The 72,089-nt window shown below is 40.2% G+C and overlaps 1 protein-coding gene, 1 long non-coding RNA gene and 3 pseudogenes across 2 annotated transcripts; all 5 read left to right on the top strand.

Moving 5' to 3' along the window:
• Window positions 1–629: 629 nt before the first annotated feature.
• Window positions 630–3,777, top strand: LOC149393843 (uncharacterized). Its single transcript, XM_089616518.1, has 6 exons — window positions 630–1,073; window positions 1,140–1,335; window positions 1,429–1,515; window positions 1,846–2,157; window positions 2,480–2,636; window positions 2,759–3,777. Exons 1-6 carry the CDS (start codon window positions 997–999, stop codon window positions 3,463–3,465), a joined length of 1,536 nt encoding a protein of 511 aa, XP_089472644.1. The 5' UTR covers window positions 630–996; the 3' UTR covers window positions 3,466–3,777.
• Window positions 3,778–9,584: 5,807 nt separating this feature from the next.
• On the top strand, window positions 9,585–10,016 carry LOC149393842 (S-protein homolog 29 pseudogene; annotated as a pseudogene).
• A 28,063-nt stretch (window positions 10,017–38,079) lies between these two features.
• On the top strand, window positions 38,080–39,380 carry LOC149393841 (S-protein homolog 29 pseudogene; annotated as a pseudogene).
• A 2,859-nt stretch (window positions 39,381–42,239) lies between these two features.
• On the top strand, window positions 42,240–46,336 carry LOC149393840 (E3 ubiquitin-protein ligase APD2-like; annotated as a pseudogene).
• A 1,072-nt stretch (window positions 46,337–47,408) lies between these two features.
• Window positions 47,409–48,009, top strand: LOC149393839 (uncharacterized). Its single transcript, XR_016299946.1, has 3 exons — window positions 47,409–47,492; window positions 47,561–47,659; window positions 47,742–48,009. It is a non-coding gene; the product is annotated as an uncharacterized LOC149393839 (long non-coding RNA).
• The last annotated feature ends 24,080 nt before the right edge of the window (window positions 48,010–72,089 follow it).

The raw sequence follows: 72,089 nt of genomic DNA, 5'->3' as shown, positions 1-72,089 counted from the left end.
ATATATATATGTATGTATATATAGTGTATATATGTATTACTTATTTGGCCGTGGCGTACATCGTTCTATATTTTTCATGTTTTAAGACATTATTTTTGGAGTTTTTGACCATTACATGTGTTTTTTACTCTTTTTTTTCTTCTTCTTCTTCGTGTTTTAGACTTTGTGTGTGTGTGTGTGTTTTTTTTTTTTTTTTGTTTGTTTTTTTTTTCGTATTTTGACTACGCTAGCAACAAATTAATGTAAATTAAAGATGGCACGGTTGTTATTATTTTTATTTGGGTTATTAAGTTATATAGCCACACGGATATAGTGGATTGAGATATAGCCCACATTTGGTTAAATTCTTGTAAATAGTCAAGTAAATTTATTAACAGATTAATAAAAGACTTATTTAACACAGCCAAATATATATTTTAGGTAGTTAATAGGCTGCCACATATGCAAATTGGTTATTTACAAAATATTTACCAAAAGTTGGCTAATTTACAATTCATATAGTTTAGGTGGCTTACGTAGGCCAATTTTTTGTTTTTATTTTTTTATTTTAAAATGAAATGGATATAAAATGCATCAATCAAAGTTGTACTTTGTAAGAATTAGTTAATTGTAACAAACTCATAATTGATTCCCTCCTTTCACTATCCATAACCGTTTTCTCTCCGTTGATTCTTGATTCTCAAGCTCTTAAATTCAAAACAAGAATTCCTTAAAAAAAAAAAAAAAAAAAAAAAACACACACACACACAGAAACCAAAATCCCCAAATCGGCGCGTAACTTCACGCTCTTCAACGGCCTCTCTGTTTCTCCATACTTTCCAGGGTTTGGGTTTAGGGTCTTTCGAGCTCTCGATCGTACTTCGTTTCTCTATTGAAAATATTTCTTATTCGGAGAGGTAGAAGAAGGTCAGAGCTTGTTTAATTGGGAGCTATTAGGGTTTATCAGAGTTCGTAATATGCGTGTTTCCCTTCGCCGGAACTGGAAAGAGACCAAAGATGACTAAGAAATCAGCGAAGAGGCAGAGAAAAAAAGCTACGATCAGCGAACAAGACGGCGCTTCTCTCTTGCGAAGGTCTCCAATTCTCTCTAACCCCTAATTTTCGAGCTTTACCAATGGTGGTTCGGATTTCTCTATCAGGTTCACGCCGAGCACGGTTCTGGCCGTGCTTAACGAAGTATCGCGTTGTACGGAAGAGGAAAAGATCGATTGGAATGCTTTGGCTGAGAAGACATCGAGTGGGGTCTCAAGTGCCAGAGAATATCAGATGCTATGGCGTCACTTAGCTTATGGCGATCCATTTCTCGAGGAATTGGATGATGATGCTCAGCCTCTGGTTCGTTCCTATATTCTACTTGCTTTTTTTAAACGTTCTAATTGATTAAAGGTTTTTTGATTTAGCTACTGAGTTATTCAACTTGGGAAGTAGGATGATGAGAGTGACTTGGAAGTTGAATTGGAAGCGATTCCTTCGGTTAATCGCGAGGCTTCGGTTGAAGCTGCGGCGTGTGTGAAGGTATATTGAATTCTTGAAATGATGATTTTCTTGTTCGTTGATTGATATGGTTATTGATTGCTCAGCATGAAACAGAGTTTTTGTAATTATATTTGCAATTCTCAGCTTCATAGTATAGCGATTCTATTTCTGAGCGTTGTGGAGTGTGGTGATTGATTCAGCTTTTAAAATATATTCTTTATTCCAAAAAAAAAAAAAAAAACCATGTGGTTTATCAAAGTCTACAAATGATTATGACACCAATTTTGAAGCTCTACAGGAGTTTTAATTATTTATTTATGTTACAGGTTTGTACTTTGTTTTCATATTGGTGAATTGTTCTTTGATCAGGTGTTGATCGCATCTTCTCGACCAAACGACTCAAACTCGGATGGCTCAATTATCGAGGCTCCATTGACCATAAATATACCCAATTTCGAGTCTTCTCGTGATTCAGAACCATCAAGTTGCTCCACGGAGGGAACGAATGTTATAGTTCCTGTATATGTTCCGTTGTCAAAAGAAAAGATGGAAAGAAAGCCGTGGTCAAAAGATGAGGATTTGGAATTGGTCAGTGCTGTCCAAAAATGTGGCATAGGAAATTGGACAGAAATGTTAAGAGAGGAATTTAAAGGGGATCGAACTGCAGCACAGCTTTCTAAGGTCAGTCTATCCTTTTTAAACACGGTCTACTAAAATCTTTTCAATATAAAAATGTAAGTAAATAAAATCAGATTACAAAAAGTACTTGTGACACTAGACTAGTCTCTTACTAAACCAGCTGGAAATTGATTCCATAAAGTTATCCGTTGTCATCTAGCCCAGTTTTCCCGTGTTTTCATGTCCTGAGTTCATTAAAAATAAAAAAAATTATTTTTCAATTTCCATTTACTCAAAAGCTTTTAGAGACCCAAAATGTTCATCAGTGCAGATACACTCGTTTTAGCTTAGGTTCTTCTAAATATGTGTTATACTTCTCGTGCAGAGGTGGGGCACAATTAGGAAGAAATATGTAAATCAGATTCCGGGAAGTAATTCAATTACACCCAAACTTTCGAAGTCGCAGTTGGAAACTAGTCGTGCACTATCCCTAGCCCTGGATAAGCCACTTAGCAACTTCACATCGAACACTATTGGCCAAGGTGATTCTTTGCATTTCATCCCATTTTAATCTATACTAGTAGTTGATCTTCCTATCATATTTGACCAAACATTCTCTCTAGTGTTTGACGCATAATTCTGAAAGAGTTATTGAATTCTACAGGTGAAACTAGCACTGCCACGACAAACGGAACCAATGTCTCTGAAACTTCAACTTCTGGAAATAAATCAATCAAATCCCAATCCCAATCCCAATCCCAATCCCAATCCCAATCCGAGAGTCAGAAACCAGCGCAAAAGAACCACACGCCGAAGCCATCTCCAACAGAGTCATCGTGTCCCGCAGAAAAATCTCGGGCACATGCGAAGAAAACCGTACCAACCCCTACTCTGATGCCAAAGCGAACTCGAAACTGTTCAGATGAATCGATTAGAGCCACTGCAGTGTCTTCCGGGTGGCGTATAGCTTCTCCATCGCACGCCGAATCGCTGCTCAAGGACGCTCAGTCGAAGAACGCTGTTCATATCATGCCCTCGTCCATCAAATCGAGCGTGCCCGTGAATATTCCTACTCCGCGTTATATCAGTACTGGCCTAGCTCATAATATCCCAGTTAAATCGGTCCAGCCACAGGTTAAGCCCCTTCAGACTACATCCGCGGATGTGCCAGCTAAGCAGAACACAGATCATGTAAGCTCATCGAAGGAGACGAAGACCACAGAAGTCACTCCAGTTCAAGACAATGACGTGGCGTCATCTGATAATGTGGAATCCGAGGAAAGCGGGAACAAGGTGTCGGGTTTGCAACATCAAGAATGTACAACAGTTACAGATGTGAAAGTCGAGAAAAATGGTCAGAAGCAGTGTTGAAGACAATGACACGACAGTTGGCCAGTCACCGTGTCCCGTCCGAACATAGAAGATTCAAGGGTCAGAAAATCGGCTGCGACAGAGAGTGTCTTCAAGAACCATGGTGTGAAAAAGATGGAATAACATCTTCCAAGTGTACAGTCTGTTTGTGTTGAGAGAAAAAAAAAAATGGTGAAAAGAAAAAAAAATATGGTGCAATGAGATTCATGGGGTCCAGTGGGTACTACATTTTTCTTTGTCATAATTTTTAGGGGTTGGGAGATTGTAAATTTCTTGTGTGGAATCAATGAATGGAATAGGTATGGTTCTCAATGATGTAAATCTTCTTTTCATTTCTTCCATATCATTACCTATCAATATATACCAGATATTCCCTATACACTCTTACCCTGTTAAAAAAAAAAAAAAAGTGTCCCCTAAAGTTCGGATCCCATCTTTACCTTACATTTTTTTAATGGCTACATTGTTTACCCATTCCGTTAAAAATTTAACGGAATAAATACAACCAAATTACAAAGTGTCCCCTGGTAGTGGAGAGAAATTTTCAGCCGTTAAGGTTCCAGCGGTGAAAAAAACCGGTCTGTACCAATCATCATCATCATCATCATCATCACTATCACTACTTTTCAGCCGGTAAGGTTCCAGCGGTGAAAAAAACCGGTCTGTACCAATCATCATCTTCTCTATATGGGAAAATAACTAGTACATTCGTGCCTTTTTACATATGGGACTCACTTTTATGTCCATTTTCTTATCTTCTCTTATGTTCTCCGACTTCCAATATATAATTTTGATCTTCCATCATATTTTCCCTTTCATTTGCCTCTCACCTCTTATTTTTAATCTCCCCCTTGTTTTTTTGGGAATTTTTTAAAATTCAAAAAATATAATCTATATTCACCAAGAATTTAATTCAAAAAATAATTTCCCATGAGTATGTTGAGCGTGCGGGTGCGCTGCACGAGAGTGTGATACACTTGAATGTATGACGGTAGCTCGACTCTTGGTGTGGCGTGGAGCAAGTAACTAAGATTCACGCGTGTCACATGCGGATCATAAGCAGTCAAGAGGCGCGGTGTCCCGTGCTGCAACCTCGGCCTATTTCCATATACTGCGACCATAACTGGTTCCAAGGCGTGGCGCGCCATGTCACAACCTAGGAAAATCTTCGAAGCGTGACACCTAATGTTGCGATCTCCCTTGTTCGCGAGGCGACACGCCCAGTGCCACAACCTATGCCAATCCTCGAGGTGCGGCGCCTAGCTCCTTGAGCTTCACCCAGATGCAAGGCGCGCTTCCCAACACTATGACCTCAAATTTCGAGCTCAAAGCTTTTGCCACAATGTCCTGCCACTTTCTTTTCTGTTGAGACAGTTTTATTAATTCAAATGGTTTATATTATATAGTGTGTTACTTTTTAATTAGTTATTGATATGATTTAGTTATGATATTTGATAATGTTGAAATTCGTCTCCCTAATAAATAAATCATTTGTGCTTGCAGTACACGTGCCCTCTAGCCCAAAGAAGATTTTTGAGGTCAAGATTCAATACTAGAAGAACATATTTTAGAAGCGACATGTCGCTTATACTAAGAAGATATATTTCCCTTAAGAAGTGACATACGTCGCTTCTAAACGCATGTACAAAAAGTAGAAAAAAGCGATCTTTTCAATTTTGTGCGGGTCAAATTTAATTCTTTTATATTTGACTTATTTTTATAATCGACATGTCGCTTCTAAAAGTTAGGATAAATTAATTTTAACTTTTCTTATTCATTTATTTTGTGTTAAAATTTAGAAGCGAGTGAGAATTAGAAGCGGACTTTTAATAGCGATTCTAAATGACTTTTAGAATCCACTTTTTGACTCTTTGCTTGAAAAATTTGGCAAGCTAAGGTCTTTTCAGCTTAGCTCGTCCTTAGGCATTACAGTGAGACAAGCTCTTGTTAGCTCAGCCCACCTAAAATTATGAAAGATGTTGAGCGCTTTTCAACTAATCTCGACGAAGCTAGCGAACTTGAAGATTATTCATCGAGCTCTCGTGTTTCCAGCTACACACATGTCAAGAGTTATGATGGACAGAGTTTTCAATGATGACATGTCCTCAAAAGGTCGAATCTGGTTGATGCTTCTAAAGACTATAAAGAGAGACGGAAGAAACCAAAATGGACGCTTACCTTTCATACGCGAGACACGTGTAGGAGTGCGAGCTTGTAACGTATCTCGATATTGAGTTGTTGGGGTCACGTTTACGCGAGTCTCGAGAGAGTGGCGGAGGTTTGCTTCCTCTTGAGAGACCTTTGGATTGGTGATATCTTCTCTTCGTCTTCTTCGTTGCTTTGTTCTCGTTGTATTCATCTTCTCTTTGCCTTTTTATCTTCGTCTTTTACCTAGACAAAGTAGGAAATACGAGCTAAGGAGCGTTAATGGTTTACCCCCTGTCACGTGCTCCGACGCTCAATATTAGTTCCGTTTTTTAGTGGATGAAATGTGTTTTAAGCGTTTGAGAGAAAAAGAGAGTGATAGAAAGTCAAGCTTGTAGCTTTTGGCATTTCTTTTCTTACTTGATTTTTTTGGTTTCCCTTTCACCTTAGAATGAGCGGGGTATTTGTAGGAGTTTTGTTTCTGGCTCGAAGACTCCTTGAGGTTTCTTGTTGGAGTTGGTTAAAAAAATCCCTTTGCAGGGTCGAGAATCACTCGTTGGGGGGGGGGGGGGGGGGGGGGGGGGGGGGGGTAGAATATCTTTGGGGGATTGAGAATCTCTTTGGGGGGTCGATAATCTCTTGAAGGAGTTGAGAATCTCTTTGGAGGGTTGAGAATCCCGTTGCGGGACGAGAATTTCTTGAGGGGGTTGAGAATATCTTGAGGGGAGTAAGAATCTCTCTTGGGGGGGGGGGGGGGGTTCGAGAATCTCTTTGAGGGGTAGAGAATCTCTTGAATGGGTTGAGAAACTCTTTTGTTTCTTTGGGGTATCGTTTTTTTGTGTCATTATGCTCATCTTTAATGTCGTTTTTTCCCGTACAAAAATGAAACCATAATATGCACACATAGTGCTTCTGAGCTCATTGACTCTTATTTAATTTCTTCTTTCAATCTTTCCTACAACTGTAATCGGTTAATTTATAATAAATAAAAAGCACGGTGCTATTCTTTTCTTATTTTCAAACACGTTACCGATCTGATGACGATAGTTTGAGGCCCTAAATCGAAATCGATCTTATTATTCTTAAACACTGGGACTGCTAAATGTTATTTTTCACGTTAATAAAATTATGTTTGGTAGTTTAATTTTAGGGTAATATAACTAAATAGCCTCCCTTATTTAGGCAGATTTGGATTTGGCCAACATTCTATTAATTTCGGGTTAATAGCCAGCCCAATTTATTTACATATATAAAAATACCAAAATAGCCTCCCAACTGTTCCCGCCCATTAATCTCACGAAAATTAAAATAATTAAAAGCAATATCTGCCGTAATTAAACCACAGATACACGCAATCTTCTTCTCCTTCTTATCCTTCTTCTCTTCTGCGCTCGGACCAAACATCGTCTTCTTCTCCTTCTTCTCTTCTGCACGCGGCCACCAGCACCAGCCCAACCCGAGCTTCTCTTCCTCTTGCGCGCCATCCCGCTGAGACCGAGCGCCATCGTCTTCTTCTCCTTCTTCTCTTGTGCGCGCAGCTACCAGCACCAGCCCGAGCCCGAGCTTCTCTTCCTCGCGCGCGCCATCCTGCAGAGACCGAGCGCCGATGTCTTCTTCTCCTTCTTCTCTTCTGCGCGCGCGGCCACCAGCACCAGCCCGAGTCCGAGCTTCTCTTCCTCGCGCGCGCCATCCTGCTGAAACCGAGTGCCGCCGTCTTCTTCTCCTTCTTCTCTGCTGCACGCGGCCACCAACACCAGTCCCTTCGTCCTCCAACGTGTACTCGCTCCGAACGTCCTCGCGATACCTCTCCTCCATCGATTCGGAGAAATAAAATATTGGAAAAAATGGATGAACGCTCTGGTTTTTAGATCCAATAAGAAAGAATACAAAAGGAAAGTTTTTTTGGTGTGTATTTGAGTTGTAAATAAGAGTTATGTAAATTATAAATTGTAAATTGATTCATTTATATGTAAATTGATGTCATGTTAAATATACTGGTTCATTTACAATCTGCAGAAAGTCTGTTTTTGCTTCTAACAATCAAATTTGTGAGAAAAATACACGCTATTTACTGGAATCCTGTTAATAGACAGTAAATACAAAATTTATTTACAGTTTATTTGTAATGTAAATAAGCGGACAAATCAATTAACATCAGATAACGTGAAAAATTATGCGAACAGAGATCCTTACCAGATTCAATGAGCGAAAATGAAGAATAATTTTTCAGATGAATGCAAAATAAAGATAATAAATGCTAATTATATTGAAATATGGTGTATATATTATTCTGCTACAAAAATAGAAACAAATTTTCTATTTCCAACCGCTTAAATTTCAAATACACACGTCCAACAAATCAGGAAATGCAATAACTGCTTTCCAAAACAGTTTATTCCGAATATAAAAAACCGATATTAAATGAGCCAACACACGTCCAAATAACTACTTACCCTTTCGGTTTATTTCAAATTAAAAAAAAAAAACTGCCTCTAATATAATGAAGGCGAATTAATAAGGGCAAATGAGTAAAAAAAAATCCAGTTAATATTATGTCACGTAAGCGTATTGGCTATTAACGAATAATTAACCAAATATTGACTAAAACACAATTGCCAACGTTTTGTAAGGCTTATATGGCCAATTTTTTTTGTTAATTTTAAGTACTTTTGAATTTAAAAATTTAGGAACATATCTTCTAAGCGGTTTTATCATTTGTGTTTCAAAATAAATAGTATAAATAGCTATTAATATGACTTTATGAAGAACAATACATCTGTAATATAAGTTTAAGAAAACATTTACTGTTAATACCTATTATGGGTTAAACAAGTCTGGGTACAAAGAACCAAATATTTACCCTGCGCTTTATTCATTCGATATATCCGGCCTGTTAATTTTCAATCCAATAAAAGAAATTATTTTATAATTGAAATATATAATTGATTAACGTATTCAATATAAATATATTATTTTGTGATTTTTAAACTTAAAATTTAAATTTTCATTGAATTTTAATATTACTTTGATCTTTTAATTTTTTTGATTAACAGGTAAACAGGTCTACCAAAGCCAATACCTAGTTTAATTAAGTGGATAAATAGAAAACATATACCTATTCTCTACCCGCTTCTCCAGTATGTGTACCTGTTATCCGTCCTGTTTGAAAATCAGGTATTGGGAAACGAGTAACGGATAGTAATTTAAGATAAGCTTTGGGTAACAGAATAGATTTACCCAGCCTTGTTTGTAACCGTTTCTATTTGAACTAAGATTCCTAAAATTTATACGGTTGTCTTTAATTCTTGAGTATTTTTTGAGAATAGGTTTTTTTTTAAGGACAGCTTTGTTGTCGGTAGAGATTGAATTCAGAACCTCTACTTAGAAAGTGGTGTGAAATTATCAATTATGTTATGCTAGATACCACTTTGAGATTAGGGTTTTATTACCTATTATTTCATCTATTATTACTGAGTAAGTGGTAAAATAAGTGAAGGGTATACTTATCTTTGAATATTATATGATAATGGTTTTATTACCTACATTATAATGATGATCCTAATCTTGACTATTATTTAATCTTATGTTTAATTAATTAAATTAACGAGACGACCCACATATATAAGATAGTGGACGTGGCATATAAATCGGAAAAGAACATTCTGTGCGATGCATAGTATTCCAACTATATTGATTGACATGTTCAGTGATGAATTTTTTTTTTTTTTTTTTTTTTTTTTTTTTAATCAACTAAATTCGAATCATCAACACTAAATGAATTAAAAAAACGATTTGACCAGGTAACAAACAGTTAATTCTACGGATACAAATGAATTCAATTCGAAATTAATGCATAATCAATTCCCATTACAAAATCCAATCCATCCCTCTTAAATAAAAACACCAAAAACCTACTATTAAGCACATTATTCCTCTCATATTTAATTTTTGCACTCTCAATTCCCTGGTCAACCATGAATCTCCGTAGTTTACTCGTTGCTCTTATCTTGTTGTACATCAGTGGATTATCCATGCAAAGCACTCCGCTTGAAAAAGTAACGGTCGAAATGAAAAACGAGATTAGCCCAAACACCGAGCTGACGATACACTGCAAGTCAAAAGACGACGACCTCGGTGATCACATCATCCAAAAGGGTCAATCATACTCGTTCAAGTTCAGAGTCAACTTTTTTCAATCGACGCTCTTCTTCTGCAACTTCCAGTGGATGTCGGAGGGCAAAATCGTCAGCAAGTGGTTCGATATCTACAACGCTAAGAGCGAAGCTAGGGGTGATTGCACTAAGTGTGAATGGACGGTCTTAACCGACGTTCTCTGTCGTTATAAACCAGACATCAAAGCTGTTGATTGCCTCCCATATAACAAAAATATGTCGTTAGAGAATTGATAAAGTGTTTTTCTTTCTTTTCTGTAGATCATTTTTTTTTTTTTTTAATTCATAAGCCAGTATCGGAACTGCCTTTTTATGACATTATGTAGAAGGATTTGTGGTCTGCGATAGATTTTGTACGTTTGGAAATCATTAGTTATTTCTAAGAGCGAAGATCCACTTTATCACGGTGCTTTGGTAGCAGTAAATCGTAAAAAGTATGGTCTATGCATTGTTAGATATTTTGGGAATCACTGTTGGTATATATGTGTTTCGTTTTGTTTCGTTTTAACTTTTAAGTTGAGATTTCGAGAAATTTGCCACAAATCTCCCAATTTTTTTACCAGTAAAATCAAGAGAGAGACAGCTAGAGTTATTGTTAAGTCTATGAAATAATTAAGGGAGAAAGAAGAGAGAAACAGTATGAGTTTCAAAATGTCTAGGTACTAAATAAACTTCTACTTGATCCAATATTAGGTGATTGTGCCAACTGGGTTTGGGTGAAAATTGTATAAAGAAACACTATATACTCAATTTTAATTTGACAGATATTTACAAATATAAATTACAATATATATATATATATATATATATATATATATATGTAATTGTTTTGTATTATTACCTAATGAACAATTTGTGTTCGGTATATTGGCAACGATATTTGAAATATATCTAGAATTTTAAACGGTACCAGATTTCTCTGTTAAATTATAGAGTGGATTAATCGTGGTAAAAATACTTAATGTTTACCCAAAATCATATTTATATATCCATTTTTTTTGTCCGACAATAATACCTAACATTACGTTTAATGTTATTAAAGTTGGATGGAAGAACGCCATGAAACCTCTGATTTAATGAAAAATTAATAGTTTTTTCTTTAAATTTATTAAACATTAATTATATCATTTAATAATGCATTAAATTTTGAATAAAAAGATCTACTCATTAATATACACGAATTATTAATTCTTTATAAAACTAAACAAATATTTATCATAATATTGTAATATATATATATTTATTCATTAATTAAAAAAATATTATAAGAAATATTTTACTATTGTTAAAAAAGTTATTGATATGCTTTGTATTATATAAAATGATATAATAAACGTTTAATTATTTTTTTAAAAAGTTTATAATAATTTTCCTGTGTTATAAAATAATATAATTAATCTTACTAGTTTTAAAAATATAGTTATTAAAGTTTTTGTAATATAACTTGATATAATTAATGTTGAATTAATTTGAAGATTTTTTTTTTTTTTTTTGTATATATATGAAGTGAGAGTTTTTTTTTAATTTTTTTTATTATAAAAGTATATATTTAATATTGAACGGAATTTTAAGAAAAAATATTAATTTTTCATCAAATTAGAATTAGAGATTGCCACTTGTTTTTCCATCCAACTTAACGGAGGAAGTAGTTACAGTGCAAATAAAATGTAACATTAAGTATTATTGTCAGCATAAAAAATACAAGTACTATTTTGGGTAAAAATTAAGTAATTTTACCGTCATTAACCCTAAATTATATTATCAGTATATTTATGTTGGTATCAATATATTAAGAGTGCTAATGTTAGCTATCTTTGTGAAGTGATAAAGTGGTCCAACAAATTTCGCCACAACATAAATATAAGAACAAATAGAAAGACTTTGGCACAGCAAAATATATTGGAATTGGAATTGGATGTTAAATATCTTGTGTGTTAAACATGCATTAGTTTTTTCTCCCATGGTTTTCATGAATGTGTTCGATAGATATAAATAAATTTATGTTTTAATGTTAGATATGTTAAACCCATATACATGTTCCAACATGACTAACACCAAATCCTCAACACTTTGAAGTATGTTAACATAGAACTCACACTTGTGGTTAATGTTTTCATTGTCAGCGGGTTTACCACAGAGCTTCGCCCCATTGTTGTTCTTCAATGATATTGTGGATATTCCTTCAAACCATTTTTATTGGATTCATGTCAACGTCCCCCTTTAAATTTTTACGTTCAGTCAAGATTTTGTCATTACGGTTTTTGGCTTCCTTGCTCACGAAGAACCGGTCATTATAATCCGGCTCAAGCTTCGGTCAACGTCCGTCTCCTTAATTTATCTGTTGGAAGGTCCAACGGCATCATTTTCTGTTGGCCAAATAATAATTTCACGTAATGGAACAAATTCATGCATTAATTCAATCGCAATTGAATCATATATTTCTGATATTCTAAAAAATAAAATATCTCAAATATCAACATTCCCTAACAAAACATAAGCTTACATTTTCACGCATTCACAAACTTGAACTCAATATCTAACGTTCTCGAACAATCAACACAATTTTTACTTTTTCTCAACTTATCCGAAACAGTTTCAAAAAAAAAAAAAAACGAAAAGCATAAAAAACTCAAACAAATTATTGACTTCAACAATTTAACACACTAACAAATTCAATTTGAATTCAATCCTATAACAATATTTATTTCTAAAAGTTTCAAGAGGAAAACACACTTTCAAACATTCTTTGACATGCAACACAATTTCAAACTTTTTGCTCAAACATATCCAAAATAATTTCAAACAAATTAATAAAAGTACAAACAGGAGAGAGGGCGACGTGAGGGAGACTGGGCATCAAAGAGAGAAGAGATGGTAACATTAGAGAGAGGGCGACGTGAGGGGGTGTGGGAGCGATGTCGAAGCGGCGGGGGACAAGAAGCCGCCACGACGAGACGTCAAACTTTGACACTATCTAGAATGGTTTTTGAAAATGTTGTAGTAAGTATACCCCTGTATAAAATGTTTCATACTACACCATGATAGAAAGTGATCTTTCTATTGTGGTTGATAAAACCATTTTAGAAAGTAAGTTTCCACGACGGTTCTCGAAAACCCTTGTAGATAGTGCCACTCTCTGCAAATATTGAGAGTAAGAGTTAAAACAATAGTGTGCGGAAGAAACCAGAGAGAGAGAGAGAGAGAGAGAGAGAGAGAGAGAGAGAGAGAGAGAGAGAGAGAGAGAGAGAGAGGTACATGAATTATGTTCTAATCTAGTTCCACTTTGTGGTGACACTATCATTGATTATTTTATGTTTTAAAATTAAATATCAAGGATAAAGACACAAAAAAAAAACCTTGATAAATATTTTATAGGTGATAAGTACGATTCATTCACACTTATTACTATCTTTTAATACAAGAATAAGCGCTTGTTCTTAAGCTATTTGATAGTTTTCGATAGTTTTTAGTGATATTCAATTATCAGAGTGTAAGAGAGGACTATTGTGCGAAAACGAGGGGGATCAGAGCTTAAATGCTCAAGAAACGGCCCTCAGAAGTCAGAGTCAAAGTTGGAAGAAAAGTCAATAGAGTCCATGCGTCGCGCAGACCAGAGTGCGAACACGCCCAAAAGAAATCATAGCATGTGACGCGCAAGACCAGGAAAGTGTCGCGTGATTTTCACCTCGGATCTCTGATCCAAGTGCGATGGACGCGCCTAACTCCACGCGACACAATCCAGCGCGGCAAACTCAAACCCACACACGACGCGCGCAACCTAATCTCACCCCTTGGATCTCATCCAAGGGCCCCAAAAGCTCCGAAAGTGTGGCATTGGATACCTTAAGGTCCTAATGGTTCATCACTAATTTTCACATATATTACACAATACTCCATAGTTTAGATCTAGACCCATTAGTGAGAAATGACATTTGAGAGCTCAAGAAGAAGAAGAAGAAGAAGAAGAAGAAGAAGAAGAAGAAGAAGAAGAAGAAGAAGAAGAAGAAGAAGAAGAAGAACGAGGAGGAGGAAGTGACAGCTCTACTCATCCTAATCTTCAACCTCACTCTTTGTTATCCATTGTCCTCTATCATTTCTTTATTTCCTTTTTTTGTAGAACTCCCTTTACTCGCTTTCTATGTTTCTTGGTTGATCTTGTTTTGATCTTGTTTTCCTGTTATGTTTTGATCTTGTTTTTATGTTCATTTAAGTATTGTTGAAATTGAATCTTGATTTTGGGTATTGAATAGAGTTATTTTTTATATTTGTTTTTTTATTACCATGTGTCTTTACTTTCTAGCTCTCTTGATTTTAATTATTATCATTTTTCTTTGCTTAATTTCAGTTATGAGTAGCTAGATCTTTAGAGGGACATGACGTAATTGGTGATTTGATGATGGTTGATTCATAGCCTTAGGAATAGAAGAAGAAATCTATGGGAATATGAGTGTGTATCATCTCTAATTAGACTAGCTAACTAATTAGTGAATCTCTATGCCTGTTTTGAAATGAGAGGTAATAAATATGCGAGCTCTACCCTTCCCGTCACAAATCTACCTAGATCTATAGAAAGACTAGGAGATCGGTGTAGTCATTTGAATCTCGGGTGGTGCATTGCAGTTGTTTGTTTTAATAGGATCCAAGCCGAGATGTGTAAGTTCGTCAACCAACTAGGGCCCTAAAGACTCGAGAGAGATTAGTGGATATTTTCGAAAGGTGAGACTTAAGTTTCCCGATCTACACATGTTCCCAATAGCCAACCACATCATTGAACCAAAAAAGCAAAATCCCCTTTCTTTTATTACTTTATTTTTATATTAAAAAAAGAGACTTGTTGATTCTAGATATTGAAATTTTTTTGTCCTCGTGGATCGATAATTCGTGATTTTGAATATATATTATTTGACGACCCTCGTGCATTTGTGATGTGTGTATAGAGAACCTCCACATCAATATTTTAAAATTTTGTAAAATCTAATCGAATATTGATTGACTCTAATTTTCCATTATTGACAGTCAACAATTTTAGGGTTGTGTAAAAATTACCGTCATAGTCTCGTAGACATCAGAGAATAAATGTGCATAAAATTGGATGGTTTATTCAGGTTATTAATTTTTTTAGTGAGTATATTAATAATTTGTGAACAACATAGTCGATGCACATTTTAAGACAATATGTTAGACGAATGTGTCATCAATGAATTTTAAGTACGTTTGAAAAATAAATTATTAACTTATTTTGTTGATTTGGAACGATATTATCATCGATGATTGTTGACCTGTAAAATTAGTATAACAATGTCTCACGAAATACACTGAGTTCCGAGAACGAAAGTCCTGAGAAGGCTAAGTGTTTAGGCAAAACTTTTCCAAAATACAGACGAATCTCGTACAAGGAAATAAATAATGGGGAGATTTAAGAAGTAAAAGCTATGACAAGTTTGTTCGTAAAAAGTTCCCTCCTCTATCCTTTGAGTTCTTCTTCTATTTATAGTTACCTTGAATCGATAACGTGGGGTGATCAATCCCACGTCTCTGATGGTACCACTTCGGCTTCTTATATTTGTGCGTTTAGTGGGTAGTTATTCTTCATGCTTTCCTTGGTCGTAACCATCGAAGTGAGCGTTTTGCTTTGTTTATTTACACGTGTTTGATTTGTTTTGACTATTCTTTGACCTATCAGCTTTTCTTTTCTTCAAAGTTCTGCTCGGTAGGGGCCGTTCTTGACTTATGAATGAATCGTTCCTTATCATTTCTGAGTTTTTGAGCCTATTTGACTCGAATTCTAGTCTGGATTCCATTTTTTCTCGGCGTTCCGAGGACTCTTTTGGCCATTTCGGATTATTTGAGTAACATCAGCCTTCCAGTTTCTTAGTATTTTAGCAAAAATGGTAAGGAACTATTCACTCTAATCTTCCCTTCAATCAAACTTTACTCATTTTCACTATTTGGTCTTCTCGGCTCTAGCCGAGATGGGGTTTTTCCATCATTTAATTTCTTTTCAGGTGAATTAAGGGTGTACGCCGTCGTTTCATGCTTGTTTTCGTTTGAAACAAAGCGACCCTTCCGTATCGACCATTAGATCTGCGAAGCTTCTTCCATACGCTTCATCTGAGTCATCTGCCTACAAAGTATATTAGGTCCCAGTCCGAGTTTTTGGTCTTCATTTCGCCATTTCCTCTGATTTCTAGGTTTTCGCTTTCTTTCCTTCTCATGTGATTTCTTCCTTTTTCCGGCGTTCTTTTTTATTGAAGACTTTGTTTTTTTTCAGTCCTTATGCCTATTCTGGGTAAGCTGTTTACGCATTCTTTTATGTGATTTCTGATCACAATACATGTGTTTCTTGCTCAATTTTTGCAAAATTATGTTAAGGGTTTGCGTTGTGAATCTGCTCGGACCTTTGTGCTAGGAATTATAGCTTATTATGTGATACATAGGAAACGGGTGGTCGGTCGATGCCAAATTTGAGGATTGATCCTCAGGTAGTCCGGAGGACCGAACTTGATCCCGATGAGGTTATTCTCCCTTCCGGAAATAGTGTCTCGTTCTTTCAAGACCGTGAATGGTATCACATTCCAGAGGTTCGCTAGGACCAACCTGTCTTTGCCATTGCACTTTCTCAAGTTTTTCACCGTCCTCCCGTGCATCCCGAGCTCATGAATAAGGAGCTTGTGGACTTGGTGTTTGACTCACCGAGATTTTATTGCAGGGAAGAGATGTCCTTTGACTCAAGTGCCTTTGTGTCCTCGGAACGAGCCAGTCCAAGTCCAAGCCCGGTCTCGGAGCCTGCATCTTCCTTTTTGCCTGAGGTCGAGGAAGCGGTTACAAGGTTTGATTTGCCATGTCCGAGCGGTCGAACCTTTGGTGTGGACATTCCTGAGGACACTAGTACAATTAATAGCATCAGGTACGACAAAAGTCGCACCTGAAAGTATCATCAGGTGTGACTTTAGATGCGACAAAGTCGCATCTGAAAGTGCGCACCTGATGATTTTAGGTGCGACTTGTCGCACCTGAAAGTCATCACTATCAGGTGCGACATTTTAGGTGCGACTAGTCGCACCAAACGTCGCACCTAAATATCCTCCAAAATAAGTTATTAAAGCGGGAGTTATAGTATCAGATGCGACTAGTCGCATCTGATACCTTCGCGGGAAAAGTATCAGATGCGACTAGTCGCATCTGATAGTAATTCCCCGCGAAATATTTGGCGGGTTACATTACAATCAGATGCGACTAGTCGTATCTGATACGTTTCCCGCGAAGGTATCAGATGCGACTAGTCGCATCTGATTGTCTGTAGTTTTTTTTTTTTAAATGCTGATTCTAATAGAATCAGCCTATTAAATATATAAAAATTATAATTTAAAAAATTAATTAAATAATTTTTTTGTTAAATTAAATAAATAATTTGAATAATATTAATTAGAATAAGTATATAAATAATTTAATAAAAATTCTAATATTAAATTCATAAAATTTGATAATTTACGTTCAATAAATTAAAAAAATTACAATTTATTCTTTTTGTTTCCCTTTTTCATTCGAAGTCTGCCAATTCTGGAATGCACGGCCTCCTCTTCCGCCAGATCTTGCTCGTGCGCCTTGGCGGCCTGATGCGCTGCCGCTCGAACGATGTCGCTGAAATTCTACCGAACCTGGCGTCTGATCAGCATTTGGCATTGAAGCGGATGGCGGCGTCTGAACATTCGGCATTGAAGCGGATGTCGGCGTCTGAACATTCGGCATTGAAGCTGATGGCGGCGTCGTCCTAGGGTGCATCATCGCGGGGGATGTCTGCATGGGAGACGGATGCTGCTGTGTGTAGGCAAAGAACTTTCGCTGAAACGCCTCCATCTGAGCTTGTTGTGCGGCCAACGCTGCTTGTAGCTCGCTAATCACTGGATCTGGAACGCGCGTCGATGAAGAACCTGAGGACGAGCTGTCGTCCTAAGCCTGAGCCAAGAGATACGAGGATCTCGGGATCGAGGGACCTATCCCGACATACCAATCTCGACGTTGCCCGAGAACAGTATCCATCGCGTACTGCTCCGCCTGGTCTATGTCAAACATTTGGCCTGACTCCGCTGCTTGTCGCTGCATATCCTCGACTTGAGTCATAATTCGCGCCTTCAAACATATGTTAAAAAAATTATTAAGATTATCGAAACTTGATTATTAAGTAATTAACACAAGTAACTTACAAATGCTTGTTGCGCCCAAGCTGTCGTCCAATTGCCTTGATCATCTTGATGTTTTTTCTCCCACGTGTTTAACGCCGAGGCCAAAGTCCCATCTTCCCTACTCTGCAGTTCTTATGAAAATATGAGTAATGTATTTATTGCAAAAAAAAAAATATTAAAAAATTAGAATAAACTTACGTTCAAATGTCGATGAGCCAAAAAAGAAATCGACCCTTGTGTGGACTTCGTTTTCTTGTTCTTTGAATTGTCTCTGTTGCAAGTAGACTTTTTCTGCACATATTAAATTGCGTTATAATTCGATTTCATAGAAGATAACATAATTTTTTGAATTATGCATTACCTTCCAATCGTCAGTTGCGAACTCCTCTATCACCTTCTCCCAATCGTCTTTTTGATATCCTTTTGGGATTTCTTTCTTGGCGACATTCATTTGCCCACAACATTTTCCTAAGAAAGTCCCTGATAATCTAGACTTTTGGTTGCGCCTCATACGCTTTGCATCGCGAATGATAGTCTGGTCAATCTGATGACGATAGCAATCCGCCGAAAGCAGCTCCTCGGTCTCATCATCCTTGTACACGAAAGTGTACTCGGAATGAAGTGCGCTCAGAATATTGCCCAACATCTGGGGCGTCACTTCGTTCCAATCACGAAGTGTGACCGGGATATGGACTTTCACCAAAGCGCCGACGCGGTTGTTGAATACTCCTACCTTTTTTTTATTGTTTTTCTACGTCCTGGTAGAAAGTTTGGTTGATTGGGTCATACCTAACAACTTTCGCTCCGGGTACCCCAAGCCCTGCTTTTGCCGAAGTAGACCTGGTTGTTGGTCCCCTTGTTTTCTTAGGACCTTGGGAACCCGGTGTCTCTTGCGGAGACTCATCTCCACCTGCTCCTGAACGGTGTAGCGGAGACTCATCTCCACCTGCTCCACCTGCATCTGACATCCTGTAAGATGTGAACAATATTAGTAAATAAATATTAGTTTTCTGTTTAAAACAAACGTGGACGGCACCACGGATTTTATTATTAACAAACCTCACATATGGCGGAGGAAAACCGTGGTTACATTATATAGTAAATAAACATACAAAAAAGATATTAATCATTCATCATCATCTATGCCTATAATGTTAATATCATCTTCTATATCGATATCAACATCTTCTCCCTCAAAAACGACCTGTCTCTCATTTTCATCATCGTCTTCTTCATCATCGTCAACGATAGTCACTAACTCAGCTTCATCGATTTCGTGTCGATGATTCAAACGCTCGATGTTTGACAACTCTATAGTCAATGGGATCGAGGCTGAGTTGGAGGGGTCAACTTCAGGAATGTCCCAAATCCCTCGATGATTGCATTCCTGGACGATTTCCCAGTCGCCGCCTTTAATAAGATCTTCGATGTAAAAACTTGTTTCACTTGAGTCGCGAGTACGTACGGCTCCTCTTTAAACCACTGTTTCGCAATATAAGCACTCGTTTCTCCAGTAGTCTTATCGGTGTGCACTAGTCGGTTTGCATGATACTTGTCACCATACCAAATGCATTTGAACAATACAACACTACAGTTCTGCCTATAGTTCACGACGATGACGTCTTCCATTCGACCATAGTAAGTGAAATCATCCACAAGTACACATACACCGCTATTTTGAGTGACTCGTTGATTATCACGACGACGAGTGATGAACTTCACGCCATTTACAAAGCAGCTCGGATATTGATAGGCGACTTGAAGGGAACCGATAGAAAGCGAATAGAGCTCGTTAGACACGTCAGAACCACTAGTTTTCATATCAAAAATCTGATTACGAAAGAAAGCATTGATTAGCACTTGTGCGTTTATCAAAAAATTGCATTGATATTGTGTTATTACCTTCTTCTCAAACCAAATTTTGAACCTCTTTCTATGCTCCGCTTCAATATCGCAAACTCCAGATTCGCTCAAGAGATCCAAATGCTCGCTGTTATTAAAAACATTACTTCAATAGCAATATATAAAAAAGAATGAATTGAAACACATTCCCAACGATAACTTACGTCAAATATGGATCCACTTCAGGACAGTTGGTATAGATGTACCACTCCGCGTTCTCTTTCTGTTCATCGTCTAATACTATCGGTTTCATCATCCCATAAGGCACACACATCTCGGATCGAAAAACAGAGAGCTCTCGCACTTGAACTTCATCTACACTTTTTTTATCTTCAAGATACCTTGCAACGAACGTTAGAGCTTCTTCTACAACATAAGCTTCCGCAATAGAGCCTTCTGGTCTAGCTCTATTTTTGACAAAATGTTTTAACGTCCCAAGGTATCTCTCAAATGGGTACATCCACCGCATATGCACCGGGCCGCCATACAACACTTCATCTGGTAGATGAATCGCCACGTGAATCATGATCGTGAAAAAAGCTGGTGGAAATATCATCTCAAGCTTACACAAGATCTCGATGATAGACTCTTGCGCATTTTCAAGATCTTCTACTCTCAAGGTTCTCGAACTTATCAGCTTGAAAAAGTTGCAAAGCTCGGAGATCGTCTGATGTATTTCTTTTGGCGCAAAAGGACGAATACCAACAGCCAACAACCTCTGCAAGATCACGTGGCAATCATGCGACTTCAAACCTGTGAGCTTTCCATCAGCAGTCACATTTTTCTTCAAATTCCCAGCGACACTATCGGGTTTACTGCGTTTCTCGTGGCGATCCTTGTAGTGATCGGTGCTTTTTCTCAATCGGTGACGCATACGCAAGAATCGACGATGGTCGTAGTAGACGATCCTGTTTCTGACTTTCAAAGACGGCGTGTCAAGGTTGCACGTCGGGCAAGCGAGATACCATTGGCCACTCCATCCCAACAAATAGGATCGAGCTGGAAAATCGTTAATCGTCCAAAGTAGCGCGGCACGCAATCGAAACACTTCATCGTTGGCGCCATCTCGAACGCGGAATCCGGTCTCCCACAGTTCTTTCAGCTCTTCGACAATTGGCTGCAAAAACACGTCCATGTCCTTTCCTCGTGAGTGAGGCCCCGGGATCAAAAGTGTCAGCATCAAGTATTTTTTCTTCATGCATAACCAAGGCGGCAAGTTGTACGCAGTTAGTACCACAGGCCACATGCTGTACGATAAACTCATTTCTCCGAACGGATTGAATCCATCCTCAGCTAGTCCAAGCCGCACGTTTCGAGGCTCTGCAGCAAAGCCTGGGTATCTCTCGTCCAGGTTTTTCCACGTCGTACCATCCGCAGGATGTCGTAGAACACCAACTTCCCTGACACGATCTCTTTCGTCCCACTGCATCAAAAGCGACGTGTGTCGAGACGCGTACAACTGCTTCAATCGATCTTTCAGGGGAAAATATCGCAAAATCTTTTGCGGTATCATTTTCCCAGTTGGCTTCCATCTGCTCTCGTTGCATACTGGGCACACGTCGACTTCCGCGAGATCTTTTCGAAATAGGACACAATCGTTAATACACGCATCGATCATCTCGTATCCCATGCCAAAACGCTTCAGCTTTGCCTTTGCCTCGTAATGCTTCTTCGGAATTCGATTACCAGCTGGATGAGACTTCTTCAAGAGCTGCAAGAGTTCTGTAAAAGGCTTGTTCGTCCAATAGTTCGTGACTTTAAGGTGCATCAACGAAACCAAGAACGACAAAGAAGAAAACTCTTTGCATCCAGGGTACAATTCTGCTTCCAACTCGGCGAAGAGGTCTTCCACTTGCTCCTCTGCACGCACCTCGCTCTGGGTCAGCTCCGTAGCATCGTCGAAATCCTCGTGAGCCCTGATATCCTCCACAGCACCGTGCAATCCTCCTATTCCTCTCTGATCTGTTCCTCCGATGGAATCTTCTTCATGAAGAAGGATGACACGCTCGAGCTCGCCGTGATGATACCATTTTGTGTAGCCTGGGGTAAACCCCTTGTTCAGCAAATGATTCCTGACAACCCCGATGTCGTGCCATCTCACGTTGTTGCAAGGTTTGCAAGGACACCGATATTTGCCAATTTCGTTAGGGAATCTTCTTGCAGCGCGAATAAACTCGTTAACACCGGTTTTGTACTGCAATGTCACCCGATTATTCTCCGTGATCCAATCTCTACTTGGATTGGACATTTCGCTGAATGAGAGCGAGAAATCAAAGTTTGGAAGAGTTATTGATAAAGGACGACAGAGAACACAATGAAAGAGAGATTATGAATTCTATGTTATTTTGAGCTCGGATTGAATAAGTTGGGAGTTTTTAAACTAATTAATTCGAAACTCGACCGAAATTTTGGCAGAGTTTCCCCTATTATACTGACAAACCAAAAACCTGCAAAATTATTTAAAAACATACACAAACCATCCAGAACTATCCTATCAATTATCTCAGCCCTAAACCGAACCTCCGTGGTTCGATCACAACATTTATAAATGAAAAATCGAAATAAACAAAATATCACAAACTATCAAAACATGTCACAAACTATTTTTCTTATTTAAACTTACAATTTCATTTCATGTTAAATCAAATGAAACTAATCACAAATTCATTAACTTCATTTTAACTTAAACTTCATTTTAACTTAAACTTCATTTTATACTAAACATGTCACAAAACATCAAAACATGTCACAAAACACAAATAAAACTTAGATTTAACCTAAACTAATCAAATTATTGAACATGTGACATTATCAATTACAATTACTAATCAATTTCAAAGTAGCATGTTACAATTACAATTTTAATTTCATTAAATAATTTTAAACTAAACAACCTATTCATGTAATTATTAGACTAATTACAATTCCTAATTGATAAATTACAATAAATCAAAACTAATTAAAACAAAACAAATTTAAACTAAACACTAACCTATACTATATCACAAACTATGTCAAAACATGTCAAAAAACACTAACCTATACTATATCAAATTAATACTAATTAAGCTACACATATATATACAAATTAATTCCTAACACATAAACTTAATCTAATTAAAATTACTTAACAACATATACAAATTACAATATATATTTACACATATACAATATACAATAAACAATAAAATCTATACAATATATATTTACATATAATATATAAACTAATAATACCTAAACAGAAGAAAAAAAAATACTAACCTGGCCGGGACTCTCAGAGAAGGAAGGCTCGGTGGCTGGGACTCGGAGGCAGCGGGGCCGGGGCTGAGCGCACGGCGAGGTCCGGAGGCTGTGAGTTTAAACACTGATCAGAGAGAGAGCGAGGCAGAGAGGGAGCGAGGCAGAGAGGCAGAGAGGGATTGAGAGAGAGAAATACCGGTTGAGAGGCAGAGAAGACGGCGGAGCGCGGCGGAGCTACCGCGGTGGAGTGCGTCGGAGGCAGCGGCCGGGGCTGAGCGCACGGTGAGGTCCAGAGGCACGGGACGACGAGGCTGTGAGTTTAAACATTGAGAGAGAGAGAGAGCGAGGCAGAGAGAATCGTACCTGACGGCGGAGCGCGTCGGTGAGTCGGTGAGAGCGTTCCTGACGGCGGAGCGCGTCGGAGTGCGACGGAGGTGGCGCGCGCGGCTTGGTGGAGGAGCTGATGGCCGAGCGCAACCAAGAAGGAGAAGAGAGAGAGAGAAGCGGCGGCAGAGCACGGCGGAGGGTGTGGAGCGCGGCTGAGTTGCAGAACTGGCCGGAAAGAGGTTTTTTTTTAAATGGGCGGCGTGAACTGGTGACGCAGATGAGGCAGAGATAGAGAAGCGGCGGAGGTGGTGGACAGGGCGGAGCGCGGCGGAGGTGGCAGAGAGAGAGAGAGGGATTTTTTTCTGTTTGGAGCGGCGGTTTCGAAATGAGGAAGACGAAGTGCAGACGATTTTGTTTTATAGAAAAACCTAACTTTCAGGTGCGACTAGTCGCACCCGAAAGATTTATCAGGTGCGACTAGTCGCACCCGATAATAAAAAATAATCCAGAATGCCACGTCAATCTTGAATGAAATAATGAGGGGGGGAGTTGGCCCGCTTAAAATTTTGAAACTATCAGGTGCGACTCTGTCGCACCGGATAGTTTTTGAAACTATCAGGTGCGACTCGTCGCACCTGATACTCAAAAGCAAACAACAAATTTAGCGAAATTTTTGTCACTTCGGGTTGACAATCTGGTGCGAGTAGTCGCACCTGAAAGTCATTTAGATGCGACTTTTAGGTGCGACTAGTCGCACCTGATAGTCATGCGCATCAGAAAACCAAATTTGTAGTAGTGGGACAGCTTAGACGAGGACGTTCTTGAACGCAGGGATGGCAGTTCTCGGTCACCCAATGGACTTCTCGGGTCTCTCCTTCATATTTTGCAAGAGTACGCAAGGAGTTTCAGATACTCAAGAGTATCGTTTTTTTGGTTCCTGAGGAGCACGAGCGGGCTTGTAATCCTCCGCCTGGGAAGGTGGCACTTAAAGTTGCCAACTTGAGGGTGATTAGCGGATTGCCCATGCATCCGCTTATTTCTTAGTTTGTGGACTCAACTCGTCCCCAACGTCTATCAGATGTTTGTCGGGATGACGGTTCTCTTGGCCAAGTTCTACTATCGGCCTCCAGTGTGTAGTTTAAAGTCGTCTCTGGACCAACATGGTTTTTACTATCCTTGTTTGCACGATAACTCCGAGAAGGTTGTTAACCACCTTCCCAGCAGCCATAAAAAATGAAAGGATTATTTTTTTTTCTGGGTCGAGGGTGACTTTTCATATGATAAATGTTTGATCGCTTCGGAGTTCTCGGTGCTTAGTGCGGTTTAGTCTCTTATTAAAAACTTTCTTAGTTTCGTTTTTATTACTTTATCTAATTCCGCTTTTTCTCTTGTTCTCAAGTCTGTTGCCTTAGTACAATGATGAAGACCTCCTTGATCGATCTCATATCTTCGATTTGTCGAAGTCGGATTGATCGATTTACATGTTGTGAGACCCCGACACTTTAGAGAGCTATTACTTTTACCCATATTCAAGTAGGTGATTTCTTAACTTATTGTTTTCTTTTGAAATTTACTAACCATATTAATTAGTGAGATTTACTTGGTCTCTTACAGAGATGGGACGAAAAAGAGCTGCCCGGGGCGACGTCCCGGCCAATCCAAAGCGACAGCGGGCGGCACATAAGACGGCCCCACCGAGCAAGACCACGACTCCGAACCCGCTTAAGGCGGTCGACGCTTCGTAGGTGGCATTCTCTGATGTTGCTGAGCCTTCCGGTGCTGGGGACCACTTAGCTCTGACCATGGCTTTCCTTCAAGGACATCTGTCTGCGGATGATGTCGGGGCCATGCGGTCGAAAGCAACCGTGGATTGCCTGGAGTCGGTTTCCTAGGCCTCTGCTTTGGTATGTGCCTATTTCTTTTTGACTTTATACCTTAGTGGTTTTTGTCATGGTTTGCTTTGGTTTTGTCAAGGCTCTTGCTAGGGCCGTGACTTTGGTGGACACGGTTGGCACCGAGCTTTACTCGCTCAAGAAAAGGAACGATAGTTTCCTCAAGGAGCGTGATGCGGCCAGAGCCGATGTGGAGAAGGTCAGGTCGGAGCTCAAAGAGAAGCATTGCATCGATCTCGAGGCCGTTCATGCTGCAGCTCGCTCAGAAGGAGTGGAGGCCTATAAAGCATTCGTGAGATGATCTTTACAACGCCGGCCTCCACTACTACAAATATAGTTTTTCGATGCAGATGACTTTTGGGTGCGACTTTTTGCACCTAAAAGTCGGACAAAAAAGACTTTCGGGTGCGAAAAGTCGCACCCAAAAGACATTGAAGCAAATAAAAAATTTCGCTGTTTTTTTTAAAATTTAGGTGCGACTTCAAAAGTTCATTAAAACCTTTGTGTGCGACAAAGTCGGACCTAAAAATAAAGGTTGACAAAGTCGCACCCAAAAGTCCAAATGTTTTAAGAGGTCTATTCCCCCGTTTTGTATAAATTTTGACCGGTCAAAAACATTGGGTGCGACAAAGTCGCACCCAAAAGTAAAGGAGAATAACTTTTGGCTGCGACAAGTCGCACCCAAAAGTCTAACCGCCAAATTTGGGTGCGACTTTTTCGCACCCAAAGGTAAATGCAAATGACTTTTGGGTGCGAAAAGTGTTGGAACAGATCTAGGATTAAGAAAAGATTATTGCTTCTAGTTAGTGGCGGAATATAAAAATTTCTTTAAAAACTTATAAAACGTTTTTACAACCTAGACAAAGTGCATGAGCGTATAATTTAAAAGTTCAAAACTACTTTGAGTTTTCACTCGGTACCAACCTTGATAGAAGCTTGAGCATTGAGAAGATTTCGGAAAGGTTGAAACGCTCGTCTCCACACTAAGCTCGTCTCATTCACTTCTTCTTGAACCCGAGTACCCACGAACGTTTCTACCACTAGAGTCTTTCGAGTGTGGTTAGGATTTAGTGTGTGGGCACTTTTAAACACTATGACTCAAGAACTTGTCTTGGAGCCAAAGAGCTAAAACAAAATACTAGGTGTAATGAGGATCTAGGTGCCAAAATAAAAGAACAAGAAGATATATAATTATATATATATAGAGAGAGAGAGAGAGAGAGAGAGAGAGAGAGAGATGGTCGGCCTAGTCTAGAGAGAGAGGCTCTCAATCTCTAAAACTTGTGTGTTCAACATTGTGAATGAGGTGTGGTATTTATAGGAGGAGGGATAGTCTTGAAGAGGTAGTTTCCTCTTTTTTTTTTTTTTTTTTTTTTTTTTTTTTTTTTATTGAATATCAAGTATTCATGAGCACAATCTTTATTTCTCATTCCTATCAAAATACCAAGGTAGGAAATTAGTTTTCTCTTTCCTCTATATGGCCGCCCAAATTGATAGCTTAATGCTATTAATTTGTTTCCTCTTTTCCTTTTGGCAAGTATCTTCATACATCAATGCACACAATAAATTCCCTTTCTCTCTGATGAAAGTGCACGAAATTTAGCTTCTAGAACATGCTTCTAGATGTTTCTTTATTTGTTCATGACAATATAAGAAAAGCCAATGTAGAATTTTCACATAAAATTCCATAAAATGAAATTCAATCCTCAAGGCTCAATTCTCTAATACATGGCCGAGTGGACTAAAATTCATGGTCATCATATGACAATGTCAAAAAAAACTTATTTATCGAAATTCATACTATCTTCTTTCCTAATGGATAAAATTACCCTTTAGACAATTTTCGTAAAACTTGTCTAGTTCAACATTTGCACTTGTTTTGACTTAGCTTTCTTGTTTAACTAATCCTACTCTAATGACTTGTGGTAGTGACCTCATGGATCCAAATGGACAAAGCTTGAGCTAGTATACTTGGACTCAAAAGTTCACAAACCTTTTCCAAGTTCTAGCTTAATGTGAACTGGCTCCACTAAAGAGCTGACACTGAAATCTCTCGGTTCAAATGAATATATTTTCTAATCAATAATTCTTCTTAATTGTGATGAGTGAATCCATTGAATATTATCGTCAACTAGATGAGATTTACAAAATTACCATTTTACCCTTCTAATTGTTATTTCCTCAACTCCTTTGTCGCTTATGAATAAGTTAGAAACAATGTATTGACGAGGAGCTAACAAGTCACATTGATTCATCCAAAAAAGTCATAACTCAATTTGGACACTGGCCAGTTCATTTCTTCACATTCCAAGGAACAAAGCACGAGATGATATACATTGCATTTCAGCAATCTTGTACATGAATTTCGTATCTATGAGATTTTCACAAAGTTTGTTCATGACATCATCATAACTTAGTAATTCACCAATAATTCTTGTCTATATCACATAGTGAATCTAGAACTCTGACTTTCTCATATACATGAGAATACGTAGGCTATGAAATGATATGTCTCATTTCAGGATTGAGGCATTTCAGGATTGAGGTAAGCATGATGCAATTCATACATAGTGACTCTGAGACAGAAGAGTTTAAATGGTTTGTTCTTACAATGTCTCTAGAAGTGCACTAGTCAATTCAGTATCTTTGGAAGATAACAAGGAAGATTTATAGAGTCTCCAACTCTCTATGCCTCATAACCAGACATCACAGATTCTCCTAACAATCATACTGAGATCAATAGCCCTTTGATCCTTAGATTGTGAATATGCTATTTTAAGCAAACCATGAAATTTTTTTGCATGCAAATCTATATTTGACTCTTCATTTGTTGTCAGGTTTGTTTAAGGGCTATAGACTATGGTTTATCATAAAGCTTCAAACAGACAAAGAAGAATGAATGAAAGTTCCAACTTTTATTAATTATTCAGCAGTTATAAGCAAGAGTCTTCGTGAGACTTTATTACAACGAGTGTATATAAGTAATTACTACTACTATTCTTGCGGGCACCAATGCCAACAAAAAGTCGCACCCAAAAGCTTACCTGCAAATTCGGGTGCGACTTTTTCGCACCCAAAATACTTTCTCGCTATTTTCAACATACATTCAGTCATAATTGGGTGCGAATATGGGTGCGAAAAGTCGCACATAAAATTCCCACCCGAAAGTTATGACTTTTGCATAACTTTCGGGTGCGAAAAGAACTTTAGGTACGGAATTTCGGTGCCGAAAAATATAAAAGTATTTTTGGGTGTGAATTTTAGTCTTTTTTGTACTAGTGCTCATCGAAGTAGTTAAAATCTTAGGTCTGAGGAATCCTACTTTGGATACCACGGACCTGGATGATAAGTCTGATTCGACTGAGGGTAATCCAAATCAAGCGTCTCCCTTAGATGTAGCCGTGGACACGCCCGGACAAACTTGATGAAAAAACTTTCTTCCTTTTTTTTAACCCGATAAAGGGTTTTGAACTATCGGTCCGTGGTCGGACCTTTTAATATTGTAATGCTATTTAAATCTTCTTATACTCAGCACAATTGATCTTGTTTTATTTATATCTGCTTTTGTTAAAAACCTTTTGAAGTTAAAATATCTCTAAATGAAAGTATTTCTAAGTGAAAATACTTCTAAGTAAAACTTGTTTCTTTTGCTTAATGTTTTGAAGTGGAAATATTTTTAAGTGAAAATATTTCTAAGTACTTTTGGTCTTTCCCACTCAAAATTGACCTATTTAAGTGAGAAAATGGAACGATTGGTAAAATGTTACACTTAAAATTGATCTTTAGTTATCGGGATCGAGTTTTTGTTTCGTACCTTTTTAAAATATGTTTAGTTTATACTAGTAGTTTTTAAATAAATAACAAAGAAAGGAGAAAAAGAGAAATAATATATTGATACGTTGTGATTACATCATTGCCTATGAACACGGCCATGCCGTTTTTTTAAGATTAAAAAGTACATATACTTGCGACCAAGCCGCTTTTTGAATTTTCTGCAAATTTTAAACTAAATGACAAAATGGCGAAGATGCTCGGCATTCCATGGATTTTTCTCCATGTTTCCATTCAGTTATCGTAACAGGTATACCCCGTTCCCCAAGTCTTCCTTGATGATGTATGGTCCTTCCCAATTTTGCTCCGAGTGCTCTCTCTTGTCGCACTTTGGTGTGGAGGAAGATTTTTCGAAGGACTTTATCACCAATCTTAAATCTACGTAGTCGGACCTTCCTGTTAAACTATCGAAAAACTCTTGTTCGTTAGCTAGATTTCTTAATCGTGCTTTTTCTCGTCTATCTTCTAGTAGATCGAGATTTAAGCAGAGATTTTCGGTGTTTACCTCTATTGAGTAGTTTTCTCTTTGTATTGTCAGGACCATAACGTTTGTTGGAATTAGAGCGTCAGAACCGTATATGCGAGAGAAATGTGTTTCTCCAGTTGCGGAGTGGCTGGTTGTTCGGTACGACCATATGACTTCGGGGAGCGTTTCTACCCAAGCCCCTTTGTGGTTGTCTAGTTTTGTCTTCAGACCATGCTTGATGATTTTGTTGACAGCTTTGACTAGCCCATTTCTTTGTGGTCGGACTGGAGTAGAAAACACTTAGTTAATACCATATTTTTCACAAAATTTTTTGAATGAATCACTGTAAAATTGGGTTCTGTGGTCGGATACAATTTTGACTGGGATTCCAAATCTTGTTATGATATTTTTCCAGACAAATTTTTCTACATTGTGTGCCGTGATTTTATTCAAGGGTTCGGCTTCGACCCATTTTGAAAAATAATCAACAGCTACAATGGCGTACATGCACCCTTCTTTTCCAATTGGTAATGCTCCGATGAGATCTATCGGAGAAGATGGAAATTGTGGTATGTTCGAGAATTTCTGACATTTCTGGCACTTTTTCACCATATCTTGAGCATCCATCTTTATTGTGGGCCAATGCAATCCTTGTCGGAGTATCTTTTGCGCCAATGCTTCTGTCCCAATGTGACTTCCGTAAATTCCATCACGTATTTCTTTGAGGGCATATTCTGCCTCGTCCTCGTCTAGACACCTCAGAAAAGGACTGGAAAATCCTGAGTTGTAGAGCGTGTTTTCCTCTAGCATATATCTTGCTGCTCGGAACCTTAAGTTCCATGCTTCTGACTTGACTTCCGGTAGGGTTCCATCTCTCAAGTACTCCTTGATCAGAGCCTACCAGCTTGCATGATGTCTTACTTGAATGACTAGGTTCCCTTCTTGAATGCTTAGGTGTTGGATTTGGATGACAGGGACAGGGTCGCAAGAAGATCCCTGAGTGGCTAACTTTGTATTCGTCTGGTCTGGTGAGTGCGATTCCCACTCCAACGCATTTCCTGCACCATCCACATGCATTTCCCATGCGGGGTATTCTACCGGTCTGTATGTGAACTCGGTAATGAAATCCACCACAACCTACCATTTGATGGCTGGTCGGGGCTTGAAATAGATATTGTACTGTGTTAGCTCGATCGACCACTACATCAGCCTTCCTGACACGTCTAGCTTTTAAAGGATTTGTCGAAGCGGGAAGTTTGGCAGTATCATTATGGGTGAGCCAGGAAGTAGTGTTTTAACTTCCTTGAGGCGGTTATGACAACGAATGCCAGCTTCTCTTGCTCTGGATATCTTCCTTCTACGTCGTTGAGACGCCGAGAAGTGTAATATACTAGAAGTTGGTGCTTCCCGTCACTTTTTATTAGCGCCAAGCTTACTGCACGTTCTGAGACGGCCAGATATATTTCCAAGGGCTCTCCGTCTTCCACCTTTCTCAAGGTTGGAGGCCATGAGAAGTACTCTTTTAAGGACTCGAAATCCTTGTTGCATTGCTCGGTCGACTCGAAGTGTTTCGAGCCTCTTAATGCATCGAAGAAGTGGATGCTTTGGTCCGTCGATCTGGATATGAATCGACTCAACGCCGCTATGCATCCCACTAGCTTCTGGACTTCTTCGATGTTTCAAGGAGGCTTCATATCCAGCATAGCTTAATTTCAAGAGAGAATACACATAAGTCACCTTGTTGATCTCTTCAAAAGTAAAACTCTGATAGACCCTAGCTAGTTGTCCACTAAAAGAGACACGAGAAAAAAAATTGCTGAATAAATCTGATAGCCTGACTTTTGATGTATTACTATAAAATAAAGCTTGGGAAAAAGATTAATTATCAATATGGATATAGTGAGCTCTTACCATTGAAGAACTTCTAATAACAAAGACAACTAATAGAAAATCCTACCACTTTTCCTTATCTTCAGCCATCTTATTTCTTTGCTAGCTTGTCTCCTTCACTTATCCTCGGTGTGTTCATTAACTTTTCGACTTTTCACAAGGAGGTCATCGATGTATGACTTAATAGTGACTCCAAGTAAATCTGTAAACATTTTATTTACCAACCTTTGATAAGTGGCTCCGTTGTTTTTCAACCTGAAGGGTATTACTGTGTAGCAGTAAAATCCTCGGTCTATTATAAACACAGTATATGTTCGCATTGTTGCCCACAATAAGAGTACTAGTCATTACTTATATATGTTTTAATGTAATAAAGTCTCACGAAGATTCTTGCTTGTAACTGCTGAATAATTAATAAAAGTTGAAACGTTCATTCATTCTTCCTTGTCTGTTTGAAGCTTTATGATAAACTATAGTCTTTAGTCCTTAAACAAATCTAACAACAAATAAAGATCAAATATAGATTTACATGAACAAACTCTTCATGGTTTGCTTAAAACAGTATATTCACAATCTAAGGGTCAAAGGGCTATTGATCTCAGTATGATTGTTAGGAGAATCTATGATGTCTAGTTATGAGGCATAGAGAGTTGAAAACTCTATAGTTCATTCTAGGTATCTTCTGAATATACTGAATTGATCAGTGCACTTCTAGAGACATTGTAAGAACAAACCATTTAACCTCTTCTTTCTCAGAGTCACTATGTATGAATTGCATCATGCTTACCTCAATCCTGAAATGAGACATGACATTTCATCGCTTACGTATCTCATTTGAGAGAGTCAGAGTTCTAGATTCACTATGTGATATAGACAAGACCTATTGGTGAAGTAATAAGTTATGAAGATGTCATGTACAACTTTGTGAAGATCTCATAGATACGGAATTCATGTACAAGATTGCTGAAATGCAAAGTATATCACCTCATGCTTTGTTCCTTGAAATGTGAATAAATGAACTGGCTAGTGTCCAAATTGAGTCATGACTCTTTTGGATGAATCAATGTGACTTTTTAGCTCCTCGTCAATGCACTGTTTCTACTTATTCATAAGCGACAAAGGAGTTGAGGAAATAACAACTAGAAGGGTAAAATAGTAATTTTGAAAATCCCATCTAGTTGATGATATTCATGAAGGGTAAACATAGATAAATTCAATGGATCCATTTGAACCGAGAGACTTCAGTGTCAACTCTTTAGTGGAGTAAGTTGACATTAAGCTAGAACTTGGAAAAGGTTTGTGAACTTTTGAGTCCAAGTATGCTAGCTCAAGCTTTGTTCATTTGGATCCATGAGTTTACTACCAAAAGTCATTAGAGTAGGATTAGTTAAGCAAGAAAGCTAAGTCAAAACAAGTTCAAATGTTGAACTAGACAAGTTTTACGAAAATTGTCTAAATGGTAATTTTGTCCTTTTGGACATAGGATGGTATGAATGTCAATAAATAAGTTTTTTGACATTGTCATATGATGACAATGAATCTAGTCCACACGGCCACATTAAAGAATTGGGTCTTGAGGATTGACTTTCATTTCATGGAATTTTATGTGAAAATTCTATATGGGTTTTTCTTATGTTATCATAAACAAATAAAGAAACATCTAGAAGCATGTTCTAGAAGTTCTTAAAACCGTCCAAGCATAAGAGAGAAAGAGAGTTTATTTTGTGCATTGATGTGTATGAAGAGACTTGCCAAAAGAAAAAGAGGAAACAAATTTCCTCTATGAGGAAACATGTTGGACGGCCAAAGGGAGAGCAAAACAGACGAGGAAATAAATCCAAGTGCCTTGATGACATGTGTTGGACGTCCAAGGGGGGAGAAAAGGAAACAAGGATTTCCTCATTAATATGTGATATTCAATAGAAAAGAGGAAACTACCTTTTCAAAGCATATCCTCCTCCTATAAATACCACACCTCATTCCCAATTCACAACACACAATATTAGAGATTGAGAGTCTCTCTCTCTCTCTCTCTCTCTCTCTCTCTATCTCTCTCTCTCTCTCTCTCTCTCTCTCTCTCTCTCTCTCTTCTTGTTTTTTTGTTTTGGCACCTAGGTCCTCATTAGACCTAGTATTTTTGTTTTAGCTCATTGGCTCCAAGACAAGTTCTTGAGTCATAGTGTTTAAAAGTGCACACACACTAAATCCTAACCATACTCGAAAGACTCTAATGGTAGAAACATTCATGGTTACTCATAGGTTCAAGAAGACTAGTGGGAGGCGAGCTAAGTGGGGAGACGAGCGATTCAACCTTCCTAAGGCTTCTCAACGCCCGAGCTCCATTCAAGGTTGGTACCGAGTGAAAACTCAAAGTATTTTTAAAATTTTAAATTATACGCTCATGCACTTTGTCTAGGTTGTAATAAAAACGTTTTACGAGTTTTTAAAGAAATTTTATATTCCGCTTGGTAGAAGCGATAATCTTTTCTTAAACCCTAGATCTATTCCAACAGTATGATCTTGGTCGGGGCAATGCATAGGGATTTGATTGTATCCCGAGTAAGCATCCATGAAACTTAATAATTCATGCCCGACCATAACGTCTACTAACTAATCTATCCTCGGCATTGTGAAACTATCTTTAGGATAGGCTTTGTTCAAGTCTCTGAAGTCCACACAGGTTTGCCATTTCCCGTTAGGTTTCTTAACCAGTACCTGGTTGGCTACGCAACCTGGATATTTAGTTTATCGGATAGATTTTTTGGAGACTAGCTTATCTACTTCTTCTTTCAAATCTAAGTACCATTCATTATTCAGAGCTCTCCTTTTTTTTCTAATTGGTTTAACTTTGGGGTCTATATTTAGCCTATGACATACTAGCTTGGGATCTATCCCTACCATACCGGCTTGACACCACACAAAGATATCTAAATTTTTTGACAAGAGAGAGATGAGGTTTTGTTTGGTACCCGATTCGAGATATTTCCCGATCCTAATCTTTTTATGTCGCTGCTCGGGGTCTTGAAGGACTTCTTCGACTTCGTTGCATGGGCCGATGACTCCTCGGCTTGGCAAGCGGGGATCGAAGTCGACGTTGATGGTCATCACATTGTGGGCATCTTTCTCCTGGCTGCTCTTTAGGTAGTCGGCGTAGCAGCTTCTGGCTAATGTCTGCGTGCCTTGTACTTCCCCGACTCCTTGATCGATTAGGAATTTCATTTTAAGATATTCCACTGACGTTATGGCTCCGAGCGCTTGCAAGGTGGGTCTTCCTATAATGGCGTTAAAGGAAGACTTACCAGGGACTACCACCCATTGGGTGTTTACAGTTTTTGTCCTCGAGATTTGTCCTAGAATCAAGGGGACCGAAATGACACCTCTTGGTTTTACGGAGTCGCCCATGAATTCGTAGAGGTTAATAGGAAAATGAGCCAATGAGTCTTTCTTAAGACCCATTCTATCTAAGGTTTCTTCATAGAGGACGTCGACGGCGCTCCCGGTATCCACCAAGATTCGATGGACGTTCCGACTACCGATGAGGGCAGAGATGACCAGGGGATCATTGTGCGGAAACATCACCCATCGTGCGTCTTCCGCGATGAAGGTGATTGGTTCCGAGCTGTGCCCGATGATATTGCTTGGCCTATGTTCGCTGTGAAGAGGATCTGTCGATGTCCTGCCTGAGCTTCCCTTACATAACTCTTCTGGGAACTTCGATTGTTCCCTCTTCTGCTCTTCGGGCTCCTTCTGATCTGATCGGAACTTTTTTAGCAATCCTATACGAACTAGAGCCTTGATTGCTTCTTTCAAGTTGAAGCAGTCTGCAGTTTTGTGGCTGATGTCGTGTTGGAAAGCAAAGTATTTCATCTTATTTCTCTTAAACATATCTTTCTTGATCTGATTTGGCTTTGGAAAGTCTTCTTGATCTTGAGTAAAGTTTTATATTTCATCTATTCAAGTGTTCAAAGGATGATAGTTATTGTACTTACTCGTGAAAGGCTTTAGTGGCCCTGCACCTGATCGGATCATTTTTGGAGGGCGCACGTCTTCTGACCGATATCCCTAGTGCTCTTTCCGCCAAGGCTTCGGAGCTTCGACCTTTCGTGCCGCATGCCTGGCCTCTTCGGCATTGATGTATTTATGTGCCCTTTTGAGGAAGTCATTGTAATCTCGAGGACTGGTCTTTTAGAGGGACCACCAGAATTCTCATTCTGTTCGAATCCCTGAGGTGATGCCGAATAGTTTGAAATCTTTGTTCAGATCATCGACTTGAAGCGCTTGTTTCGAGTAGCGGTTAATGTAGTTCTTCAACGTTTCATCATGGGCATGCCTTACCGCCAAAATTCGGTCATTGGGAGTTTTCCCTGAGCTTGAGCCAACAAATTGTTCCATGAATTTTCTCGCTAGCTGCTTCCAGGATCCTAGTGAGTTAGGCCTGATTTTTTGGTACCACCTTTTGGTTGATTCTGCCAGAGTGATCTAGAAAGCTCGGCACATCACCTCAGGACATGCTCCATGCATAAGCATCCAAGATGAAAAGGTATCGAGGTGATCTCCTGGGTCTGTCTTTCCATCATACACCGGGATGCTTGGCATTCTAAAGCGATTTGGCAGTGGATGCTCTAACACCTGCGCCGTGAATGGAGACACAGCTTCCCCTATTTTTAGGGTAGGCTCCTTCTGATCCAGAGCCACTTCTTCAATCTGGCGCTCTAAACTTTTGAAGTTGGCTTCATCGGTGCTTGCGCTATCCTCGGGTTTTGAACCTTTTTCATGATCTTTCATGAACAGAGACTAGCTTTTTTCAGTAAAGGGTTGATACCGATCAGGAATCTTTTCCTGACTAGCTAGGTACCCTTCAGATTCAATGTCGTCTTCTTCTCGCTCGTAACAGTCCTTGGTGTACATTCGGGACTTCTTAGCCCCTTGTTCCGGCTCGATGGGTTCTTTCATGGACTGGTGTAAGCGTTCGTCATCTGGGATCACCACAGCGCTACGCAGGGTGACCTTTTTTGTCTGGAGCCTTCCTCTCAGCTACTTGTTACTGGCTTCCAATTCTAGGAGACGCTCTTGCATCTCCTTGAATTGCTCGGCTAAACTAGGCTAGGGGAGGAGCTCCTCAATTTCATCTGCTATGAGCAGTAGAGTGCGGTTGTGGTGTTCGATCTCTCGATCGGCAACATTGTCAGGTGGGTTGGACGAGCTTGCCATTGATTGCCAATGAATTTTTTCCCCTTTCTTATAGCGCCAAACTGTTGACCTGTAAAAATAGTACAATAATATCTCACAAAATACAGTGAGTTCCGAGAACGTAAGTCCCGAGAAGGTTAAGTGTTTAGGCAAGACTTTTCCAAAATACAGACGAATCTCGTGTAAGGAAGTAAATAATGGGGAGATTTAATAAGTAAAAACTATGACAAGTTTGCTCGTAAAAAATTCCCTTTTCTGTCCTTTGAGTTCTTCTTCTATTTATAGTTGCCTTGAATCGATAACGTGGGGTGATCAATCCCACGTCTCTGACGATTACCACTTCGGCTTCTTTATGTTTGTGCGTTTAGTGGGTAGTTATTCTTCGTGCTTTCCGTGGTCGTAACCGTCGAAGTGAGCATTTTGCTTTGTTTATTTACACGTGTTTGATTTGTTTTGACTAGTCTTTGACCTATCAGCTTATCTTCTCTATGAAGTCTGCTCGGTAGGGGCCGTTCTTGACTTATGAACGAATTGTTCTTTATCTTTCGTGAGTTCTCGGGCCTATTTAACTCGAACTCTAGTCTGGATTCCTTTTGTTCTCGGCGTTCCGAGGACCCGTTTGGCTTTTTCGGATTATTTGAGTAACAATGATAATATATCATAATAAAACCGAAAAATATTGGCGATGTTTCTCTATTTGTTAACCATTTCACTCATGATTAATTGTTTGATATTTCGTGAGTTATTGCAATGTTATATTACTTTAATCAGCCTTTTTTCTTTCTAGTAGAACATGGTAATTGATTCTAATTAACTGTAAATATTCTTTAAATCTCTCGGCTGATTAACTTTAGGAGGAACTCAACAGATAAAAATTACAGCTTATAAGATTTGAATGAATATATCGTCACCGGGCTTTAACTACAGTATCCTTTCATTTATTTTTCGTTTTTGGCAAAGATATCGATCCATTTATTTATATGATAAAGCATTTCGTTTTTTTTTTCTTTTTTGTGATAAAATTTCCATATCCTTTTCGAGAATATATATATATATATATATACATATATATATATATATATATATATAAATTGTTAAGTTTCCAGATTTTGACTATGTATCCATATTATTTGATACGATAACATTGTGAAGAGTATCAAGCATAGCATTCATATATGATCAAAAGCATATAATTTATTTCGTATTATTAATTTATAGTATGCCAAATATAATCAATTAAGTGTACAATGAATTCAATGCAACCGTTCCCATTATGTAATCCAATCCACGCCCTATAAATACACCATACAAACACCAGATAAGAAGCACAAAATAGCTCTTTCACTAATTTGTAATTCTCAATTCTCACATCAACAATGGTTCTCCGAATTTCCCTTCTTGTTGTGATCCTGTTGTATGCTAGTGGATTAAGCCACGGTGCTCCGCTTGAGAAAATAAGGGTCACAATAACAAACGATATTAGCCCTAACACAACGCTGACAGTTCACTGCAAGTCCAAAGACGACGATCTTGGGCCCCACATCCTCAAAAAGGGACAGTCATACTGGTTCAAGTTCAGAGTGAACTTCTTTCAGACGACTCACTTTTTCTGTAACTTCTGGTGGAAATCACCGGAGGGAAAAATTGAAAGCAAGTGGTTCGACATCTTCAATGCCAGAGACAAGGCCGGTCCAGATACGTGTGCGAACTGTGAATGGATTGCCAAGGAAAATTCCGTTTGCCATTACAGACGCTGGACAAAGAATTACAACTGTTTCCCCTATAAAAAAGCCAAATCTGCCGTTCAAGTCAGTTATGGTTTGATTTTATAAGAGAGTTTGTTCGATATAGGAATGATGTTGTATGTGCTACAATATTGTATGACGAGTCTCAGAATTGTCGTTCAATAAAATTTTAGGGGATAAAAGAAGTGTTTAAAATATGCTCTCCAAAGGATTTTACCATTATAAATCTAAATAATTGGCTAGACACAAGTCTTTAAATTTCTCTCCGTAAATTCTATGTTATATTTATTTTCTAGAAAGCTTTTTTTACTACTAAATACAATCTAAAATCCTAAAAGACCCAAGACTTCTCAACCTGAAATAAATTTATTATTTATGAAATATATTGACAGTTGTATATATGTATCATCGAGCTTTCTAATTTTTGTTCCTTTATTAAACAATTTCTTACAAAAAAACATTTTTACATATATAATGAGAAAAACCTAATATTTTCATACATCTTCATTTATGAATTTAAGTGCGTTTCAAAAAAATTGTTTATTTGTTTCACAAATATCGATTAAAAATAACGGGTATGATACATTATCTTTTAATTTTTTTTTTTTCGTGTGTATGATCTGATCAATGCCGGCGAAATTCGGGGAAAATCGGCGGCGGCGTCGCTGTCGGAGCAAAAACGGCCGGCGAAGATGTATATTGTCGTTTCGTCGTTAAATGTCGTTCGATGTTCGGCGAAATGACATGCAGTTCGATCAAAAAAATGATCGCTCATTTTCGGTAGTTTTAATGAACAAAAAGCATTTATTTTCGTGGGGTTTCGAAGACAGTCGGGAGAAACGAAAGTCGATATGTCGTTTTTTTTTTGCCAAATCTGAAGCTTTCTCCTGGATTTGCAGAACAACAATGGTGTTGGTGTGGTTAGCGGGTGAGAAGGAAGAAGAATATGGGCCCACCACATTCAATCAGACGTTTTAAATGCATGCTACAAATATTTTAGTTTTTTTTTTTTATTATTTTAATGTTTGATATTGAGAAACATAATAAAGAGAGAGAGTTTTAAAATTGATTGGACGTGCACGGAGGAGTGTGTCAGTGTAATGTTATCAAAAGAAAAAAAAGACAAGTATATCTTCGATTATTTTTTTCATTTCTTGATATATGTTATATGCATAGCTATAAATATATACGTAAAGGACAAGTATTTGACAGTTTTTTATACCCCACCACACATAGATTTATATATATATATATATATATATATATACACTAGTACAATTGATAGCATCAGGTGCGACAAAATTGATTGGACGTGCACGGAGGAGTGTGTCAGTGTAATGTTATCAAAAGTCGCACCTGAAAGCATCAATGTCGCACTTGAAAGTATCATCAGGTGCGAATTTAGATGCGACAAAGTCGCATCTGAAAGTCCGCACCTGATGATTTTAGGTGCGACTTGTCGCACCTGATGATTTTAGGTGCGACATTTTAGGTGCGACTTCTCGCACCTAAATATCCTCGAAAATAAGATATTAAAGCGGGAATTATAGTATCAGATGCGACTAGTCGCATCTGATACCATCGCGGGAAAAGTATCAGATGCGACTAGTCGCATCTGATAGTAATTCCACGCTTAATATTTTGGCGGGTTACAGTACAATCAGATGCGACTAGTCGCATCTGATACTTTTCCCGCGAAGGTATCAGATGCGACTAGTCGCATCTGATTGTCTGTAGTTTTTTTTTTAAATGCTGATTCTAATAGAATCAGCCTATTAATTATTTAAAAATTATAATTTTAAAAATTATTTAAGAATTAATTAAATAAGTTTTTTGTTAAATTAAATAAATAATTTGAATAATATTAATTAGAATAATTATATAAATAATTTAATAGAAATTCTAATATTAAATTCATAAAATTTGATAATTTACGTTCAATAAATTAAAAAAATTACAATCTATTCTTTTTGTTTCTCTTTTTCACTCGAAGTCTTCCAATTCTGGAATGCACGGCCTCCTCTTCCGCCAGATCTTCCTCGTGCGCCTTGGCGGCCTGGTGCGCTGGCGCTCGAATGATGTCGCTGAAATTCTATCGAACCTGGCGTCTGATCAGCATTTGGCATTGAAGCGGATGGCGGCGTCTGAACATTCGGCATTGTAGTGGATGACGGCGTCTGAACATTCGGCATTGAAGCGGATGGCGGCGTCTGAACATTCGGCATTAAAGCTGATGGCGGCGTCGTCCTAGGGTGCAGCATCACGGGGGATGTCTGCATGGGAGACGGATGCTGCTGTGTGTAGGCAAAGAACTGTCGCTGAAACGTCTCCATCTAAGCTCGTTGCTCACGCCTCATCTCTTCCATTGCAGCCTGTTGTGCGGCCAACGCTGCTTGTAGCTCGCTAACCACTGGATCTGGAACGCGCCTTGATGAAGAACCTGAGGACGAGCTGTCGTCCTGAGCCTGAGCCAAGAGATACGAGGATCGAGGGATCGAGGGACCTATCCCGACATACCAATCTCGACGTTGCCCGAGAACAGTATCCATCGCGTACTGCTCCGCCTGGTCTATGTCAAACGTTTGGCCTGACTCCGCTGCTTGTCGCTGCATATCCTCGACTTGAGTCATAATTCGCGCCTTCAAACTTACGTTCAAATGTCGATGAGCCAAAAAAGAAATCGACCCTTGTGTGGATCCTTGTATGTTATTTTGAGCTCGGATTGAATAAGTTGGGAGTTTTTAGACTAATTAATTCGAAACTCTACCGAAATTTCGGCAGAGTTTCCCCTATTATACTGACAAACCAAAAACCTGCAAAATTATTTAAAAACATACACAAACCGTCCAGAACTATCGTATAAATTAGCTCAGCCCTAAACCGAACCTCCGTGGTTCGATCACAACATTTATAAATGAAAAACCGAAATAAACAAAATATCACAAACTATCAAAACATGTCACAAACTATCAAAGCATGTCACAAAACTATTTTTCTTATTTAAATTACAATTTCATTAATTACATGTTAAATCAACTACACAAACTTATCACAAATTAATTAACTAATTATAAACTAAGCAACATAAATGTAATTATTAAACTAATTACAATTTCTAGGTAATAATATTTTACTTACAATTAATCTAAATTCATTAAAAGTCAAAAAACATGTCAAAAAACAATTAAAACATGTCAAAAAACAATAAAAACTTAATTTTAACCTAATATAAACTAATCACATTATTAAACATGTGAAATTATCATATTAATACTAACTAATTTACAATCAATTTAAACTTTTAACCTAAACTAATAGAATTATTAAACTTAACCAAATTACTTAACATGTTAAATTAATTTTCAAATTAATACTAATTAAGTTACACATTAAATTAAACTAATCCAACTAAAATTACTTAACACAATATACAATACTATAATATATACATACAAACACACACATATATATATATACATATATTATTACACATATATACATATATTAATTAGTAATGTATATACATATATATACTTAAACAGGAAAAAAAAATAAAAACACTAACCTTGCGTCGGAGATTCAGCAGGGACGGCAGAGACGGTGAGGTCCGGTGGCTGAGGCGCTGTCGGAGATGGAGCAGCGACGGCGGCGGAGCCGGCGCAGCTCCGGCTGATGAAACAGAGAAAATAAGTGAGAGAAAGACAGAGCCAGAGATAGAGTGAGAGAGAGAGAGAGAGAGAGAGAGAGAGAGAGAGAGAGAGAGAGATAACCTGGTGGTCCGGTGACTGAGGATGTCGGAGCGGGAGCTTGTGGTGGTCCGGTGGCCGGCTGAGGCAGTGGAACCTGAGACGGGCGCTTGTGGTGGTCCGGTGGTGGTCGGCGAAGTGTTCTTAGGCGAAGGAATAGTCGGAGAAGAGAGGGACGGAGGAGATGGATGTGGAGTCGGTAATGAGTTTACAACCGGAGAAGAGAAGTTCGTAGAGGTTCTGAGGATCCCTGTTGAGGGTTATTGTGTCATGCGCGGGTCGCTTCGCAGCCAGTCGGCTGTGGTACCTCGCGTTCTTCGCCTTTAGTTGGCGGATACTCTCCTCCAGCTCCATGATGCGGTTGTCCCTGCTGTCAGGAGATGGAGATGGTGAGCGGGTCGAGCTCTCTTCGTGGAGCGACTCTTCGTCACCATGAGCTCGGGAGCGCAAGAAGTATTTCTTGGTCCCAGCGACGTTTTCGGGGTTGTTCACGCCCTCAGAAGGTACAGGTGGTTGGTTACTCATCGTTTCTCAAGTTCGAGAAGGTTGAGTTCGCAGAAGAAAAGAAGAAGATGAACAGAAGGGATTTCGGGCTGAATAGGTCGGGAAGTCCCCTCCTTCTAGCGCCAAAATGTTGTCGCACGAAAATGAACAACTATTTAAAACCTCGGTTCGATCCAAGGCCGGACCAAGTGATCGCACCCGGGCCAAGAGTGGGAACCCGATAGTCTCGAGCTAGGGTTTTCTCCGATCAACCCGCCTCTCGGGAGAGGTAGGGGGTGAGGAGGAGGAGTGACCGTGCCTTGGTTGTCGGCTGCCTACGTACCCGTGCGTGGGATCAGGTCAGAACGTAGTTCAAGCGTGTGATACGCAGTATGAGGCGCAGAGCCTTGATGGAGAAGCGTACTCGACGAAGGAGACGGGGCGCGAGGAGTCCTCGGCGGCGTCTCAGGACTTCGGAGATCGCGAGCGCGAGAGAGAATGTGTGTTTTCTCTCTTTTGGAGACGTGGAAGACTCTAAGTCAAGAGTTCCTTGTTGTGGCGGAGATTCCGGACGCGTAGGCGATTCCTAGTCGGAAATGCCGGACGCGTAGGCGATTTCTTGTCAGAAATGGCGGACGCGTCTAGGGTGCTAGACGCGTAGGCGATTTTCAGTCGAAAACCGTTAGAGCACTCGTGGGCTCAAGATTAATCGCTCGATCAAGAGAGGCGGCACTCGGGAGTCCCCGGAAAGCGCTTCAGAATCTCCGAGAGCGAGAAATCGTGGAGAATCCGCTTCAGGCCAAGGATGGCATCTAGAGAAGCGGAGAGAAGTCTCAAGTTCCTTGAGAAAGAATGGGATGGCTTTCCCCTCAATGGGAGGGGGTATTTATAGGTGTTTGGGGGCCTTAGGAGGCTCCTTTTTCGTCCATGTGGGACTAGGAACGCGCGTGGCATTAATTGGAGGCGCACGGCGCGCGCGGCGCACAAAGAGCGGCGCACAACGCGCGGCGCGCGGCGCGCGGCGCAGGGGGCGCGGCGCGCGGGTCATCTAGCGCGGCGCGCGGGTCTTTGGACGCGGCGCAGGATGCGCGGCGCATGGAGCGCGCGGCGCGGGCGCGTCTTGGCGCGGCGCGCGGTCTGCCTGACGCGGCGCGCGGCCTGTCTGGCGCGGCGCGCAGGCTGCTGTGCTTGGTTGGCCGGCGCGGCTGCGCGCGCGGCGCACGGCCCGTTTCGTCGGGCTCTTGCGAGCCTTTGAATACCATTCTTGCCACATGAAATATGAAGGTTTCCATTTGACGAGAGTGACTCGACTCGAGGAGCAAAGCTCGACTCGAGGAGACTGACTCAAGGCTCAACTCGAGGAGCGAAGCTCGACTCGAGGAGACTGACTCAAGGCTCAACCCAAGGAGCGAAGCTCAACTCGGGGAGCCGACTCAAGTCTCAACTCGAGGGGCTAGGCTCGACTCAAAGAGTCAAGAGTTTGGGCGAAGGCTTGAAGACTTGCCGCTCTTCAGGACCTCCGGCCTGACCATCGGCCCTTTGAGCGACGTGCCTTCTTGGCGTCTCGGGTTTTCCGAAAATGACCGACAACATACCAAGACACACTTCTAGGTACTGTTGTTTTTTTTTTTTTTTTTTTTTTTTTATATATTTGTTTAATTATGTCCTTCCTTTGTCATTGTGGAAATAGGAGGTGGACTTGTTGCTGAACGACGGAAGCAAACACATCAATGTGACGGGATAGAGAAAGAGTGACACACTACCGCAGAGAGTCGAGAAAAGTCGAAAGAGAAGTCGACGATGTTTGCTTATGAGTCTCGCTTTGGCAAAGACATCAACTCAACATGTGTTTTTTTCTCGTTTTTTATTTAAATTAATAATAAAGAAAAAAGAGTTGTATTAGTAAGGGCTAGAGTTTCTTTCATGCTTATATTGAATGAGTTGGATCCTAAGAAATACTTGTACCCAGTGAGTAGCCTGGGTTTTGTCAGACATGTGCTGTATTGTTTCTTAAGTACAGTCAATAACACGAGGCAATTTTTTTTTTGTAGTGTGAGATCCACGAGTTATTGGCGTTGGTTTACTATGACAGCGTACAGAACGTGGTGCCATTTTTTGATCAACGGTTTTATACGGCTTCTTTGAACCACCTCCGATGGACGTGGAGACCGCTTGGAACGAAACGCATAGCACGTCCGTGCCCACAAATTTTCACAAGGCAAGATATCTCATCTCTTGTTTTTTTTTCGAAGACTCAATTGTAAGAGCAATAATTGTTTGTTACAGGAGTGGATGTACTTTCTGAACAAAGGGTCTACTATACGTGTTCAGTACACTATCTAGTCTCAAACTTCTGCGCCTCTCTTGCTCACAATTGCCAAAGGTGATTAAGTTCGAAATACCAGAACTAGAAAGTTATGGCCACATGACTAAGTGCTCTGAGCCATGAAAATTTTGCTTCTTTTTCTTTATTTGGGTTGAATTCAGCAGGTAGAGAAAGCCTGGCTGAGTGGATAAATGACCCTTCCTATCCAAACACAACACTGTCATGGAATATAATCTACGGTAAGAATTACTGGGAAAACATTTCTTCAGTATATAGAGTTTGTCCGATTTTCTATCAACTGCTTGTTTAGACTCTCTTCACAGGAAGCGGTAAGATCGAACAAGAAATTACGTCTTCCTCCGCTTACTACATAGCGGTTGGGAATTTAAACTCCGAGGAAGTCGAGGTAGCTTCGTAAATCTACCATCTATCATCGCCATGGAAATAACATCTCATCTTTTTTTTTTTGGAACGACGGTGATGGTATACAGGTTGAGCTCAAGTTCGCAATGAAGTCTTTTGTGTACAACACAAGCCAAGCGTATTACCGCTGTTTACTTGGCAAGCACGTGTGTAGTGTTAAACTTTCTCTTCTCCGCTCAAAAACAGCTCTACTAACTTCTGCTCCTCATAACAAGGTAAACATGAAGCTCTTTTCTCGTTTTACCACTCGATGCAAGTCCGAACATGTGCCATTTTTCCTCTAGGACTCTCCTATGGATGATGACCAGTATGTCAAGCTGTATTATGGACCATAATGGCTCACTTATCTAATCGGATCAGGTAAAGTTTTCTTTAAATTGACCTAGCTTGTACCGATTGACCTATCTAATTGCCTTGATTTCGGTCTTGCAGGCTCGCTGATCGTGGTCCTGTTGGCCTTCAAATTTTGTGACGCGGGAGGGTTTCGGTCGGATGACGTGGCACCGGAGAGAGATCCGTTGCTCATACTAAAAGACGACGATACGTCAAGTTGGGGCTCGTCTTACGATTATGTTTCCGGCGAAGAAGAGGATTGCTTGGACGGCAAGGCAGCGGTGGACGGGGAAAACTACGGAAACTACGATGCCAATCGTCACCGGCTCTATGTTATTTGCTTCGATTCCCAGAGAGACTGTTTCTTTCTTCCTTGCGGACATTGCGCAGCCTGCTTTACTTGCGGAACAAGGTATCCATCAGTCAGTTGCTATATATTTTTTTTTAAAGAAAAATTGGTCAGTATTTGAATTGGTTATATGGAATATATTGTGAACGCATGTTAGCACAGGAGTCTGGTTTTTGCCCCATTCGCCGTAGGAAGATGAAGAAAGTGAGAAAGATTTTTACAGTCTAAGATTGTCTCCGTAACGCTCCACCATGAAGCAATTTTTTTTTTTAGTGCATGTAATAATATCATAAGACAAATGAGTTGTATTTAGATTTCCAGGGTTGATTAAATTTGTTTTTGAGATACAGAAGACCATGTTCCATAAGCAATGCACTCTATTAATTTTTAATTTCTTATTTGTATTGAATCACGATCGTAAAGCATTTGTACATCTTTTTTTTTTTTTTTTTTTTTTTTTTTTCAGGCTTCAATGTTGAGACGGTAGAATACAAGAACATTAGCTTAACAGTTTGGGATGTTGGAGGTCAGGACAAGGTATGGACATTTTTTTGTGTTTTTTTAATTTTTTTTTCTTTTGGATATTTGGTTTTTTATTTTTCTTTGTTGATTAAAGTTTGGTATTGAATTTGGGATCTAGGTTTCACATGTATTGTTCAGTTCAACTTGAACCTATTCAATTTGGAGACAACGAAATTATAAAATTGTTAGTGATTTTGCTGATTAAACTCGTGTATGTGTTGAATCATTTGGTATACTTGGAAATTGGTGATGGGGTTTTGACTGAGGTCAAGCATGCGCAGTTGGAGCATGATGTCTCATGCTTGGACATAAATCCAATTGGTTATGATCCAAATTGTAGCTTCGTATACAGTTTCGCTACATTCCTATATCGGAGTCTGAATTTATTCAAGAAGGGTTCGGTGAAAGAATTAGGATCTTCATCTCAATCCATAGGTACTTTCTACTTACCTACCTTTTTATTTTCTCTAGGCACTCGATGACGCTTAGATATTTAATTTCTAATATATGCAAAAATATCTCCAGGCGTATTGGCTATGATAATCGACGATGAAGACGATACAAATGAGATCTTTCGAGAGGTTGTTTCTGTCACTTCCAAAGCTCTCAAGTCCCAGCCTAAGACGTTGAAGGTATTATTGCAACATTTGTGACATAACTGTTTACTGATTACAACTACAACAACCACGTGCGAAGCACGTGTTTCAGACTAGTATATATATATATATATATATATATATATATATATATATATATATTTAAAATTAATAGTTATGATTATTTTGTTATAACTTTTATATACATGTGTAGAGCATTCGATAGCTTTGTCGGTAACAAGAAGTTTTCATGGAAAATTCCAAAGGTATATATATGCACAATTAAACTAGTATATCCATTACTATATATTTCAATCTAACATATTTTTTACAGGTACCGAAACAACCTTCGACAATTGAATGTGGCTATTTTGTTTCAATGATGATGAAAAACATTGTTGAAACTCGAGATTTTCATAAATGTTTGCAAGAGGTATGTACACATTTAAATACACATATTCAATACGTATATATATTGTTTCACTCACAAACAACTCGTTTTTATATATTATTAGTTTGAAAAGTTGAAGAGTTATACGGATGAGGCAATAGATGCGTATCGAGAAGAATGGTACAAAATGGTGTTAAACTTTATGGACACGGAAGTCAAATCGTCAAATGTGAATGTAAAGTGAGTGTGTTTCCGGTGCATGAACATTCCTTTACATGGTTTGATATGTTTCGGTTTAAATATACGGTACAAAGTACGAATAATAGAATTTGATTTTGAAATTATTGAATGGATTATTAAAAATTCGTATTGGTATGTTTAGGTTCGGATTTTGGAATATATATATATTGAAACTGCGTGCATGAATTTTTTGTAATATTCAAATTTTTATATATTTAAAAAAAAATTACATTAGACAGCGTTTGTAAATAAACGTCTTAAAAAGATGGCACTTTTGAAAAGAATAGACAGCGTTTGTATATAAACGCTGTGAAAACTTCTTACCCGCCATGAAGACACGTGGATGCCACGTTGGAAAAGAATAGACAGCGCTTATATACAAACGCTGTGAAAAACATTAGACAGTGCTTATATACAAACGCCGTGAAAACATTTTCGCCCAAATTCTTACGTGGCTCCTACGTGCCACCACTTTAGACAGCGTTTATTTTAGGCGCCGTGAAATACTTTTATCCTCATGCGATACAACAGCGTGCAAAAAACGCCTTCAATCATATTTCACAGCGTTTAAAAAACGCTGTTAATCAATGTTTTTGTAGTAGTATATGGCTATTTTGCAAAAGTCATAGTTTGAATTGGATATTTCATATCATTTTTCCAATTTAAAAATATAAATAGTGGTACATATTTTATTATATTTTGTTATAAGATTTTTGTCGATATATCCGTCGATAATCGATATATCATCGATATATCACCGATATAATCGGTAGTCGGTATTAAAATTGTTATAGAATATCCGTTGATATATCCGTAAATACTCGATATATCCATAAAATAAGAACCTCGGTATGGGTATCTGTATCGATATTTTTTACATTGGGTATACTCAATGTAATTGTACAACTATAAAGAATATAAGATTGACTAGTTTTCAAAAATTAGTGTCATAATTAATGAAAAATTGATGCCCACCGTTTGCTTAATCAAACACATTATTTGTGTGAAAAATGTGAAAATGGAAAAGTCCCATGGGAAAGGGAAATAGACAAATGAGTGACCTTAATTATATAATCTGTGTTTGCGCAATAGTTTTGGTCCCCAATCACCCAATTTTGTAGCGTGGCTGGGCTCTAGGCAAGCCCAAATCAACCACATGTCACTACTACAAATTTGGTTTTCTGATGTGCATGACTATCAGGTGCGACTAGTCGCATCTAAAAGTCGCATCTAAATAACTTTTAGATGCGACTAGTCGCATCGGATAGTCAATCAGATGCCGAAAAAATTCGCTCAAATTGTCTTTTGATTTTGACAATCCGATGCGACTAGTCGCACCTGAAAATATGTTGAAACTTTCAGGTGCGACTCTATCGCATCAGATAGTTTTAAATGTTTAGGCGGACCTCATCTCCCCCTCTTTTATTTCATTAATCTAACGTGGCGAATGCAATTTTTATTTTTTTTTAATTATAATCCGGTGCGACTAGTCGCATCGGTAGAGGTATCAGGTACGACTAGTCGCACCTGAAGAGTTATCAGGTGCGATTAAGTCGCACCTGATTATTAGGGTTTGTTTAAAAACCCAGGTCGACTCTTCTTCTCCGTAGCCACTGAAACTTGTTTGTAAAATCGATTTTCTCTCTCCCTCTCTGTGGACTTCTCTTCTCCGGTTGTAAACTCATTATCCGACTCCACATCCATCTCCTTCGTCCCTCTCTTCTCCGACTATTCCTTCGCCTAAGAACACTTCGCCGACCACCACAAGCGGCCGTCTCAGGTTCCGCTGCGTCAGCCGGCCACCGGACCACCATAAGCTCCCGCTCCGACATCCTCAGTCACCGGACCACCAGGTTATCTCTCTCTCTCTCTCTCTAGCTCTCTCTTTCTCTCACTAATTTTCTCTGTTTCATCAGTCGGAGCTGCGCCAGCTCCGCCACCATCTCTGCCGTCGCTGCTCCATCTCCGTCAGCGCCTTGATAAGTGAGATTCATTCACACTTATCTATGACTCTTAGATAAGAATCGAAGCTTGTTCTTAATGTTTTTGATATTATTTTGTAGTTTTTATTGCCTTTTCAGGTTTGAGAGAGTATGAGAAGGTGGTGGTGCGAAAACGGGCTGAATCGGAGCTAAATCGAGCAAGTTATGGTCATTTGAAGTCAAGTCAACAAAAGTCAACGGCGGTCAACAAGAGGTCAGCGTTTCAAGGCTGGCGCGCCGCGCCTATTGAATGGAGCGCCGCGCCCTGGTGGCTAAATTTACACCCGAGAGCTCGAGCGGCCAACGCGCAAGAGAGGCGCGGCGCGCCTTCAGAAATTCAAGAGTGGCGCGGCGCGCCTGTTATGTGGCGCGCCGCGCCAGGTGCTTTTTTAGAATTCTTGGAGCTCGTCTTTTAAATCATTTTTGGCCCTTGGATCTCATCCAAGGGCCCATATTTGCTCCGAAAACCTCTCCTAAACCCTCATATACACTTCTTCAAAGAAGAAAAAGGAGGCTTTAGCATAGAACATTTTTTACTTTTGTTTTGAAAACTTGAGAGAGAAAGTGAGAGAGAGAAAGCTAGGGTTTGACACTCATTTTGTGCTTGAGCTTGGGAGTGAAGAAGAAGAAGGAGAAGTGACAACCTCCATCATCCTCATCACCTCCATTTGTTCACCCTTAACTCTATCTCTTTTATTTATTGTTCTTTATTTATTTACTCTACTTATTGCTTGTTAGACATATTTTAAGCTTTCAAGCATTCTATTTGAGTTTTTGTTGACTACTTTTATCTATTGAGCATTGAATATTGTGATTACTTTATTGTGTTATCTAAGTGGAATATTGAAGTACTGCTTGAGTTAATGAAAGTTTTGTTTGGTTGTTGAGATTAGCATTCAATGTCTTGTTTCTTTATTGTTTTGTTTCTTTTACTTATTTCAATTTTACTTTGTTTATTCTTAATTATGAGTAGCTAAATAGATTTGGGGTGCGATGTAGTTGAGTAGTTGAGTTGGTTGGTCAATCATTTGGATTAGATTGGTGCTTCATGGTTGGGTTGAGAGTGAAATTCTATGGGTATGGGTGTGTGTTAGTGCTAACTAGAGTAGCTACCTAGTTAGTGAATCTTAGACAAGTTTAGACGCCGAGAGGTAATAAACGAGTGAGCTCGACCCATCCCATCGTTAACCTTCCTAGAGCTATAGAAAGACTAGGGGGTAGTTGTAGTTGATTGAAATCCCGGGCTAAATGCGGTTTTGTGCTTTAATAGAACCCAAACCGAGAGGTGTAAGTTCGACACATAGCTAGATTCGTCAAGACTCGAGAGAGATTAGTGAATGTTATACGAGGGATTGAGACTAAGTTTTAACACTCTAAACCCGAGCTTAGAATCGTATCTTGACCGACCGACTCGATGAAATAACAAAATCGTGCCCCTTCCTTTTAACTTGTGCTTAAATATTGTTTTCACTTTTGTTTACATTTCATCTTGTTCTCAAAACAATCAAAAACCCCCATTTTTCATTTTCCATAACTCGAAAAAGAAAGCTAGTGAGTTCGCTTCGGAAATAGTCTAGAGTCCTTGTGGGATCGATATCCGTGATTTTGCACTCTATTACTTGACGACACGTTCGCTTGCGTCGTGTAGAATTTTTCTTTAGTTAAAAAAATTCACATCAAGTTTTTGGCGCCGTTTCCGGGGACTACGGTTCTATTTTCGATTGAATTATCTAGTTTAATTTTTGAGTTTGCTTGTTATTATTGTGCTTATTGTGTGCCTCTTATGTTTTAAAGGTGCATGCGACGACGTAAACCTCCGCTCATTCCTATCAATCACGAGATCGAACGGACTTGCCGACGGAACCGAGCGGAGGCAAGGCGAGCCGCCATGGAAGGAGGCAATGAAGCACAACATCGTGCTCTTCGAAACGGAGAACAAGTGGAAGAACGAAGGACCATACTCGACTATGGTCAACCCACTTTTGACGAGCATCAATCAGCGATACGAATTCCGGAGATGGAAGGGAACCCGAATTTCGAGATTAAAATCTCGATCATTCACATGGTGCAAAACAATCAATTCGCCGGTTTCCCCTCCGAAGATCCGCAAGACCACATCAACAATTTCTTGCGGATTTGCAACACGTTCAACCTCCCTCATTTGTCCAAAGAAGCCGTGTGCCTCCGACTTTTCCCGTTCTCCATCCGAGACCGTGCACATGGGTGGTTATCCTCGCTTGCTCCGGGTTCGATCACCACATGGGATGACTTGTGCTCGAAGTTCATTTCACGATTCTTCACTTTTGAGAAGATGACCCGGAGGAGAAACGAAATCCATAACTTTGGACAATTCGACGGAGAGTCCCTCTACGAAGCGTGGGCTCGCTTCAAGGACATGATTCGGAAGTGTCCGGGCCACGGTATAGCGGACTGGGTACAACTACAAACCTTCTATAACGGGCTTACGGCCTCGACTCAAGACCAAGTCAACACCGCATCGGGAGGCTCACTTCTCGACAACACCACCACCGATGCATTTGCACTACTCGAGAAGATGGCCCAAGTGAACGATCAATGCCCGGTCGAGAGGAGAATTGCCGCGAGAGAGCCTATAACTCCGGAGATGGAGCTCCTCAAATCGTTGACAATTGAGGTAGCCAAACTCGCGAAGACCGTCCACGGAAAAGAAGCGGCGAAGGCGGTGGAGGTGTCTCACCACAAGTGTGGTTTGTGTGCGGGTCCTCACCCGACGGACGAATGTGGCGAGATAGAAGAGTCTAAGTTTGTGGGAAACCACAACAATCGTCCCACTTACCAAAACACGGGGAATTATTACACGGGAGCGAGGAACAATCATCCAAACTTCTCGTGGAGAAATCCTCAAGACCAAGTGGCAATGCAACCGGCTCCACCTCAACACCAACAACCACACCTTCCACCACATCATCAACAACATCAACACCCACCGCCTCAACAACACCATCAACAACACCATGGGAGCTCACAATACCGGAATAATCCTCCTCCTCAAGACAAGAGACCGAATCTTGAAGAATTAATTGCCCAAATGGCAATTGAAAACACCAAGTTCATGACGAACACCACGGCCGCACTCGAACGCCAAGAAGCGGTCCTTAAAAGCAACTCGGCCCAAATAAGAACTCTTGAAGTTCAAATGGGTCACTTCGCTAAAGCCATGAGCGAGAGACCGCAAGGGTCCCTTCCAAGCAATACCGATGTCAACCCCCGATCACAATGTAACGCCATCACTTTGAGAAGTGGTAATGTGGTTGACAACTCGACCGAGAGCCAAGAGAAAAAGAAAGGAAAGGCGCATGTAGACGAGTCTTCACCGACGGATCAAGCTTCACCGACGCGACTTCCGATTGCTCCACCAACCACCAAGGTTCCCGTTCAAGTCCAGTTCCCTCAACGCCTCAAGAAAAACAACATCGACAAGCAATTTGGTAAGTTTCTTGACATCTTCAAGAAACTAGAGATCAATATACCATTTGCCGATGCGATAGAGCAAATGCCGAAATACGCGAAATTCCTAAAGGAGATCATTTCCCACAAGAGACGGATAAGCGAAGAGTGCGATACTATCGCTCTCACCGAGGAGTGTAGTGCGATTATCCAACGGAGGCTACCCACGAACTTGAAAGATCCGGGGAGCTTCACCGTTCCTTGTGATATTGGAGGCTCGAATCTGTTGTCAATGATGCCCACAAGAAGAGTAGTAGTGTCCATTTATGTACATTTGATGTCATATAGTCTTACGAAGACTCTTGCTTGTAATTGCTCATTCATTATTAATAAAGTTGAAACGTTCATTCATTCTTTCTTTGTTTGAAGCTTTATGATAAAACCATAGTCTTTTAGTCCATAAACAAACTTAACAACTTACGAAGAGACAAATGTAGATTTGCATGAACAAACTCTTCGTAGTTTGCTTAAAACGATATATTCGCAATCTTAGGGTCAAAGGACTATTGACCTCAGTATGATTGTTAGAAGAATCTATGATGTCTGGTTATGAGGCATTGAGAGTTGGGGACTCTATAGTTCTTCTAGGTATCTTCCGAAGGTACTTAATTGACCAGTGCACTTCTAGAGACAATATAAGAACAAACCATTTAACCTCTTATGTCTCGAAGTCACTATGTATGAATTGCATCATGCTTACCTTAATCCTGAAATGAGACATGCCATTTCACACCTTAGTATTCTCATTTGAGAAAGTCAAAGTTCGGACTCACTATGTGATTCCGAACAAGGCCTATTGGTGAAGTACTAAGTTGTGAGTCTGTCATGAGTAACTTTGTGAAGTTCTCATAGATATGGAATTCATGTACAAGATTGCTGAAATGCAATGTATGTCACCTCATGCTTTGTTCCTTGGAGTGTGAATAAATGAACTGGCCAGTGTCCAAATTGAGTCCTGACTCTTTTGGATGAAACAATGTGACTTGTTAGCTCCTCGTCAATACATTGTTTCTAACTTATTCACAAGCGACAAAGGAGTTGAGGAAATAACAGCTAGAAGGGTAAAATGGTAATTTAGTAAATCCCGACTAGCTGATGACATTCATGAAGGGTAGCATAGATAATATTCAGTGGATCCGCTCATCATAATTAGGTCGAATTCTTGAGTAGAAAATAAATTCATTTGAACCGAGAGATTTTCAGTGTCAGCTCTTTAGTGGAGTCAGTTGGCATTAAGCTAAACTTGGAAAAGGTTTGTGAACTTTTGAGTCCAAGTGTTTAGCTCAAGCTTTGTTCATTTGGGTCCATGAGGTCACTGTCACGAATCACATCGATAGGAATAGTTAAACTGGAAGCTAAGTCAAAACAAGAACGAAAATAGTTAAAAGGGTATTTTTGTCTTTTGAGACAAAGGATGAAATGAATGTCAATAAATTTTTTGACAAGTTCATTTGATGACTTAATGTCACTCGGCCATGACTTGATCATTGGGCCTTGTGAATTAATTTCATTTCATAAGAATTTTATTGAAAATTCTTAATGGGCCTTTTTCATGTTGTCATGAACAAATGGAAAAGCTTCTAGAAGGTCTTTCTAAAGCATAATAGGCGCCCACTACCCAAAGAGAAAGAGAGTTCCTTTTGTGCATTAATGTATGAAGATACTTGCCAAAAGAAAAAGAGGAAACAAATTTCCTATTCAAGGCAATGGGAATTTCGACCAAGACAAGTCAAGGGAGAAGAAAAATAAAAGAGGAAACAAATCCAAGGTGTCATGAAGGCTTATGTGGCCGTGTGACTTGGATAGGAATGGGAAATAAAGGGTTGCTCATAAAGGCTTGGAAAATAAGAGGAAACTACTTCTTTCCAAGGCCAACCCTTCTCCTATAAATAGGACCCTCATTCCCCTCATTTTCCACATAAGTTAGAGATTGAGAGCTTCTCTCTCTAGACCTTGTGGTGGCCGAAATCCTCTCTCTCTCTCTTTCTATTTTATTTTCGATTTTTCTTGTTTTGGCACCTAGGTCCTCACTCGACCTAGCGTTTAGCTCTGCGACTTCGAGACTCGTTCTTAAGTCGTAGTGTTTAAAAGTGCCCACTCACTGATTCCTTCTTTTCGAGTGATTTAGTGATAGAAACTTTCGTGGTTGCTCGAGGTGCCGAGGAAAGAAAGAGAGATGTGCTGCGAGGGGAGACGAGCGTTGCAACTTTCCAAAAGCTTCTACAAGGTTCAAGCTTCAAGAAAGGTTAGTAACTTTAATAGCTCATATTAGTTTTTATTTACATGTACATGCTCTTGTCTAGGTTAGTAAAAACTAGTTTTACTTTAAAAGAAAATTTTTAAAATTCCGCCGCTTAACGAAGCGTTAAACTTTTTCTCAAACCCTAGATCGATTCCAACAAATGGTATCAGAGCTATGGTCAAAGGAATGCATGTGCATGTTTTTAAAATTATGAGCTTGAAAATCGTTTTCGAAAGTTTACTAATTTTGTGACAAGTTAGAATTGTTATCTTAGATTTTTTTTAATTTATTGCTCTTGCCTTTAAATTAAAAAGCATGTTGATTTTCTATGAGTTTGGGATGTTTTTAAAACACATTAGAATCAGTTCTAAAAGTTTTTAATTTTTTATATTGAAAAACGTGTTTTAAAGGTTTGAGAATTTTCGAGTAAAATTTTGTGACTAGTTTTGATATCTTGCTAGTTTCTTATTTTTACTTGAATCGTTTTATGCATGTTGTTATTTCTTTTATTCTATGTTATTACCTTGCTAATAAAACACATATAAAAGCTTTAAACAACATCTTAAAACGTTCCGTTACACTTGATTCTTTTTCGCACCTAAATAGGACCAAGCTTTAATTTATTTCTTTTTCTTCGAGCTGGAGTAAACCCGCATTAAAAGTGGCATAACTCTCTTCTCAGAAATCTAAATTTAATGATTCTTAAATAAAATTAAAGCTCTGTCTGTCCTCTGTCCAATGCCACCGGTTTCGGCTGAAAAGGACATCGGAGCCGCCAGATATGGCGATTTTACTCCGAGGTGCGCGGCTGTCTGAAACTCCAGTTTTTTAGAAATCCGGATTTTCAAACCCCACTACCATGAGTTATAGAACTCTAATGAGAAAACTTTCTTGAGCAAAAATGTTTTTCATATGATTATAAACATGATGTGTAAGATTAAAATGTTTTGATTTTTGAAAGTTTAATTGAAATTGAATTTTTACAAAACTAGTTTGAATTTTGAAAAACCGTTTTCACTTTCAAACTTGAAAATATTTTGTCATCCAAATCAAATAAGTTTTCAAAATGTTTTCAAAACTATATCTATATCACATATGTTCAAAATCTATATGCTCTTGAAATTTTGAGTGGGAGGTCTCCTTGTAGACACGCCGAAAAATAAAAAGATGTGTAATCTCAAACTTTCAAGTGTTCGAGTGAGTTGAAGTTCACACTTCCCTCACGCACTTTCCCGAAATAGAAAATAGGAAAAGATCGAGTATGTACCTTGTGCCTTTATGCACTAATACTGCTCTGAACATGTCGATCTAGGATTCTCTTCTAGTTGTCCGCTCTGTCGCTCTCTAACTAGGAAATTTGTTTCCGAACTTATAAGAGTCGATGAACCAACGCCAAAAACTAAGTGGGAGGGTTATATTCGTTGTTTGTAACCCGCGATCCCCAACACTAGTGAAAGATGCAATAACGTGGGACTAAGAGCCGCTCTTGCGACCCTCACTTAAATGTGAGTACTCCAAGGCGTTATTGCTTCGATCATTGCTCAATGAGCTACGTCCGAGAGTGATGCAATGATGGCAAGGCCTCCCCTTGGGGGATTGTTTTTCAAAGCTGATCTTTTGGACTAAGTGGTTGGTTGCACACTTAGGCTCAATCCCTAGTATCCTCCCTTGAGGCTCTGCGAAAGGATGTGAGTGATCAAACCAATTTACAAGGTGGCTAGTCAAAATAGATGTATTGACATCTTGGCTTAGCATTAATGATGTGTCATTTACTTATAAATGGAGATATTTTGCGGCCTTCTCTTGAGGGAGTAAATTATCGTTTGGTTTATAACACCTTTGGATTTTACAAAAGTCTTAATAAAACTTAAATCCTAAACCAAAGACTAATCATAAACTTGTTTCAACTTATATAGGCAATATGTCTCTCAACCATCTCTCTATCTTTCTTTCCTCGATCAAACTCGAAAACGAAAACTACGTAGATTCGAAACGTAACCTCGACATAATACCTACCGTTAACAAGCACAAATGGGTACTCACCACCCCGTGTCCTGCTCTGACGAATGATGATTCAACTCAAGAGGACAATGACGCCTTAGCGGCCTGGCTTCGATCTGATGAGATTGTGAGGTGCTATATCTTGGCATCTATGAACAATATGCTGAAAGAGCAACATCGTGACTTCGAGACTGCCACTGACATGCTCTACAATCTCCTTGAGATGTTTGGAGGGCAAAGGCGTCAAGCAAGGCAACAAGCAGTCCGACAGTTTATGAACTGTCATATGAAGGCTAGGACTCCTGTTAGAGACTTTATGATACTGATCATTAGTTTTCTAAATAAGATGGAAATCCTAGGATCTGAGATTGATGGGAAGAATATTATAGATATGATCTTAGAAACTCTCCCCGCATCTCTTGATACCTCCAAGATGAACTACTCCATTAACAAGCTAGAGTACACTGTTACCAAGCTTATGGAGGAACTTCACACTGCTGTAGGTCTCACTAAGAGAAAGAGGAATCAAGGAGAGGCACATGCTACTGAGCAAAATGCCTCCGCCTCTGGAACTGTGAAGAGACCTTACAAGGCCGATAAAAAGAACTGTCCCGCCTATCTCAAAGCAAAGGAACATAGTATTGTACTAGTTACTGAAGCATGCTTAGTAGCTGATAATGTATCAACGTGGATTCTTGACTCCACTGCTACTAACCATATTTGTTGTTCCTTGAATGGTTTCAAGAAAACCAAAAGCTTAGAGGAAGGCGAGTTCTGTTTCAAATGGGGTGATGGGAGCCTGGTGTCTGCAAAGGCTGTGGGATCCGTGACGCTGTCTTTTGAAGACCGCACTTTAAACTTGAATAATGTTTATTTTGTTCCTACCTTTGGGAAGAACTTAATATCCGTTGCTCGTCTTCGTGAGCAAGATTATTGTTTAAAGTTCATTAAGAATGGAATTCGTATTTCGTTTCCTGATAATTCTTTTGTCACTGATGCATGTATGAAGAATGCTCCTTTTTACATATATCCCACTCAACCTTCTCTTTTAGACACCGAAATAGATAACGATCTAATTAAGGAGCCAAAGAGGATCAAACTTTCTGAATCCTCCGATCTAACAAAATCAACATACCTATGGCACTTAAGACTTGGTCATATCAGTCTAGATAGGATTAAGAGACTTGTGAGGGATGGTCCACTCCAAGCCTCTGCAATAGGCTCACTACCTACTTGTGAATCCTGTATAGAAGGAAAAATGACTAAGCGACCTTTCTCCGATAAGGGTCGAAGAGCCACTGAGTTGTTGGAACTAATACATTCTGATGTATGTGGTCCGCTCAACCAACAGGCACGTGGAGGATACGAATACTTCGTTACCTTCACTGATGATTACTCAAGATATGGGTTTGTCTATTTGCTTAAACACAAATCCGAGACCTTTAACGTATTTAAGGTCTTTAGGGATTTAGTGGAAAAGCAAACTGGCAAAGTGATCAAAACCCTTCGATCTGATCGAGGTGGTGAGTATATGTCTGGAGAGTTCGATGACTTTCTTAAAGAAGAGGGTATCGCTTCTCAGCTTACCGCACCTGGCACGCCTCAACAAAACGGAGTGTCAGAGAGAAGAAACCGAACTCTTATGGAGATGGTTAGATCAATGATGAGTTACTCATCACTCCCGCTTTCCTTTTGGGGATATGCCCTCGAAACAGCCGCCTACATTCTGAACCAAGTTCCGTCCAAGACGGTTCCTGGTACTCCTTATGAACGATGGACTGGCCGTAAAGTGAATCTTGGCCGCATCCGAATTTGGGGTTGCCCTGCACACGTGCTGAGGCAACAGACTAGCAAGTTGGCTAGTAGGTCAGAATTGTGCCTGTTTGTAGGATATCCGAAGGAAACCAAAGGTTTTACTTTCTATAGTCCCGAGGACGATAAGACTTTCGTTAGCACGAATGCTCGTTTCCTTGAGGAGGACTTTATGAAGGATGCGAAACCTAGAAGCAAAATTGTGCTTGAAGAAAAGTTGGGTGAGGAAGCTTCTACCTCATCTGTAAGAACTGTTCTTACCCCAACTGAAACACAACCTAACTCATCAGAATCTCGTCAAGTAGTACTTAGACGTAGTGGGAGGGCTACTCAAAAGCCTGACAGGTACATGTCTTATGGAGACTCTCTTGTAGCCGTCTCCGACATGGATGACCCTGTTTCCTATAGCCAAGCAATGGCTTGTTCTGAATCAAACCTTTGGCTTGACGCCATGAAAGTTGAGATGCACTCGATGTATGTCAACAAAGTCTGGAAACTTGTAGACCTTCCTGAAGGGATTAAACCCATAGGGTGTAAGTGGATATACAAGAAGAAAAGGGGTCCTGATGGGAACGACGAGACGTTCAAAGCACGACTTGTGGCAAAGGGTTATACCCAACAAGAAGGGATTGACTATGAAGAAACCTTCTCGCCAGTCGCGATGCTTAAATCCATCCGCATACTCCTATCCATAGCTGCAGCTCTCGACTATGAGATCTGGCAAATGGATGTCAAGACAGCCTTTCTGAATGGCAATCTTGACGAGCGCATTTACATGGCTCAACCAGACGGTTTCGTGGATAAAGGTCAAGAGACCAAGGTTTGTGAGTTGCTTAAATCCATTTATGGACTAAAGCAAGCATCTAGGTCATGGAATATTAGATTCGATGAAACTGTAAAGAGCTTCGGCTTTGAACAGTCAATAGATGAGCCTTGTGTTTACAAGTTAATACACGAAGGCAAAGTTGTGTTTCTGGTACTATATGTCGATGATATACTACTCATTGGTAATGACGTGGGTAAGTTATCTGAGGTTAAGGTCTGGCTAGCAAAGCAATTCGATATGAAGGATCTAGGAGAAGCCGCGTGCATTCTGGGGATCCAAATCTTTCGAGATAGGAAAAACCGGACCCTATCGCTCTCTCAAGCATCTTATATTGATAAGGTGATGGATCGCTTCTCGATGCAAGACTGCAAGAGGGGTCAAACACCCTTTAGGCATGTAGTTTCACTCTCTAAGGACCAGTCTCCCAAGACTGCACAAGAGATTGAAGACATGAGGAAAATTCCTTACGCCTCTGCCGTAGGAAGCCTCATGTATACCATGCTTTGCACTAGACCTGACATCTGTTTCGCCGTTGGCGTAGTTAGCCGTTTCCAATCTAACCCTGGACCCGAGCACTGGATTGCTGTTAAGCATGTTCTTAAGTATCTTCGAAGAACTAGGAACTTGATGCTTACATACTCAGGTACTGACCTGACTATGACGGGATATACTGACTCCGATTTTCAAGCGGATAAGGATTCCAGGAAATCCACTTCGGGATCTGTGTTCATCCTTAATGGTGGAGCTCTTGTGTGGAGAAGTATTAAGCAATCTTGCATTGCTGACTCCACAATGGAAGCAGAATATGTGGCTGCTTGTGAAGCATCCAAAGAGGCTGTATGGCTTAGAAAGTTCCTTAAGTATTTGGAAATTGTTCCAAACGTCGACGAGCCCATGACCCTTTATTGTGATAATAGTGGGGCTGTCGCTAACTCAAAGGAACCTAGAAGCCATAAGCGCTCTAAGCATATTGAGAGGAAATACCATTTGATTCGAGAGATCGCGCAACGCGGAGACGTGGAGGTGAAATAGATCTCTGGCAGATCCATTCACCAAGGCCCTAGCGAACAAGGTCTTCGACCAACTTCAAGAGGGATTAGGCATGTAGGACTACTCACATCTTCTTTGAGTCAAGTGGGAGTTTGTTGTCAATGATGCCCACAAGAAGAGTAGTAGTGTCCATTTATGTACATTTGATGTCATATAGTCTTACGAAGACTCTTGCTTGTAATTGCTCATTCATTATTAATAAAGTTGAAACGTTCATTCATTCTTTCTTTGTTTGAAGCTTTATGATAAAACCATAGTCTTTTAGTCCATAAACAAACTTAACAACTTACGAAGAGACAAATGTAGATTTGCATGAACAAACTCTTCGTAGTTTGCTTAAAACGATATATTCGCAATCTTAGGGTCAAAGGACTATTGACCTCAGTATGATTGTTAGAAGAATCTATGATGTCTGGTTATGAGGCATTGAGAGTTGGGGACTCTATAGTTCTTCTAGGTATCTTCCGAAGGTACTGAATTGACCAGTGCACTTCTAGAGACAATATAAGAACAAACCATTTAACCTCTTATGTCTCGAAGTCACTATGTATGAATTGCATCATGCTTACCTTAATCCTGAAATGAGACATGCCATTTCACACCTTAGTATTCTCATTTGAGAAAGTCAAAGTTCGGACTCACTATGTGATTCCGAACAAGGCCTATTGGTGAAGTACTAAGTTGTGAGTCTGTCATGAGTAACTTTGTGAAGTTCTCATAGATATGGAATTCATGTACAAGATTGCTGAAATGCAATGTATGTCACCTCATGCTTTGTTCCTTGGAGTGTGAATAAATGAACTGGCCAGTGTCCAAATTGAGTCCTGACTCTTTTGGATGAAACAATGTGACTTGTTAGCTCCTCGTCAATACATTGTTTCTAACTTATTCACAAGCGACAAAGGAGTTGAGGAAATAACAGCTAGAAGGGTAAAATGGTAATTTAGTAAATCCCGACTAGCTGATGACATTCATGAAGGGTAGCATAGATAATATTCAGTGGATCCGCTCATCATAATTAGGTCGAATTCTTGAGTAGAAAATAAATTCATTTGAACCGAGAGATTTTCAGTGTCAGCTCTTTAGTGGAGTCAGTTGGCATTAAGCTAAACTTGGAAAAGGTTTGTGAACTTTTGAGTCCAAGTGTTTAGCTCAAGCTTTGTTCATTTGGGTCCATGAGGTCACTGTCACGAATCACATCGATAGGAATAGTTAAACTGGAAGCTAAGTCAAAACAAGAACGAAAATAGTTAAAAGGGTATTTTTGTCTTTTGAGACAAAGGATGAAATGAATGTCAATAAACTTTTTGACAAGTTCATTTGATGACTTAATGTCACTCGGCCATGACTTGATCATTGGGCCTTGTGAATTAATTTCATTTCATAAGAATTTTATTGAAAATTCTTAATGGTCCTTTTTCATGTTGTCATGAACAAATGGAAAAGCTTCTAGAAGGCCTTTCTAAAGCATAATAGGCGCCCACTACCCAAAGAGAAAGAGAGTTCCTTTTGTGCATTAATGTATGAAGATACTTGCCAAAAGAAAAAGAGGAAACAAATTTCCTATTCAAGGCAATGGGAATTTCGACCAAGACAAGTCAAGGGAGAAGAAAAATAAAAGAGGAAACAAATCCAAGGTGTCATGAAGGCTTATGTGGCCGTGTGACTTGGATAGGAATGGGAAATAAAGGGTTGCTCATAAAGGCTTGGAAAATAAGAGGAAACTACTTCTTTCCAAGGCCAACCCTTCTCCTATAAATAGGACCCTCATTCCCCTCATTTTATTCATTCCACATAAGTTAGAGATTGAGAGCTTCTCTCTCTAGACCTTGTGGTGGCCGAAATCCTCTCTCTCTCTCTTTCTATTTTATTTTCGATTTTTCTTGTTTTGGCACCTAGGTCCTCACTCGACCTAGCGTTTAGCTCTGCGACTTCGAGACTCGTTCTTAAGTCGTAGTGTTTAAAAGTGCCCACTCACTGATTCCTTCTTTTCGAGTGATTTAGTGATAGAAACTTTCGTGGTTGCTCGAGGTGCCGAGGAAATAAAGAGAGACGTGCTGCGAGGGGAGACGAGCGTTGCAACTTTCCAAAAGCTTCTACAAGGTTCAAGCTTCAAGAAAGGTTAGTAACTTTAATAGCTCATATTAGTTTTTATTTACATGTACATGCTCTTGTCTAGGTTAGTAAAAACTAGTTTTACTTTAAAAGAAAATTTTTAAAATTCCGCCGCTTAACGAAGCGTTAAACTTTTTCTCAAACCCTAGATCGATTCCAACAGAATCTTGGGAGGGCGTTATGTGACTTGGGAGCTAGCATCAACTTGATGCTGTACTCAATCTTCCTCAAGCTTGGAATCGGAGAAATCAAACCGACTCGCATCACGCTTCAAATGGCGGACCGGTCAATCAAGTATCCTCGTGGAGTGATTGAAGATGTACTCGTCAAGGTGGATAAGTTCATCCTCCCCGCGGATTTTGTTGTGCTCGACATGAAGGAAGATAGGAACATTCCTATCATTTTGGGGAGACCTTTCTGTGCGACCGCCGGTGCTCTCATTGACGTGCAAAAAGGAGAGTTGAAGTTGCGAGTCAACGGCGAAGAGGCTCTTTTCAACGTTTTTGACTCGGTGAAGTACTCGAGAGCTAGCGATGACGTGTTCCGAGTCGATATGTGCAACTCCATCATCAACGATTATGCTCACCAATCCACCGACTCACTCGAGGTATGCCTTCTAAACTCAATGGATTTTGCTAATGAGTTGTTGAGATGTGAAGCTTTAGGTGAAGCAAATTACATGGATAGCTTTGAGCCAAACCGGAGGAAGTATTTTGAAAGTTTGGGAGAGAGACCACCACGAGTCCTTCCGTCCATCGAGAAGCCACCCGAGCTAGAGCTCAAGGAGTTGCCATCGCACCTCCGATATTCCTACCTAGGAGACGAGTCCACACTCCCGGTGATCATTTCTGCTCACTTGAGCAAAATGGAGGAAGAGAAACTCTTGGAGGTGTTGCGGAGACACAAGACCGCTTTAGGATGGACTTTGTCCGACATCAAAGGCATTAGTTCATCCTATTGCACGCACCGAATCCTCATGGAAGACGACCACCGTCCCTCGATCGAGCATCAAAGACGACTCAACCCGGCGATGAAGGAAGTGGTGAGAAATGAGATTTTGAAGTGGCTCGACGCCGGAGTCATTTACGCCATCTCCGATAGCCCTTGGGTGAGTCCGGTTCAATGTGTGCCAAAGAAAGGAGGCATAACGGTGGTGAAGAACTCCAACAACGAACTCATTCCGACTCGGACGGTGACCGGTCACCGCATTTGCATGGATTATCGCAAGCTCAACAATGCGACCCGGAAGGACCACTTCCCGTTGCCTTTTATCGACCAAATGCTCGACCGCCTCGCCGGCCATAACTACTATTGCTTCCTTGACGGCTACTCCGGATACAATCAAATCGCCATCGACCCCGAAGATCAAGAGAAGACCACTTTCACGTGTCCCTATGGCACATTTGCTTTCCGGAGAATGCCATTTGGACTATGCAATGCACCGGCGAATTTCCAACGATGCATGATGGCTATCTTCTCCGACATGGTGGAGCGTACCATCGAGGTATTCATGGACGATTTCTCGGTATTTGGGTCCGATTTTGACCAATGCCTTGAACATTTGTCCATGGTGCTTGCGAGGTGTGTTGAGACAAATCTTGTGCTAAATTGGGAGAAGTGTCACTTTATGGTGAAAGAAGGCACTGTGTTGGGTCATCGAATCTCGGCGCAAGGATTGGAGGTTGACCGAGCCAAGATAGAGACGATTTCTAAGTTACCTCCTCCAATATCGGTGAAGGGAGTTCGAAGCTTTCTCGGCCATGCGGGTTTCTATAGGCGCTTCATCAAGGATTTTTCAAAGATCACTAAGCCTCTTTGTGGCTTGCTCGAGAAGGACGCGAAGTTTGTCTTCACTTTGGAGTGTTTAGAAGCCTTCAACACTCTAAAGAAGATGTTAAGCACGGCCCCGATCATCACCGCCCCGGATTGGGACTTGCCCTTTGAGTTGATGTGTGACGCGAGTGATTTCGCGGTTGGAGCGGTTCTCGGTCAAAGGAAGGACAAGATCTTCCACACCATCTACTACGCAAGCCGAACCCTCAACGAAGCTCAACTCAACTACACCACCACCGAGAAGGAGCTCTTAGCTGTGGTGTTTGCCTTCGACAAGTTCCGGCCGTACGTCATCGGAAACAAGGTGGTAGTCTACACCGATCACGCCGCGATACGATATTTAATGACGAAGAAAGATGCCAAGCCTCGGCTTATTCGGTGGGTTCTCTTGTTTCAAGAATTTGATGTGGAGATCAAGGACAAGAAAGGAACGGAGAATTTGGTAGCCGACCATCTCTCTCGTCTCGAGACCTTTGAGCACGTCCACGATCGTGCCAAGTCCATTGACGACTTATTCCCCGACGAGAAACTCATGGCGGTTCAAGGAGTCGCACTACCATGGTATGCCGATTATGTCAACTATTTAGTCGGCGAGGTAATTCCGGAAGACCTCAAGTCGTACCAAAAGAAGAAGTTTCTCTCGGATGTACGAAGATACTATTGGGAAGAGCCGATTCTCTATCAACAATGTGCGGACCAAATCATTCGGCGGTGTGTCTCGGAAGACGAAATGGACTCGGTTATGAGGCATTGCCACAAGTTGGAGTGTGGAGGGCACTTCGGCCCGACACGTACCGCGGCTAAGATTCTCCAAAGCGGCTTTTATTGGCCGTCGATCTTCAAGGATTGCCGAGAATTCATAATGTCATGCGATCGTTGTCAACGGACGGGAAACATCTCTAACCGGAACGAGATGCCGTTGACGAATGTCCAAGAGATTGAGCCATTTGACGTGTGGGGGATCGACTTCATGGGCCCATTTCCATCGTCCTACAACAACAAGTATATCCTCCTCGCGGTGGATTATGTAACGAAGTGGGTCGAAGCTAAAGCGACACCGATGAGTGACGGGAAAGCGGTCCTAAACTTCCTCAAGAAGAACATCTTCTCTCGATTCGGTACCCCTCGAGCCATCATAAGCGACGGTGGGTCTCACTTTTGTAACCGCCAATTTGAAGCGCTTCTCACCAAGTATAGCGTTACCCATCGGAAAGCGTTGGCTTATCATCCTCAAGCCAATGGCCAAGCGGAAGTGTCGAATCGAGAAATCAAGCAAATTCTCGAAAAGACGGTGGGTAGTTCGTTGAAAGATTGGTCTAACAAGCTCGACGACGCTCTTTGGGCTTACCGAACCGCATTCAAAACGCCCTTAGGTATGTCTCCGTATCGACTTGTTTATGGAAAAACTTGTCATTTACCGGTTGAGCTTGAGCACAAGGCCTTGTGGGCGATGAAAAAGCTAAACTTCGACTACCAAGCGGCGGGGCAACAACGACTCCTTCACCTCAACGCCCTCGAGGAGCTAAGAACCGATGCGTATGAGAACGCAAAGATCTACAAAGAAAAGACCAAGGCGTGGCATGACAAACATATCGTGCGCAAGGAGTTCGTTGTGGGTCAACGAGTTCTTCTCTTCAACTCTAGGTTGAAACTCTTTCCCGGGAAGCTGAAATCTCGATGGTCCGGATCGTTCGACGTCACTCAAGTGTTCCCGTACGGCTCGGTGGAACTCAAGGCCGCAAATGGATCGGTATTCAAAGTGAACGGACAACGTGTGAAGCCTTACTACGGTGGAGTATTCGAGAGTGAGCGGGTAGTCACTCTCCTCGATCCCGAACAATGAACATCAAAACGGTACCCCGTCGAGCTCTAGACGTTAAATTAAGCGCTTATAGGAGGCAACCCACAAATTTCTTTCATTGAATTTCCATTTGATTTTCTTCAACTTTATTTTTGTGTTTTTTTTTTCTTTAAATATTCTGTTTGAAGTTTTTCTTTCTTAGTTCTTATTTTGTTCTTTTTATATATATATTTTAAAAAAAAATTTCAAGACAGGGCGCGCCGAGCCATGACCATGGCGCGCCGCGCGATAGTGCAAAAAAAAGTTCCCGAGAGCCAGCGCGTTGAGGCGCACTGGTAGGCGCGGCGCGCCTTCACGTTTCTGGACATTGGCGCGGCGCGCCTACGCGTTTTATTTAGTTCGAAATTGGCTCAAAACACCCATTTTCAAATTTTCACAAACTCCCTCCCTTCCTTTCCGAACCCTAGACATTTTTAGCTCAAAATTTCAACTTCAAAACACCAAATTGTCTCATAAATCTTGCATTAAACATCATTATTCCTGCTCCTTCTTGTGTGTTCATCGTCGATTTCAACTCTTTTGTGCATTTTCACTCCGAATTCCCTTTTTCACGGTGAGTTGATTTTCGAAATTTCTTAATGATTTTGGCCGAATTGATGATGGATATGGTGTTTAGGATGTGTTTAGGTTGTTTGTAGATGGGGTTTGGGTGCTCGAAAATTGCATTTTGTGTGGGTTACTTGCTCGAAAAGTTTCCACGCTAAGTGTTCGTAAAAATATCCGAGAGAGAAATTTTGTGATTTTTGTGTGTTTTAGCCCAAGTTTGAACTTGTTGTTGACTTTATATAAGGTGGTAGTGTGGTGCATAAGTGTTGATTTGACAATTTTGAACATAGGGTCGATGTTTAAATTTTTCCATATTGTGACCCGTTGTCCCGGACGCCGCGTCCCGGCGACGTGAGTCTAATGCCGGGTCGAGTTGTGATTTTCAGGAATGGCACCAAAGCGAGCGAGAGCGGCGTCAGCCCGTGGAACTCCGTTGTCGAGGCTCATCGTCGGAGCCGAAGCAAAATGGGCAAAAATCGTAGACAAGAACTTCATCCCGGAGAGGAAATTCATACCGAGCCCCGACAACGGAAACCTAAAAGCTCAAATCGAGGAGCGCGGATGGACAAAATTAGCGACCATCGAGACCCGCGCTATCATGGATCTTGTTCGCGAATTCTATGCGAACCTTGGGGCCATCGAAGAAACAAGCCCTTCGGTAACGGTTCGTGGGAGTCTAGTGAGCATAACGTCGAGGGCAATCAACGAGCATCTCGGCCTCCCAAGCATATCCGATGACGACTTCCACAACTTAGCCCTCAACCCTCCATTCGATGATATCTTGACCACGTTGTGCGGCCCCGGAGCGTTGTGGAAGCGCAATCAAGCGGGAGAACCACTCGAGCTCAAGACGACACACACGAGCAAGTACACAAAGACTTGGGCTCATTTCGTAAGCTCAAACATCATGCCAAGCACGCACACCCACGCCCTCCCAATCTCCAAAGCGGTGCTCTTGTATTGCATCGTCACCGGGCGAAGTGTCAACGTCAAGAAAATAATTCGAGCAAAGATGTTCGATGCAGGAAAGTGTTCAACAACCGGCGGTCTCGGTTTTGGCGGGCTTATCACGGAGATGTGTGAGAATGCCAGTGTGAAGACATATGACGACGAAGAGCGGGCGCCGAAAGGGAACAAGATTGACTCCACCTTCATCAACGGTCTTCCTCAAATGGCCGGGCTAGCGGAGGCGAATGGAAGAGGCTTCATCAACATGGTTCCCGACCTCGAGGAACCCGCCCGCTACCGACACGCGGCTCCGGAAGCGCCTATGCCCGAGCCCGACATCAATGAGCCACAATACGCTCAAGTGCTTGCTATGATGGAGAACCTCGGTGTCGCTTCTCAAGAGCGGTACAAAGTCGAGGACCAAAGGTGGGATGACTTCATGCGTCAAGAAGCCGAGCGGCGCCAACAAGACGATCAAAGATGGGAGTACACCTCTCAATTCATGCGCGAGGAGACGGAACGACGCCGTGTAGAAGACCAAAGGTGGGAGCAATCGGAGGCTCGACTTGGGCAACTCGAGCGGAGCATCGATCAACTCGGTGCGGCGCACAACTCGCTCGCCACCTTTGTCGAGAATCAACACTCGTGGTTCTCGACCACGGCGGAGTTCGGCTACAACGCTTCCAGCCAATGGACTCCCGGAGGCGCCTCGGCAAGCTACCCCGACGCAAGTGGATCCGGTGCATCGTCAAGTCTCCCCGACGGTTTCTTCGACCCGTTCCCGCCATGCTACCGATACCAAAGCCACTACGGCGCACCACCACCACCGCCGGACAATGATGGCGACACCGCCATGTGATCCCATAGCTCCGCCCCCCTCCAATGCGCGTCATCGAGGACAATGTCGAGTTCAAGTTTGGGGGGGTGTTTCCACAAATTGCGGGGGCTTGTCGGTACTCTATTTTCTCTCTTTTCTCATTTTTCATGGATAATTTAAGTTTTATTGCTTTATTTTTGTTTTCGTAGCATATTTTGTTTTGGATAATTTAAGTTTGTTTGTTGTGTTATGTGTGTCTTTGGTTTAATCTAGTTTTTTTTTTCTTTTTAGGTTTTCCATAATTTGTGTGACTTGATCTTAAGTAGCTTAATTTCATAATTAATTTTCTTTATTTTTTTAGTGTTTGGAAGTGTGAAATGCCTTGGTTTTCCTTGTGGAATATGAATGTTGATGACCCGTAGAGTCTTGAGACTTATGAGTAATAGCAATGTATCTTTCTTGCGCTACAAGTCTTGTGCTTGGCCAAAACTCTATGGTAGCTTTGCTTAGCTTTTAGTGACCCGATGAATCTTCATCTCACGTTGCACGTTTCGAGTCCATAGAGAGTATTTAGGAGTTCTGAAAATCTAATCTTAGCAAGAATGCATCTCGAAACACTAGAACCGTTTGATCCTTCCTCGAGGCTCAATGGTAATAGGAGAGAAGCGTTAGGATGAAAAAGGCATAGGAATAGCCAAGCGAGCCAAAAGCCAACCCGTTCTACTTCCATTTAGAACCCTATTCACATAAAGCCGAACGTAAATCAACTCTTGATACATAGTCACAAAGAAGCCTAGCCAATGAATTGAAATTCCCACAAAGAACCCCGTGATCTAGCGACTCTTGAGTGACTCTTTGAGCGTGTGTGTTATATCTTGTAGAATGTGTGCTCTCTTTACTTGTCGAAATTTGTGCCGCGCCGGCTTTTGTTTATATCCATGTAAATTATTATTTTCCTTTATTTCTTCTAAGTAAAAAAAAAAAAAAAATTAAAAAAAAGAAAAAAAAAGAAAAAAAAAGAGCACAATCTTGCCTAGTAAAGAGATGTAGATATTCATATATCCTTTTACATTTTATTTTATTTTGTTTGTATTTTGCGTGGTGCAACATTTCTTGTTAGACAAGCAAGCACATAATCTAGACTAGAGTTTGAAAAGTCTAAGTTTGGGGGTATTTGTGAAGCTTAGTGTTAACGAAGAAAAGAATGTAAAAGAAAGTTGTAAATATTGCTCTTTTGGTGAGTATGAGTCGCTAGGGTAGCGTGTTTAGTCACTTAAAAACTCCATATCCTACCCTTGACCCAAGCCTAACGTTACAAGCCTTGAAAGACCTTTGGACTAGCGCTTACTCTCCTAAACCGAGTGGAGAGTGTTTGGTGAAAGCCTTATGGTGTTCCTAATTCATCATTGAATATCGATTTTGAGTTTGCATGCTAGGAAAAGGTGGAAAGAACTCCGAAGATACTTGACTTGGACTCGATGAAAACTTTTACACGGGAAGCCTCAAGCTAGGTAAAGCCACACGAGAATTGGTTGAACACTTGTATTAATTGAGCTTTACATGTGATTGTTCTTACTCTTGAGTCAATTTTGTCTAGGAGAGATGTTCATGCGAAACCAAGGCCATAGCACTTTCAACACTCATTTTTTTAGTTTAGCGTAGCATAACTTCTTTCATTCTTCGGTATAGCTTTGTGACTTTGTTAAGTTTTGTGTGGTTGTGTTGTATATACTTTTGTTTTGTTACTTGAGGACAAGTAACGGTTCAAGTTTGGGGGTTTGATAAGTGAGATTCATTCACACTTATCTATGACTCTTAGATAAGAATCGAAGCTTGTTCTTAATGTTTTTGATATTATTTTGTAGTTTTTATTGCATTTTCAGGTTTGAGAGAGTATGAGAAGGTGGTGGTGCGAAAACGGGCTGAATCGGAGCTAAATCGAGCAAGTTATGGTCATTTGAAGTCAAGTCAACAAAAGTCAACGGCGGTCAACAAGAGGTCAGCGTTTCAAGGCTGGCGCGCCGCGCCTATTGAATGGAGCGCCGCGCCCTGGTGGCTAAATTTACACCCGAGAGCTCGAGCGGCCAACGCGCAAGAGAGGCGCGGCGCGCCTTCAGAAATTCAAGAGTGGCGCGGCGCGCCTGTTATGTGGCGCGCCGCGCCAGGTGCTTTTTTAGAATTCTTGGAGCTCGTCTTTTAAATCATTTTTGGCCCTTGGATCTCATCCAAGGGTCCATATTTGCTCCGAAAACCTCTCCTAAACCCTCATATACACTTCTTCAAAGAAGAAAAAGGAGGCTTTAGCATAGAACATTTTTTACTTTTGTTTTGAAAACTTGAGAGAGAAAGTGAGAGAGAGAAAGCTAGGGTTTGACACTCATTTTGTGCTTGAGCTTGGGAGTGAAGAAGAAGAAGGAGAAGTGACAACCTCCATCATCCTCATCACCTCCATTTGTTCACCCTTAACTCTATCTCTTTTATTTATTGTTCTTTATTTATTTACTCTACTTATTGCTTGTTAGACATATTTTAAGCTTTCAAGCATTCTATTTGAGTTTTTGTTGACTACTTTTATCTATTGAGCATTGAATATTGTGATTACTTTATTGTGTTATCTAAGTGGAATATTGAAGTAGTGCTTGAGTTAATGAAAGTTTTGTTTGGTTGTTGAGATTAGCATTCAATGTCTTGTTTCTTTATTGTTTTGTTTCTT

Source organism: Urtica dioica, chromosome 6 (genome assembly GCF_054948205.1).
Source record: "Urtica dioica subsp. dioica isolate 48M chromosome 6, U.dioica_male_clone48M_v1_H2, whole genome shotgun sequence".
NCBI classification, from domain to species: domain Eukaryota; kingdom Viridiplantae; phylum Streptophyta; class Magnoliopsida; order Rosales; family Urticaceae; genus Urtica; species Urtica dioica.
This window is presented reverse-complemented; position numbering and strand designations above follow the sequence as displayed.

What these genes read in the sequence shown, in the direction of transcription:
- LOC149393843 (XM_089616518.1), top strand. Translation starts at nt 997, where the DNA reads ATGACTAAGAAATCAGCGAAGAGGCAGAGAAAAAAAGCTACGATCAGC. An exon ending in GGCGCTTCTCTCTTGCGAAG is followed by an intron (nt 1,074 to 1,139) that starts GTCTCCAATTCT and finishes TTTCTCTATCAG; the next exon opens with GTTCACGCCGAGCACGGTTC. An exon ending in ATGATGATGCTCAGCCTCTG is followed by an intron (nt 1,336 to 1,428) that starts GTTCGTTCCTAT and finishes CTTGGGAAGTAG; the next exon opens with GATGATGAGAGTGACTTGGA.